The sequence below is a fragment of the Aedes aegypti genome, chromosome 3 (genome assembly GCF_002204515.2).
Source record: "Aedes aegypti strain LVP_AGWG chromosome 3, AaegL5.0 Primary Assembly, whole genome shotgun sequence".
NCBI classification, from domain to species: Eukaryota; Metazoa; Arthropoda; class Insecta; order Diptera; family Culicidae; genus Aedes; species Aedes aegypti.
Genome location: NC_035109.1, coordinates 209029327 through 209101415, shown reverse-complemented (window position 1 = coordinate 209101415; position 72089 = coordinate 209029327). Strand labels below are relative to the sequence as shown.

Here is a 72089-nt window from a genome sequence, read left to right as displayed (position 1 = left end):
ACAATGGTTGTACTATCTTTTGTTTTCTTTTAATTGGCTAATTTGGGAATTTTCATATTAGCCCATCGGCGCAATTTAGTAGGAGCGACGAGAGAAATTCTGGTCAATTCTCTAAGACGCAATAGATTTGAATTTACGACATATTTCTTTAGTTCTTTTTAATGTGCATAGGTGGCGTCTTGTTTGGTTGGTGTTCAGACTAAACTTGAAGTTATGCTGTCAGTTTGCGACATTCACGACGAACTCTAGTATACATAACAAATACAAACAAATTTTATCAATGAGAACGAAAACTACGAATAGGGTTCTAAATGACGTTACATTATCGCCCCCACTAAATAAATAAAAATTTTGAAATTTAAAGAAATTTCAAAATTTTTATAAGAAAAGAAAGTTTATCTTCAAATTAACAAACAAACAATTTAACCAATGATCTGAATATTCTTCTATTGCCTACGTATATCCGAAACTAAGCTAACCGAATACTTCAGAAAAATCTGAAACCAATAAACCAATTTTCCGATTACATCAGACCGAATCTGATACAAATTTCTAATCAAATTATCCGATCACCTCAGTAATAACTGAGAAAGATTTCCGAATGTCGGTCCGATTTGCTTCAACATACTTGAAAATTTATCGAACCGATTTCATACACCGATAAACATCAGAACTAATCTGATAAGCTACTGAAAGTAAATCTAACCGAATACTGCAAACAAAATTGCAAATTATTGATTTTATAACCCTATTGAACTAACTTACAGCATATCCGAAATGACCTGACACTAATACTACTACACATCTGAACACTGGTTACCAATGACGAAACAACGTACAACTGTCAAAACTCACTAAAACAAAACAAACAACGAACGAAATTATTGATCCGAAAGGTACTTTATGCTAAAATTTAATATTTTACAACGTTACAAACTCTATTTTAGGTCTAAAATTAAGCAAATTGAAGTGGGATTTGATATTCCTATCGAAGATAGGCAGAACTGAGTTAATTTACAAGTGTTTTGACGATTTTTCTGCTGATACATGTACGCATTCTCAACTTCGCTTCTCCTGCATTTTTTTTTTTTTTGTTTTTTACAAGGGGGAAATCTGCAAACAGATCCCCTGAGAAGATAACTCAGGGAATGCGGGGATGACGCACCAACGACGACCCGCTAAAACCAGCCTATGCACTGTGCATGAGCAATTCATTTAGAATTGCTCAAGTGGTGAACAGTGCATCGACATGACCCTTGGACTCAGACCCTCATCTCCCCGGAACCACCTTACGGTATTTCTTCGGGAAGGGGCCAGTGCATATAGCACAACACGTGTAGCAGAAGTAGCCTAGGCAAACTGCTTCTCCTAGCCGACTTAAACAATGTTACAAGGGACCAGCCTCGGCAGGGCTAATCCTCTGCAGCCAACTCTTGGTCGGCGCGCCATAGACGCTGCAATTCTAACATAATGTGAGTGACAGCCGTAATTACTGCATTCCAGCACTCGGCATCCGCACACATTCTCTCTATAATATTGTCGGGGGACGTGTCCCCTCCGCATGTAGTGAGCATGCGACCTCTCACAACAATGAAAGGGGGGCAATCGAACACGACATGCTCCGCTGTTTCCTCTACACCAGCACAATTGGGGCACGCAGGAGATTCTGAGTGCCCGAACCTATGCAGGTACTGTCTATAGCAACCATGTCCTGACAGAAACTGCGTCAGGTGGAAGTTCACTTCCCCATGGCTTCTACCATACCAATCTGACACATTTGGTATTAGTCGATGGGTCCATCTACCCTTAGTGGAGTTATCCCATTCCTGCTGCCAGCTTCTGAGCGTTTCCTCTTTACACGTGTCGCGGACTCCTCTGGTACCCCTTTGGTTGAAGCATTGAACATCTTCCTTGATGATGAGCCCGATGGGCGTCATCCCGGCTATGATGCACACGGCCTCTTTAGATACCGTCCGGTATGCACTTGCTACTCTTAAGCACATTATCCTGTACGTGCTTTCCAACCGCTTTAGGTTTCTGTTCGTTCTAAGCGCTTTTGACCAGATTGGTCCTCCATACCTTAGTATGGATAGCGCCACGCTTGCCAGCAGCTTGCGTTTGCTGGCAATTACAGCAGAGCTGTTAGACATCATCCTCGAAAGCGCCGCTATAGCCGTAGATGCCCTTTTACAGGCATATTCAACGTGGCTAGCGAAGCTCAGCTTGTCATCGATCATTACCCCAAGATGCCTAAGGGATCGCTTGGACTCTATGGTGCAATCACCTACCGAGATAAGCGCCCGTTGCTCGGACTTGCGGTTGTTGACCACCACCACCTCAGTCTTGTGACGGGCCAGTTCTAGTTTCCTAGACTTCATCCATTCCTCAACCAGGGAAATAGAGTGCGCTGCTGTCAACTCTACTTCCTCCATCGATTCACCATAGACCACTAGGGTGATATCGTCGGCGAAGCCAACAATCTTAACACCCGTCGGAAGGGGCAGCCTCAGTACGTCATCGTACATCGCATTCCATAACAGCGGGCCCAGGATTGAACCTTGAGGTACTCCCGCGGTAATTCGAACGCTTTTCTGCCCCTCCTCTGTGTCATACAGAAGAATCCTACCATCAAAATAGCTTTCTAGAAGCTTACACAACTGCACCGGTACCTTGAGGCGGTGAAGTGCGTGTGCTATTGCTTCCCAGCTTGCGCTGTTGAACGCATTCTTCACATCCAGAGTGACAACCGCGCAGTAACGGATGCCGCTCCTTTTATGCTCGATTGCCACCTCAGCTGTTTGAACGACCGACTGGATGGCGTCCAGAGTAGATTTACCTTTTCTGAATCCAAACTGGTTGTTGGACAGGCCGTCCGCACTCTCCGTATACGGTACTAGTCTGTTGAGAATCAACCTCTCCAATAACTTGCCCGTCGTATCTAGTAGACAGATAGGTCTATACGCCGACGGGTCACCTGGTGGTTTCCCCGCCTTTGGTAGTAGCACCAATTTCTGTCGCTTCCATACATCCGGGAAGATTCCTTGATCAATGCAGCGTTGCACACTTAAACGGTTTCGCCGAGAACCCAACAGCTGATATCTCGGTAATAATTTGACGATTCTCGGTAAAAATTTTACCGAGATCTCGGTAAACGTTTACCGAATCTCGGTAACGTTCGCCGAGATCTCGGCAAAAAATTCGGATTGCCGAAATCTCGGTAAAATAAGTATCGAGATTCGGCGTTAAAATTTACCGAGCTCTCAGCTGTTGGGTTCTCGGCGAAAAATTTTACTGAGGTCGGTGAAATAATTTAAGTGTGTGCATCGTGGTTCTGAACATGTCCGGATCCGTGTTCACTGCCGCTTTTAAGGCAACATTCGGGATACCATCGGGTCCCGGCTCTTCGTCTGCGCTCTTCGTTCGTCACTCTCGCCACTTCTTCTCCTTCATCTGCCGCATACGGCGCTGGGGGCCATGGGCTTATGGGATGGTGCGGGAAGAGTACATCGATTATCGATCGCAGCAACTCGGGCGATTTCTCTTGGGGCGCTATGGCTCCTTTGGTCTTAGCCATTACCACTCTGTAGGCGTCACCCCATGGACTAGAATTGGCACTCTCGCATAGACTTTCAAAACATGCCCGTTTTCGACTCTTGATTTCCTTTTTGAGAGCCAACTTTGCCTCTCTGAATGCTGCACCGCGTTCCTCTCTTTGTGCTTCTGTGCGTGCGCGTTGCATTCTTCGTCTAGCCCGAAGGCAGATTGCTCGAAGATTTGCAATTGATTCGCACCACCAATACACTGGCGGCCTGTTCTCTCTAGGAGGGGCTTTTCTCGGCATGGAAGCATCACACGCTCGTGATATCATAGCAACTAGCTCTTCACCGTTTAGGTCCAGAGTGTTTCGTTCGCGCCTCAGGTCTTCAGTGAATACTTCGACGTCGAAGCGCGCTGTTTTCCATCCTCGGGCTTGGGTCGAGTTACATCGCGCTGCCTTCTGCCCGCCTGGTATTATACTATAGCGAATCGATTGATGATCGCTATGAGTATAACCGTCATCAACGCGCCAGTTCATGGTACCTAAAAGGTTAGGACTACAAAACGTCACGTCGATGATCGATTCTGCACCATTTCTGCGGAAGGTACTCACTGTACCCACATTTGCCAACTCTACATTTAATGCGGCCAGGGATTCCAACAATAGCTGGCCTCTTTGATTGGTGCAGCGGCTACCCCACTCCACTGCCCATGCATTAAAGTCGCCAGCTATCACTACTGGCTGCCGATTAGCTAGTTCGGCCATCATCCTGTCAACCATGTGGGAAAATTCCTCAATCGACCACCTTGGGGGCGCGTAACAACTGCAATAGAACACGCCGTTGATTTTTGCTATCGCAAAACCGTCATTTGAGCTAGAGACTACTTCTTGGATTGGGTATCGTCCTGTCGTCCCTATAGCTGCCAGCTGTTGAGACCTATCCGCCACCCAGTTCCCGTTGTTGGCTGGTATGCGGTATGGGTCCGATAATAACACCACGTCAGTCTTGGTTTCCGAGACTGACTGCCAAAGCAGCTGCTGGGCTGCATCACAGTGGTTTAAATTTAACTGTGTTACTTCCGTTTTGGCTGCTTTGATACTCCGCTTGTGCCCGGACATTTGGGTCCGCCCGTTAAGTGTCCGTTGTCTGCTCTGTCGACACATATTAGGCACTTAGCGATTTGCTTACAATCGCTTGCCCTATGGCCTTCCGCGCCGCATTTTCTGCACATCTTACTTCTGTCGGGACCATTGCAATTCCACGACTTATGGCCCTTCCCGAAACACTTGAAGCAAACTTCAGGAGGCTGTTGTATGCTCAGCCGGCAAACAGACCAGCCTACCTTGAGTATGCCCAAGTTCTTCGCTTTGTTGGCCTCTGCGACCGGCAGCCTGATCGCCGCCACCTGGGTGCCCTGCGGGCCCTTTCTAAGGTGGATGGCCTTACTGGCTACGTCGATGTCACACTGCTCTTTGAGGGCAGCCGAGACCTCCGCTGCATCGGTGACCTCATCCAGATTTTTACACTGGAGAGTCGCTTCAGCAGTAAGGGATCTTACATCAACCTCGTCACCAAGTACTTCTTGTGCCAGTTGCTTATAGACTGCACCCTTTTCCTTGGCGTCCTTCTTTAAGACTAGGATCATTTCACCAATCCTAGTTCGCCTTATGCTTCGCACGTCTGCGCCCAATGGCGATAGCTTCTCTGTGCTTCGCATCGCCTTCAGAACCTCGGCGTATTTTGCTTCCTCCGTTTTGATAACGAGGGCTTCGCCTAAATTCCTACGTTTCGCTGTTTTCGGTTTAGCGCTCTCCTTGGGCTCCGTTTTCGGTTTCCTCTGTTTTTTCTTATTTCCAACTCGTATCCACGGGTTGCTGTTGCCTTGCGCCCGTGGTTCCTGTGGATGCACTGCCTGGTTCCGGTTAACCCGTGGCTCCTTTTTCTTGGCTTTCTTGGCCTTAGGATTGGTGTTGGCCTCTCCTTTGTTGCCATGTCCTCTTGATCGCGGGGCTTGGCTCGTGCCAGCTTTTCCGCTTTGGAGGACGGCCGCGTAGGTTACTTTTCCCTTAGCAACCATACGTCTTTTCGCCACGTATTCATCCCCGGAAGCTTCCCTCTTCCGCATCGCGTATCGAATAATATCATCAGATATATTCGCGTTGCCTGTGAAGGAAAACACTTCGGTCTGACACGACCTAGTGTCTTTTTGGCCTTCTACCTTGCCCAGTTGTTCCTTGGCTTTCTCGTAGTCCTGCTTTGCAGCTAGGACTGATTGTCGCAATTTCAGTAGACTTGTTTTCAAGTCTTTGCTGATATTTGTTTTGCTTTTAACATATTCGATGATGACATCAAGTTGCTCAGCAGCTACCTGCATTTTTGGGAGGTACTCCCTATTGCGATCCATGGCCTCGATTAGTCCCGGGCCATCGGTCACCACACATGTTGCACTGGAGCGGCCAGTGCCTGCCGTCGTCACAGTATCTAGGCTTTTGCCCACACTGTTTTCAATAAAGTTGGTCGCCTCCTTCCTTGGCGGGAACCTTAGCCGGTTACTGATAGGTCCAGAAGCCTCTCCTTCACATTCCGCTAGTTGTTTGTTTTGGTTGATCATCTCTTATGGGTCCCCCTAAGAGCCGCTATCCATCTCCGCTGGAATAGTCGCCTTTATAATCCCATGGTTATCTATGCAAGCAGGGAGGCCATGCTAGGGTTGACATAGTCCTTTATGGGGTACTATGTTCAGAGCCGGATCGGCGCAGGTCAGGTAATGGCATCTGAGCCTACTCCCGCCCAGTTGGAACAACCAGGCGACGGATTTGGAACGTACTCTAAGGCCTGCCACGGTTTTACGGGACGGGGGCAGCCTGCGCCATTAACCCACTCGCCGTTTCGGGAACAGTGTCACCCGACACTACTAAGGGAGTAGAATGTCGCCGCTGTCAGCCTCAAAGCATATTATCCAGTACATATACCGTTACTTGTCCTTTGTCGTGCGCTGCCAGTATACATAATTGGGGCCGTACTGGCGTTGGTCCCAATGTGCTCGAAGCACTCCTACTCGTAATTTCATGCCTTGTCCGTTTGTATCGCGACCAGTATGCCATAATCAGGATCTCACTGGTATCAATCCTGATGTGCCGGTTGGCACTCCTGTTAGTTTGGGCTAGGGTACTTTAAGCGGCACCGGTCGCTGTGACAGAGTTGCATTCGGATTTTTGTGGTTTTTATGAAGGTTCATCAGAGCCCACTGCGAACTTCACCACATCCTGGGCAACTCCCCAACTCGCAGAGGTCCTGGGGGGGGGGGGGTCCGTTAAGCCCCTGGACTGTCGTCCCTGCTGCCCCAACGCTTCTCCTGCATCATAACGCACGATCGAAGTTGGATGTGGGAATTTCCCAACAGAAATTCTGCCCATTCTATGTTAGCTATCAATGATAATAGCTGCATCAGAGCACTATACTGAGCGAAATCATTTCTCGACAACGTGAGGAAACAGCTGATGTGACATCTCGAACGTTGGAGCTCCGTAGCACCTCCAGGAGTATTTTAGTGGAAAGGATTGTTGCTGGGCCTCCGATTTAAGGACACAGTCATAGCTGGGTTTTATTCGGTAACATTAGCTCAAGATTTTGTCAACGATCGAGGAAACACGAGGACATCTCGGATCGGACTAACGTTGCACCACATAAGTGTATTTTTGTTATTTTTAATGGTGTATGCCCTACGCGACCGTAGTGCAGTCATAGCTTGACCTTATTATGCTCGTTTAAGGAACGAACCGTGGAAAGTGCCGGGTATACGGTGTCCATCCTCCGATTCAAGGATGTAAGTGTTGGTACCGAGCACTCCCTTAATTCGTGCCTTAGTGAATTTCGATCCAAATTTGCCCACAAAATTGGCACTTTTGTCAGAAAGGTGAACATTACGTTTATATACGATGTCGCCTTTCTTGAACGTATGTTTTTGGTTCGATCGAAGATTGTAAGGTCGCGAATACTTCTGGTAGGCCTTATAGAGATTAGAGCGAACTAGTTCGTAGAGTTTCGTAAGCTCTTCTTTTCGTTTTGTGGCATCGTAGTCCTGTCCATCCCCGAGTTCTTGAAGATTTTCGTATTCTTGGCCGTGACTGATCATGTCACGTCCGAAGTTCACGAAATAGGGTGTATGTCCAGTGCTTTCATGCACACTAGTCCGAATGGCACGAGCTATCGTTTGCACCGAATCATCCCAGTTTTTATGATCGGCTTGTTTGTTCAAAGCACAGCGGATTGCAGTGACTATCACTCGATTAACTCTTTCGGCTGGATTAGGAGCCGGGTGATAAACAGCTAGATTCCATTGAGTAACTCTGTACTCCTTCAACAACTTCTTAAAGGGGTCCGAAACGAAAACCTTAGCGTTGTCGGTTATACAAATTGACGGTGCACCGAAGAGATTGAAGACTAGATTCTCCATTACAGTACATACCGCAGGAGCAGTGGCTGTCTTCATACACTGTGCCAAAACGAATTTCGAAAAGAAATCGCAAATGACCAGAATCCACACATTTCCTTTGCGTGACCGAGGGTATGGCCCAAGAAAATCTATGGAGATCATCTCCCAAGGTCTTGAACACACTTTGGGTTTACCACATGGGGGTTGAACGTTTTGGTTGGGAACTTTTGACTCCTTACACACTTCGCAACTGAAGCAGTACCGTTTAATGTCGCTAGCCATTCTTGGCCAATAATAGCGTTCACGAATCTTGGTCAGTGTTTTCAGGAAACCGAGATGGGCTTCACAGTGAACATTTTTAATAATTTCTCTTCGATCAGGTCCTGGAACTACTTGCTTCCATCTATGGGCAGGGTCTTCCATCAAAGTCGAATTCGTAATAAACTTAAAGACGTTCCCGTTGACTACTTTAAAGTCGGGATATTTCTGTGGATTATGCTCAATCTGATACTTGAGTCCATCAATATATGGATCTGACAGATGAATGTCCACCGTATAGATGCTTCTACTGAGGCAGTCAGCTGGGATGTTCTCGCAGCCCTTTTTATATCGCAGCTCAATGTCATACTTTGATAACTTCAAAGCCCACCGAGCGATACGCGGACTCCGAGACTCAATAGACATGGTCTGGAGAAAAGTAAGGCTCATTGCATCTGTTTGCACAATAAAGCGACTCCCTTCGACAAAATGTCGGAAGTGCTCAATACTTAATAGTACGGCCAGGCATTCCCTTTCGGTTGCACTGTACCGACGTTGTGTGCTGGATAACTTTTTGGAAAAGTAAGCAATGCATTTCCTCTCACCTTTCTGCAATTGCACCAAAACTGCACCAACCGCAAGGTCGGAACTATCAGTTTCGATGATGAATTGCTCTGAGAAGTCTGGATTTGCTAACGCAGGAGCAGATACCAACGCTTCTTTCAGCTTGTTGAGAGCTTCATCCGCTTCAGCAGTCCATTCAAACTTTTTACGTCCCTTCTTTAACAAGTTGGTCAATGGAGTCGTGATTTCAGAATATTTGCTGATAAATTTCTGATAGAAACCAGTCAGACCTAGTAGACGACGTACTTCTTTAACCGACCTAGGCGCAGGATAATCGAGGATTGGTTGTACCTTTGCAACATCCGTCGATAATCCGGCTTCAGAGATGACGTACCCCAAATATCGTATGCTGGTTTGACAGAATTTGGATTTTGTAAGGTTAATGGTCAAACCCGCGTTTCGTAACCTTTCGGCAACACATTTTATGAGTCGTACATGTTCTTCAAAAGTCTCAGCTGCTATGATGATGTCATCCAAGTATACATACACGAATGGCTCCAAATCCTGGCCAATAACTTGGGTCATGAGCCTAGACATCGTCGCTGGGGCGTTGATTAAGCCAAAAGGCATAACCTTGAACCTGAAGAGGCCTTTGTTGGTCCTAAAGGCAGTTTTATTTTTGGCATTTTCGTCCAGCTCAACTTGATAATACGACTCGGTCAAATCGATGACTGAGAAGTATCGAGCTTTACTGATACGATGCAAGATCTGAGACATGTTTGGTATGGGAAACTCATCTTTCTTCGTGACAGAATTCAATCGTCGCGAGTCCAGACATATTCTCCACTTTCCGTTGGGTTTCCTAATAGGCAATAACGGATTTAAGAAGTCTGTGGAGGTCAGACATTCTTCAATTACGTCAAGCCTACGTAATCGCTCCATTTCTTCATCGATCACCTTTTCTACAGTCGGTGACCACTTATAAAGTGGTATTTTCTTGGGGGTCGCGCCTACAATCAAATCTATCGAATGTTTTATGAGATTAGTGCGTCCTAAGTGACCTTCACGTGTTGCTGGAAGTTCCTGGATAGCCCTAAATAAAAGTTCTCTGTGCTCAGTGCTCAATTTATGTTCCGTAACAATATCGTTCGAGGTTGTTATAGGATTGGATGGCAGTTCTACGGTTGGCATCTCTAATGAATCATCGTCTTCCTTCGGATCTAGAGATTGATTGGTGTCAAGATCAGGGACTAAATGAAAACAAACTTTGCCTTCATCTTCACTAAAATAACTTTCTGCCAGTAATAAGGTATGATTCTCTGACGGATCTGCAATCATTGGCCTTTGATTCGGGTTAATCGTTAACTGAAAGTTGAATGCTTTCAGGAAATCGATTCCGAGAATCAAGGTTTTGCAAACTTCCGGTACGATAACGGTAGGAATAATCTTGGTGATTTTCTGAAACTCGAACGGAATATTGACATACCCCAGGCAGCTATATGAAGTTCGATCAGCTGTCGAAACCTTAAGACGACTAGGCAGAATCTTAAGTTCGAGACGGTCTATTAATTTCTGCGAGCTCATGATTGTCACACTAGCTCCAGTGTCAATAAGACCTTCAACTTCTATGCCCAAAACATTAACTATAATTGTGGGACAACGATTGAACTGAGTATGGATAGTATACGTGGTATTGAAGTATTCGAACCTACGATTGGAGACCTCTTGATCGTTAAGGTTCAGAGAGGGGTCCCCATATCTCTCTTTACCTAATCGTTTTTTGATTTCACCTCAGATAATATTCGAATATTGTGCTGTTGAGGACACCGGAAAGCCGTAGTGTCCGGATGCCCGCAAACATGGCAAAAAATTGTCTTCTGGCGGTCACACTCCTTCCAAATATGACCAACCTTCCTACAATTCCAGCACAAAGGTTGTCGTTGGCCATTGTTGAAAGAGCTTCGAGCATTATCAGCTGGAGATAGACGAGCTTTGTTTGAATTTACTTTCTCCGCTTGGAGAACAGCTATTTCTTCTTCATCATCAGCTTGAACCACAAACTCGTCCTCTTCCTCAAGAAGAACTTCGTTTACCAGATGAGGTTTTGTTTGGACACGTTGGCCATACAAAGTCCCTTCCAAGGTATCGAATTTGTAGCAAAGCTGAGCCAAGTGTTCAACGGAGTAAATCTTTTCCAAAGCAAGTCTTCTTTTGTAAGAAAGTTTCATATTTTCAATAATGAGCTCAAATTTTTCTCCTTCTGTCAATGGTTTGATCAAGCGCTGTGCCATGGTATCTATATCGGTAAGGAAAGCGCTAAATAGTTCATTAGGGCGTTGTTTCCTATTGCGCATTTCTTCCTTTACGAACCTGTCGCGATTTGGATTGTCGTACCTCATTTGCAAGTAGTACAGCAAGGTATCCCACGAGTTAAACTTGGGTTCATAAGCTGTATACCAAACGTACGCATCATCTCGGAACAGGAGGTGAGCGTGTGTTCGCAATTCTTCCTTGCTCACTTGGTACGAACGACAAAGGAGATCAATCTGTCTCAAAAAGTCGATCACCGGGACCGGATTTGAGTCTCCTGCAAACTTAGGCCACTTTTCAATAATATTGCAGGTCTGGTGTGGCAATCTTCGCTGTCCTAATGTACCGTTATTTCCTGAAGACAACGAGGCCGGAAATTGTATCGGACTCTGGGTATTCCCTGCAAATTGAGGCATCTGAGTCGAGTTAAGCTGAGACTGGAATGGCATTGAATTTCCTTCTGTGCCGATTCCTAGCAAAGGAGTAAACGGAATATTGTTACTCGAGGATTGAGGTCCTGGGGCGTTCTGTAACTGTAATGGTGGCGATAATCTCGGCACACTTTCGTTACGTTCGCCTGTAGATGTTATTCCAAAATTAGCAAACTGTTCCCTCACGTTATTTACAACAGTCTCACCCACCAATGGACGATCTGATCGTTCATTCAGCAAAGTTCTCACGCATGATTGTACGTAATTTTCTATTTCAGAAATATGTACGTACTCCCTAAGATTCGGTTGCTGATTCGCGTTTGTATTTGCAGGTTGAGCAGAAACGGTTTCTCGTGGCTCTGGCACTGAATTTCCAGCATTAGAGGGTTGGCCAACTCTTTCATCTAACCACGGACGATGTTGGCCCTCTTGTGGGTTGGAAGATGGTTCCCCTTGGGATATCGGAGGTCCCATTGACCAAAAATCAGTTCGTGATCCACGAGAAGGTTTCGGAACGGTTCCTGCAACAGAGTTCCTTTCTTCATTAAAGCCAATCACATTAAGGGGCTGAGGAACACTACCTCCAGAGGCTTCTGGGTCAACCGATGACAAATTCTGTCTAGGAGGATTCAAGCATGACAAATCTTCTCCGGGACGGAATCGAACATTACGAAAAGGCAGAGGATTTCCTTCAGCGGACATTCTACCGAGCGAAGCTTGCTGCATTTCACTCTGCAGATTCCCTGGGGCTGGGAAACGGCTGTCCAATGAATGGCGATTTTCGACAATGAACGGATTCAAAACATTCTCTGACATCTGGAGTGGATCTTCAACCGCGTCGTTGCGAGTTTCGCCGCCAACAGCTCCTTCAGCTGAAGGTTGCATCTCTGGATTAACCATCGGGGGTGTAGCAAGCCGCATCTGACCACCCACACTCTGATTCGGAGGCGAGACTACTCCGGTAGGCTCCGAAGAAACTCCGGCATTCGAAACAGCTCCTAGCCGATTCAAATCGAGCTGAAAATAACGTCCTGCTAATCCAAAAACAAATTTCATCAGCGCCAGACGAGTCTGCTCTCCAGACGCTGTAGTCGCGTGGCATCTACGAAGACGCCGATACTGGTGAATCAGCCTAGATCGACACCCAATCGGTCTGCCAGCCAGCAGAGAATCTTCAATCTGCTTCACAGCTGCAGCAACGGTTACGTATTCGTCGTTGATGGTGTTCGACGTTGGAAACTCCTGGGTTTCCTCACGACGAATCAAATAGCGAAGGACACGACGATTATCTGTGCTGCAACCGATGGCCGAATTCCGCAATTTCAGCTCATAGGCCACTTCTTCGTCATTTAAATCATCCGCATTCATATAGTAATTCTCCATTTTGAAGAATTTCCTTTCCACACCAAACAATTACTTCAACTCACTATTATTGAATTCAATTTAGAAGAAAATCTTAGTTTAAATTAACTTTATAATCAAACAAATTCGAAATGAATGACAGTTGTACGAATGTTCTACTTTATAAGCAATTATCGAGAAAAAACAACAAAATTTCACCGAAAAATTACCGAATTTAAACCGATGTTAAACTAACCGACTTCAAACGAACCGAAATTCAATAATTTATTATTCTAAACCGATAGCCGATTGCATTTGCAATCAAAATTCAAAATCTGTTATCCTAATTTCAATTCAGATCGAATATTTAATCAATTTTATAAAGATTCTAGTCAATTTTCCAATTGCCAACTTTCAAATTATTAATCAGCAATGCCAAGCTTAAAAAGCCAGGCCCCACGTTGGGCGCCAAAATGTAACGTTCCGTTCTGTTACGCTAAGCAAACGGCTTACGCGCCACCTTCCAATAAGAAGGACCGTTAGCTCTTTTTAAGTACCCGGCATGAAACTACCCTCTCAGGGCAGGTCACCTAGTAAATGAGAACCGATGTCGCACTAAAACAACCCAAACGTCTCCAAAAACTAACCAGAACCAATTCCAAATCATAAAAAATACCGAAACCGAAAAATAAATCCAAAATTAACCAATGGGGGAAATGCTTATTCACTAAAAGAACCCAAACACCAATCTTAAATCTAGCCAAATACCAATTCGTGACGTAATAAAACTAGTGGAGTAATCTAACTAATCTAGAAGTAAGTTTATTAAAAAAAAATCAACATAAAATCCGAAGTTAGTCTACTAAATTATAATTCAAATTTATCGAGTTCAAATTGCCTTAGATTTAACGTTTATTTAATTTATTCAAATTCAAACAAGCCTAATCCCTACTGTGACGTCACGATTTAATTCAATTTTGAATTTATGTTTGAGCAAATTCTTATTTTCTATTGTCAGATCTGACCTTTTCTTCTCGGCGACAATCCCTCGTCGGTTGTCCCATGCGGTTTACCAATTGCAAAACTTCCAATAGCTGTGGGTCAAACTTACTCCATCGACCGGTAAAGCCAACATGTGATTCGCGCGTCGGCGTCGCATAAGGGGTAAAGGCGTCCCCTTGTAGTGGAGTCAAGAGCTTTGGAACGGTGCTCACGCCGGACGACTTATTGGCAAGCGAAATGTCACACGAGCGTTGGTAGCCGATGTTGCACAGCAATTGGGTCCTAAAATTTGTAATGAAATCTTGTTTTTATTTAATAACACGAAAAAGCATGTTACTATAACTACTTTAGCAATTTTTCCCGCTAAAATAATGGCTATATCATATTTAAACTTTAATTTAAAAATTTGATCCATAAATGAACCTTGACACTTTTGATCATGTTTGACGTTCGCTTAGTCGACAAAAACACCACAGGGGTTTCAGTTCGACCACTGGGGTTGTTCCTATCTGACATTTCGTAAGGGACACGGAAAACAAAACACATCCAAAATTTGAGTTTAAGCCAAAGGATGCGACAAAATCTAAAAAAATGTTTTTTGGGCTTAAACCAACGGAAAACATTAGAAAATTGAGTAAACATGTGTTTTTGGCCTAAACTTAAGCGTTTGGCACTAAAATTGGGACAGGGCTTTAGGACCCTATTTCAGGGACCGGTGCCGTTCTCGGGAACTTACAGCCTCTTGGTGGCGGCCGATTGTAGTCCCAGCCGTATCCGAGGGAGGGCTTCCGATTTGTGCTAGCCCAGATTAGCCGCCCACGTTGATTGGGCAAGGAGGGCCTATTCAACGCGGATTCTCACTTAATTTGCTCACTAAATAATCAAGTTAGGCTTACCTGAATTCTTATTCACCAAATCTCACAATATCTCAGGCACTTTTTCAAAATATTACAATTCGACTCGACAAATTCAAAATTCTAAACGATGAACATAAAAGACACATAAACTGAAATTAATACATTAAGTAAATCTAAAACTCCCGAAACTTACTTCGAGTTTAGTTTAAACCAAAATACAAAGTCACAATTAGATTTAAGTTAAACTCAAACACTTTCAAAATCACTCCGACTAATAACGATCTTATCGCTTTGACGCACTCCACTATAATAAATGAACAATCGCGATCCAGACTTAAAAAAGGGTTGAGCTAATTTAGAAGAACGCAATTTCCACCCGAATGCGTACAATGGTTGTACTATCTTTTGTTTTCTTTTAATTGGCTAATTTGGGAATTTTCATATTAGCCCATCGGCGCAATTTAGTAGGAGCGACGAGAGAAATTCTGGTCAATTCTCTAAGACGCAATAGATTTGAATTTACGAAATATTTCTTTAGTTCTTTTTAATGTGCATAGGTGGCGTCTTGTTTGGTTGGTGTTCAGACTAAACTTGAAGTTATGCTGTCAGTTTGCGACATTCACGACGAACTCTAGTATACATAACAAATACAAACAAATTTTATCAATGAGAACGAAAACTACGAATAGGGTTCTAAATGACGTTACAGAGAAAAAGTAGATTTTGTATGAGATTTGACAGAAAAATGAATGACAAGTTCATCCACTTCTCCTGGCCTATGGTCCCATAAATAACACGGCACCGCTAAAACGTCAAATAGTGAACCCGTGCATAGGTCCATGGACCGATGCATGAGTTCACTATTTGACGTTTGAGCGGTGCCGTGTTATTTACGTGACCATGGCAACGAATGAATTCGGCACCGCTCAAACGTCAAATTCGTGAACTCATGCACAGGTCCATAGGCCAGGGGAAGTGGTTCACCTAGAGTGAATTTCTGTCAGAGAAAAAGTAGATTTTGTATGAGATTTGACAGAAAAATGAATGACAAGTTCATCCACTTCTCCTGGCCTATTATTGGTTGCAGAGGACGATATGGTTGGTGTTTAGACAGACCGGACCTATGATATTTTGACGTTCTAAATATACAACAACGACACTGGCAATTCTGATTGATAGCCAAATACCAATTCGTGACGTAATAAAACTAGTGGAGTAATCTAACTAATCTAGAAGTAAGTTTATTAAAAAAAAATCAACATAAAATCCGAAGTTAGTCTACTAAATTATAATTCAAATTTATCGAGTTCAAATTGCCTTAGATTTAACGTTTATTTAATTTATTCAAATTCAAACAAGCCTAATCCCTACTGTGACGTCACGATTTAATTCAATTTTGAATTTATGTTTGAGCAAGTTCTTATTTTCTATTGTCAGATCTGACCTTTTCTTCTCGGCGACAATCCCTCGTCGGTTGTCCCATGCGGTTTACCAATTGCAAAACTTCCAATAGCTGTGGGTCAAACTTACTCCATCGACCGGTAAAGCCAACATGTGATTCGCGCGTCGGCGTCGCATAAGGGGTAAAGGCGTCCCCTTGTAGTGGAGTCAAGAGCTTTGGAACGGTGCTCACGCCGGACGACTTATTGGCAAGCGAAATGTCACACGAGCGTTGGTAGCCGATGTTGCACAGCAATTTCAGGGACCGGTGCCGTTCTCGGGAACTTACAGCCTCTTGGTGGCGGCCGATTGTAGTCCCAGCCGTATCCGAGGGAGGGCTTCCGATTTGTGCTAGCCCAGATTAGCCGCCCACGTTGATTGGACAAGGAGGGCCTATTCAACGCGGATTCTCACTTAATTTGCTCACTAAATAATCAAGTTAGGCTTACCTGAATTCTTATTCACCAAATCTCACAATATCTCAGGCACTTTTTCAAAATATTACAATTCGACTCGACAAATTCAAAATTCTAAACGATGAACATAAAAGACACATAAACTGAAATTAATACATTAAGTAAATCTAAAACTCCCGAAACTTACTTCGAGTTTAGTTTAAACCAAAATACAAAGTCACAATTAGATTTAAGTTAAACTCAAACACTTTCAAAATCACTCCGACTAATAACGATCTTATCGCTTTGACGCACTCCACTATAATAAATGAACAATCGCGATCCAGACTTAAAAAAGGGTTGAGCTAATTTAGAAGAACGCAATTTCCACCCGAATGCGTACAATGGTTGTACTATCTTTTGTTTTCTTTTAATTGGCTAATTTGGGAATTTTCATATTAGCCCATCGGCGCAATTTAGTAGGAGCGACGAGAGAAATTCTGGTCAATTCTCTAAGACGCAATAGATTTGAATTTACGAAATATTTCTTTAGTTCTTTTTAATGTGCATAGGTGGCGTCTTGTTTGGTTGGTGTTCAGACTAAACTTGAAGTTATGCTGTCAGTTTGCGACATTCACGACGAACTCTAGTATACATAACAAATACAAACAAATTTTATCAATGAGAACGAAAACTACGAATAGGGTTCTAAATGACGTTACAGAGAAAAAGTAGATTTTGTATGAGATTTGACAGAAAAATGAATGACAAGTTCATCCACTTCTCCTGGCCTATGGTCCCATAAATAACACGGCACCGCTAAAACGTCAAATAGTGAACCCGTGCATAGGTCCATGGACCGATGCATGAGTTCACTATTTGACGTTTGAGCGGTGCCGTGTTATTTACGTGACCATGGCAACGAATGAATTCGGCACCGCTCAAACGTCAAATTCGTGAACTCATGCACAGGTCCATAGGCCAGGGGAAGTGGTTCACCTAGAGTGAATTTCTGTCAGAGAAAAAGTAGATTTTGTATGAGATTTGACAGAAAAATGAATGACAAGTTCATCCACTTCTCCTGGCCTATTATTGGTTGCAGAGGACGATATGGTTGGTGTTTAGACAGACCGGACCTATGATATTTTGACGTTCTAAATATACAACAACGACACTGACAATTCTGATTTTTCCGTTTCTATTTTTAAGGCAGATAAGTTCCATTACTACAGCAAATAATGCAAACATTTTGATATTTCGAATATCAGCGGAACATTTTCTTGAAACCATTGAAAATCACTTGGTGCAGTCTGTCTGAACACCGACCGTATTAGCCGAGGGTATTCTATGCAGGGCAGGGAAATATTAGCGTTTTTTGATGATTAAAGTCACTTGATATTCATGAAATACCCACAGTCCATAAGTTTATTCGACTTGATAATCGGTCAAATGTAAACGGTTTTTAGTGCTCCAAAATACCTACCTGTAGCATTCTGAGTGTCCACCTGTAAAAAAGCATTCATAATACATTGCATTTTGAATCATCAAATGCAATACATGCATGTCATCATGATCATCATTGTCATAGGCAGGTGCGCATCGTTGCTGAAAGGCATGAAGAAATAGCGATGTCCCCCCTCAGTGGTAGCTGTCCCAAATCGAATACTCTTTTCAAGACAAGATTGAAGGAGAAGAATCATTTGGGCTCATAAGAGTGTTAGACCACCGTTTCCCAACCATGGTAATTGCGAGAAAATGACTCGCAGACAGTTGCTCTTTTCAGCTAGCTTTTCACGTGGTCTGCGGATCCCCGATTGGGAAACGTGGTGATGGACGATCAGAATACAAACGGAGTGTATGAAGTTGAGCATGGTGGTGGTAATAATTGAGAATGAAAAAGACAAAGTATGCATATTTCTAGTAAACATTTGGACATAATTTTTGAATCTATGAATAATCTCTTCATTTCGCTACTAGTTACAATACTTCTTAATGTTACGTGTTGACTGAAAACGTAATATAAGTTCTACATTGACACATTTTACTCCACGCGATATTGCCAAAATAATTTCGGAGTTTTTCTAAGCATAGTTCAGTTGCTTAAAATTTTATTTAAATATATGTTTTTCAGTCAAGCCTTCTGCTATTAATGAGCGCCGAAGCATGTATGCAAAGCGGCGCATATTTTAAATCTAAATATACTCATTGGGATTGAATTGCCTTACGCTAAAATTTCATGATAGATTTTATTCATTTACATTTACGTTCGAAAAAATGAGTAATTTCTGGGTACGGTAAACTATCAGTATGACGATTGAGTCACTTATCTCACGCAATTTTAACAAAAAAAAAAAACTCTATATTTACAAAGCAGCCTTTTCATGACATTAAAAAAACAACACAAATTTTAAAAAGGGAGTCAGGAATGGAAGCTCGTCGGCAGCTCGCTTCGAATCTCACAGATTGAGGGAGAATTCGAAGCTACACCTAGGGAAGATATACGCATGCCAACGGCGGACTTGTGACACCAATACAACCCGTATTGATTTTTAATACACCGTTTGCCTGTGGTTCTTCTAGCAATGAAAATCCAACAAAACTTGGATTCATTAACTGATTGCTAAAGTACGAATTACTTCTTTTTGTCCATACGACGATGATTGTTGTTTCGACGATTGGGATTATTTCCACCTCCTCCGGAATTATTCCATCGATCATTGTTCCTAAAGTTACCTCCTCCTCCTCGGTTGTTTCTCATATTGTTGCCTCGCATGTTACCTCCAAAATTGTTTCGTTCGAAATTCGGGACAAAGCCACCTCCATCATTATAGTCATCCACCCATTCATCCAACAGGGGAGGCGGATTATTGGGCTTGTTAACTTGTCCCATTGCTAGAAACTGTTCGAAAGGCATGTTGGGAGCTACGCCTAGCAGACCCGGTCGAACTTCCGGTGGGCAGTTGAACCTGGGTAGGTCAAAGAGCGATGGAGGTTTCTGCATTGGAGGAGGGATATTCACTGGGGGAATGTGACCCATGGGAGCCATGCCAAGATTGGGAGGTGGTACAGACATCAGTGGTGGAGGCTGAGCAGGCACTAAAGGAACTTCGGAAAATGCTACCGAGTCGTCCACGTAGACGTTCAAGTTCGTGAGGATGAACTGCAGCATTTGATTGTTGCCCAATTGGTGCATGAAATCGGCCAATTTGTCGGGAGATTTGTCCGAGTTGTGAAATTTCTTCATTTCGGTTGTAAGGATTGCTAGCTGCTGGTTCACCATGATCTTATGTTTGGAGCTGAGATCTAAATACCAGCTTGACCGTTGCAGAATAGTTTGAACATCTAGTTGAGCCGGATTCGAATTGGACATGTTTACGCCTGTTCCGCTACTACCGTCGTGAACTGGACTTTGGATTTTATTCTCTTGCATTCTCTTCGTTCGGGGGTCTACACGAGGTACTACTGGACCTTGTGCAGAAGCAGACGATGTCGATTTGGGAGATCTCAATCCAAGCAGTAAGAGATCGGATTTGGAACTATTCTCGCTATCGTCTTCATTCGACATTCCGAATATCTTTCGCAACCGAGGATCCTTCGTTCGGTCTGGTCGTGGCGTGTTCCTTCGAATGTCTTTGTAGTTGGGATTGGGAACGTCTACTTCATGAACCTGAAATCAAGGGAATACAATTGCATAAAGATATTATGTTTTCTCTAAACTCTAAATTTTAGAACTTATTATACCATTAAGAGAGCTGTTACGGGAAACTTGATTTCGAATTCGCAAAATCCGTGCCATAAAACCAGGATTTTTAAGGCGAAGTAGGCCGTCATTGAAATTTGTACGTGTCGTTGATGATTGTTGCTAATTCATCTCACGATTTCGATTAAAAGAAAAACAGTTCGTTTTGCACTGACACAACTGAAAAAGTATCAGCATACTTAATGCATGTTACCGCGTACAGTGATACTTTTTCAAGTCAATATAAACTATCAAGACTGAGTTTTATCACTTTGAAAAGCAAGCTGAAAAAACATCATTGTTGCCAAAAGGAATGACCGGCTACTTAGCCTTAAAGCAAGTGGTCAATGGCAAACAGTAGCATGTGCTAGTGCCATCCGGCGATCCCATTGAGAATCATTTTATTCGAGATCTCAATATCATTCGCAATCAAGAGAACAGAAGAAGTTAGAATCATTATTAGAAAAATCAAAAGTATGAATACCTCTGACAAGATTGATTTTTTAATATTCTCATCAACATGGAATAACAGGAATGCGCACCGAGTTATATCGAATACGTGCCAAACGCAAAAAAAAAACTGCGCCCGTTGTAACAGCCTTGCATTAAATGTGTGACCTGGTAATACAAAAACGAGTACTCACCTTGTAGACGATGGGAGCATGAGACGTGATGGATGCATCGATCTCCGTTGCCGGAATATAGTTGGTCATGATGGGTTTGAACGGTAAGCGAAGATCTATGTCGGAAGCTCCATCTTCGCCCATCTTGGCGTCCAAACTTAGGAAATTCAATCTCATATCCTTATCCCGATCGGTAAATGTCGAGGTCTTTGACCTGGAATCACTGTCATCACTGTTGTCACTTGCATAGGGATCATCGTAGATCGAAGGTCTGGAAGGTTTGCTGGCCGAAACGTTCGGTTTGTTTGCGGTGCTGGAGGTGGAAGTGTTGGTATTACCGGAAGTAGGAGTCCATCCCATGGTTGGGGTGTTACCAGGCGAACCTAACTGCTTGAGAGACGAAGGTGAACTGTCACCGCTACTCTCGGGTAAAGCTACATTACTGTACATTGACTTTCGACTAAATATGTCTGGTCTCTTCTTGATCGGCGGATCGAAATCACTTCCCAAACCATCCAATATACAAGACTCACTAGGTTTCTCAGGTTCGTCTTCTGCGGATTTGTACATTCCAAAAGACTTCGTATAATCGATCTTTTGAGTTGTTGATGGCCGATTTATGAGTTTGGTGTCGAATACTGCTGGTTGCAAACTTGGAGCCTCGTTTTCATACTCCTGATCACTGTGATTGCTATACCTTCCGTTCTCATCCTGATCATCTTCTTCGATACTGATTTTAAGATTGTTCTCCTCGTCATCGTCGTCATCATCGTTTGCAATCAAGAGATTACCAGCATTTTCGGCATTGTCCATATCGTCATCATCGTTCAGATTGGAGTCCTTCAAATACTGTGAGTAATCAACCGTGGGAGTCTTGATCAAACTAGTCAGAGACGTGGTGACCAGTTCACTGTGAGAACTACTGGAATGGTCTCCTCCAACTACTGCTTCCTGTTGGCTAGCATTCATCATTGGCAGAAGCCGCATGTCCACGTCTTTGCCACCTAACGAGGGCATGCTATCTGATTCTTTTGGCAGCGAAGTGTGGGATGGAGTTACACGCATATCGAGATCTTTACTACTGCCCATTGACACTACTGACGTTGATTCACCGAGCTCCTGCTCATCAGTTTGGGAACTTTGTTTGGCTATATTCTCTCGCAATTTCTGCATGTTCAGTGCGTTTAGTTGAAGCTCATGAATTTGAGTAACGCTCAACCCGAGTTCATTCAACTGCGCCACTGTGAGAGTCATGATCTGATTCAGATCATGAATACCCATGCGTTCCAGATTTTCAATCTGATCTGAGGATATAACTCCTGATAAATACTTTAGGCTTAAGAACTCCTCTCCTACCGCGTTCCCAGACAATTTTCCACTACCACCCGTAAGTGAACCAGACCCTGATTGCTTTTCACACCATCGCGATCGACGGTTTTTGTTACCCTGCCCCATCATATCCAACAACGAAGGAAGCTTACCATCTCCTGCTTCGCCATCGCCCCCAGCCTTGGCCATTCCGTACTTTTCCATCAACTTACGATGCGTTGCGTTCACCATGTTAGCGGCGCTTTCCCGGCCAATACGGGGGAAGTCACCAAGAATCTCTTGAGGAGCCGTCTCAAGGTGCTTCATCAAGATGGCCCTCAGCTCATCTGATAGCGGTTCACCATGGCTGAACAAACACTTTTCCTTCTCTTTACACTTGAGACCCAGGTAGTAGTACTTGCAGGGGAAGTCCGAATGCATGTAGAGACACTTTTCCCGTTTAGCGCAACAATCCATAAGATAGAACTTACATAATTCCATCTTCCTCGGACCACTGTTGCGATGGTGCTTATCATCCTGTAAATGAAATAAATTCATATTTAACACTGAACCCAACTAATTACAAACTGTTCAAATATAACAAACAGTTACCCCAGGGCTAGTAACGAAAAGTGATGCCAAAAACAATTATATTAGTGGTCTAGTTTTAAAAAATAGTGATCAAATGATAACTAAGTATAGAGTGGTCCCAAATATTTTCCATTACTTCAAGTTCACAAGAATTTAAGAGTAGTATAAATTATTAGTCTAAATTTTAGTTGACATGAGTTTGAGGTAGTGGTTGACTTCTAAAAAGTAACCAAGCCACTTAAAAGCGACTCGCTACCAGCCCTGTAACCTATAGATTGAGAAACATCAAACCTCCCAATACTTACGTCGGAATCGTCCCGTTTGCGTTTCCTGTTATCACGATTTGCCCTGTTCCGCTGGCGGTTTTTACGCTTTCGGCGGTTGTACTCTCGATCTCTTTCCCGGTCACGATCCCGCCGTTCCCGGTCTCGATCTCTTTCCCGATCGCGAGAATCATCCGATGAGTAACTGTCCTCGGAATCACTCCGATCAGGGAGGTTTTCGCCTCCACGGCCCATTCCCGGCCTTGGGCTGCCACCTCGTACGTTCATCATCTCATACTCCAGTTCCATTTCATCTTGCTCTTCCGGTTTTTCGGAGGCGGATTTCTTCTGCAAGTGATATCATATATCGTTCAAATTCGGTGCAAGCTTATTACAACTAGGGACAAGTTTTTACATACCTTTTGCCTTTCTCGCCGCTTCCGTTTGGAGGGCCGCTCATCATCGTTATCGTCATGTCGATGGCTAATGGCAGGCATCGGAGGTTGAACGCCGTCTTTCTTGAGTGCATTGGCGATCGCTGCCTCCACGCTTGTCGCCCAATCATCTGCAATATATCAAAAATAATATATCAATAAAATTACTACAAAATTTTCCAGTACGTGGCCACGGAACATACCGACGACGGGAGCAGGTTTGGATCTCTTAGGATTTTTTGGTGGCGCTACTTCATCGATCAGTCTGGCTTTTGCATCATTCATGTGTCTGACGTTCTGCATCTTATTGGTAACTTCCTGAGCATTGCTATCATCGTCCCAGACATCTTCCTGCTCTTTAACGGCGATGGGTTGCATGGGTGGCGCCTCGGTTTCTTTTGCTTCCGGCACAACGACAACGTCCTCATCATCATCCTCGATCTCTCCGTCTTCCAAGTCTTCGTGTTCACTCATTGTCGTTTGAGTTTTGGTTCAAACTTTACTGTAGAAATATCACTTTATGCATAAACTCTACGTACAGTACGATCGGTGAATGTGTGTGATTGGTTTTCTAGAAGTATAAAAGATTTCATTGGTATTATGTAAAAATTCTTTGAAATGTTTTATTATATATATCGTATTAAATTCTCTGCGAAAGGTTCATATCGTCATGGCAGGGTACTTTACACATACATTGCTCTGATCTGTTTAATAACTAGGGGTTTTGAAATAGAAATTTAATTCTTCTTAAAACATATTGTTAAAATTCTTTTACGTAATTAATGCATATTAACACTTTATTAACACTCCTTCCCCTCATGTGGCATATCGTTGTCACCCCTCCCGCTAAAATCAAGTAGTTTTTTGTCTATAAATCGGTGAAAAATGATCATTTTATAATGATACTTAGGTTTTCAGTTTTTTTTTAATTTGAAAAAACTGTAAAATAGAAATCCACGTGGCTCCCCTCCCAACCTTCTTTTCCCCTCGCTTTTTATTAGTCACTTCCCCTTGGAGATCCACGTGGTAATCTATAATAGAGTTTTAGGTCTAAGTAGTATCATATTATATGAGTATTTGGATCTTATTAGAAACATATCATCTAGTTTCAAATGATTATATTTGAGGCCAATGTTTTTAAAACTCTTCAACATTTTCAAAACCTTAAGTTTTTTTTTCGAAATTTTGTGTTTTTGGGTATAGGTTGTTTTTTTTTCACAATAATTGACCTGTTTTCTTTAACCCGGTGCCCATAATCATCCCGGAAGTCTTTCCTAGTTTTATGATCACCCTTTTTTCATGTAAGTCCCAAAACCTATTGGTAATCGAGTGTGTAGCTCGTTGTTTTTATGCAAATCAATGGACTTAAGATAAAAACTATCATCTTTGTGAGATAGAGTATGATCTTCTCTCCATCGTAGCATTGTTAAAAAACGTGTAAATCATTGTTAAAAAACGTCGGACAAAATCCAAGTCGATTAAATGCATTAATTTGTCTGCTTTTATTGTTGCTCAATGTTATCTTAGACAAACTTAGTATACTGGAAGTTTATCCAAAATTTTAGCGAAAATGTGAAACATGAGATATATTGGTCTATGGTCTAGCGAAACATGATTGTAAAATTATCGCCTCTCGAGGCAAAAAGGGGCAACAAAACTATTTTGTAGCTGAGCGTATGAATTATTTGCCTACTTAACCTCTTTACAGTAAACGAATAATCTTTACAATTTTTGAAACTTTCAATAAAAAGTGACAGAAACTTTTAGACTTACAAATGGTTACCGTTACTATAATAAATGGTGAAATCAACCGATGTTTTATGTTTCATTAGACTATTAGGGAATTCTGTCAAAGACTACCTTTTTAACAAAAATCTTATACAAATGTTTTGATATTGTTATGGTTATTAGGCATCATTTAATCACCCGATTCTGTTTTTGCACGGATATTTTTTACACGGCCGTGCAAAAAAAGTTTCCATACCTTTTTTTTCGCCAAAATTTTCTTTTTGCATGAAACATCGAGAAATGATGTTACTGAACTGAAAACTTTTTTTTGCGCGGTACGCATTCCCCGTGCAAAAACAGAATCGGGTGTATAATGATACGGGGATGATCAAATTTTAAAAACTTGGACTAACTCCAAGAAAAAATGTCCGGTTTGTTATTTCTGACCAAAGAGTTGAAAAAAGCGACTTTTTTTTATTAAAATAAGTGGCTTTTTAGTGACTTGCTGCCAGCCCTGTAGTTAGCAGAATATGATTATATACTTATCAGATCAATCCAATAAACAACTATTTGAATAGTAAACAATAGTAAGGTGCCCGTCCGATTTTGGCAACACGGAAAGGCAAATACAAAAAAAAAAATAAATGGATCATGTGTCAGTCACCAATCCTGTTAATCTCAACATTTCTGTGAGGCTTACAATTTTAAAAATAGGTGTAGTAATTACAACGATGATAAACGTTTTAATAAAAACAACCGTTCGATTTAGGCAACATGAAAATGTTTGAAAAAACCTGAAGGTCGTAGACACAAAAGTCAATTTGGACAAATTGAGATGTAAGATTGTGAAAAATAATAGAATCGTTCTGGTGGGCTTCGATCCCACGACTCCCAATACGCTAGACTGGGCGCGTTAACCAACTACGCCACAGAACGGGTAACGATTCTGCAGCGCAATCGGCCAACCTGAAACCAAAGTCCGTCACGACCCCATTTTCTCCTTCACAACCCTACACCTCCTTCGGCTCTCTGAGATGCCCAATTCGACTCTCCTAAGCGTGCCTACGAACAACAGTGAGAGATTTTATTTTTAGCGTCGCACTGTTCTGTGGCGTAGTTGGTTAACGCGCCCAGTCTAGCGTATTGGGAGTCGTGGGATCGAAGCCCACCAGAACGATTCTATTATTTTTCACAATCTTACATCTCAATTTGTCCAAATTGACTTTTGTGTCTACGACCTTCAGGTTTTTTCAAAACACCGTCGGCTGGTTAAGCCGTAATAGACATGACAACCCTAGTTGAGTAAAATTGAGCGGCGATCTCTCTATCGGACTTAATGTAATGGCTTTGCTTTGTAGCCGTGGACTCTAATCCCTCGGCTAAAAGAGGCGATCTGAGATCTAGACTACCATATTTGATATCTTTTTTTTTATGGAAAATCGAACAATTTGAAAATGTTTTGTCCCAAAATTGTATATGCTGAATTTTGGGGGTATGAAGGATCTAGTCTAAATTTATTAAAATACACCCTGGGTATGAATTTTGAAGAGCATATATATTCCCGTACTTTTACAGAACACGAAATACTGTAAACATATTTTAAATCAGCGGATCAAAATCTAGTAAATCATATGCAAATTTCCAAAGTGCGTAAAATGTTTCAAATTTTCTGAAACAGTTATAAAATTAAAAAGAATTGCATTGTATATCTGCTTTGCGGACCAATGTGCAATGCAATTTGAATATAATAACATAGATTGAAAAAATGACTTCATATTTTTGCTAATTGATTAAAGAGCGTCTGCATTTTTTTAGTATTTATAAGAAGTACCCGAATTCTGTGTTGGTTCAGAAAAGCCCAAATTTGTATGAGTCGTACTCAGTTCTGTGCATTTCTTTTAAAGCATGAGTTTTTTTTTACGAAGTGGGTACTAGTTGCATGATGTCACTGGTTTTGGGTTAAGCTTTCATTCATAATTGTACCGAAACTTTCATACTGCGCTGTTCTCATTTCATTCATTTCACCCCTCTTTAGTTCACTCGAAGTCTGACAGAGACCAGGTACATAAGCGTAAATACGAAGCATATAAGAAAGCGGGATGGGTACAAACTGAAGAAGGTAAGAGTGCGTTTAGTAGAGCGACGGAAGCAATAATTCCTCGACCGCCCCCTGAAAATAAATTATAGACCATTATAATACACTGGAGTATTTTATTTTCTTAGATGTCTGAAATTTCGTTTTGAAAATTAATTGGTTTTCAAACAGAAGCATTAGAAAAAAATGTGTCATATTTCACAATAATGACCTATAATTGAAACAAAACACAGGGCAACGACACAAGAAAATATTTTCTGAATACTTGAAAACTGAAATAAATATTCCATTCGAATTCAATAAATAATATAAAATTTTCGATAAACCTACTAATTACGGTAAAAGATGTCACTCATCACATATTGAATTAATGTTTTTAATAAATAATTGAAACATTGATTAAATTTAAGTACTACAGTAAGGACCCGATTTTGTCAGCCCCTCGATGAGTTTTAGGCTGATAAAATAAGGAACCTGACAAAATCGGGTTATTTTATTTTGGTCCTATTTTAAGAGGGCGATGGAAATGGGCGTAGCCAGTTTTTTTTATCAGGGGCTCCCCCTCCCTTATATTGGTTATATCGATTTTTAACACTTAATAAAAGGTATTGCCATTGCCCCCTTTGGCAACGCCCATGCGTGCATGACATCAAACATCATCATCAATTTTAATTTAAACGTGGTAAAACATGACGATAACAATTTTTTGACAAATTTAAAATAGGCTGACAAAATCGGATCAAAAAGCTGACAAAATCAGGGGCTGGCAAAATCGGGTTAGTACTGTATTAGGAAAACAAACTGTTTTATTTGTAACAATCTCGATTGAGTATCTACATCATTGAAGTGGTATTGAACAAAACTATCTAGCGATCCTATAGCTTATTTTTGTTGGAAACCACTGCTCTTTGTTAAGTCTTGTTATTGCGTTAGAAGTATGATCGTTAGTATCACCGATTATGGCAATCCGGTTTATGATCGCTGTAAATTTTGATTTTGAAGGTCCGTAACGTTCTATGTTCGGAGCTGTTTATCTGGTTTGACAAGCACCATATTGCCTTACGGCATTTTGAAGTAGAAATAAAAATCGTCGCATGAGAAGTCATTGCAATCATCAATCATTATCATATCTATTTGAAAAAGCAAATCTTAAATTCCAAATGTGAAACTGCATCACTATATTCACACATATGCAGTGTACAACCTAGTACATTTTCAGCTTCATTGTTCCACTAAAACTCGAGATTTGCTACAGCAAGTTTGTATTATAAATTTTAGAATAAGACAAAAGATAGGAAAAATGGCATAGGTAACACGGGAGCCGTGAGGGATTGATGGATCGTTTGTTAAATAATACCACAGTAACAATGATGGTCAAGCTGCTATTTATATGCATATAAAAAGGTAGCATTACTGTACAATTAAAGTTGATTTAAATTGGGAAAGGGCCCCACTAGGGTGCCCATCACAAAAACAAGAATTTTGGTTTTAGTATGGCTCCGTGGGTAAATATGGAACATCAAATATAGTTCGACACATTAGTTGTAAATATCAGTCAACAGTATCAAAATACTTGACAATTTTAGCACTTTTCGGTCCTATTTTCAGATAATTTAATTAATTGTTGTTCTTCTATCAAAGAAGCGTGCTAATTGCCGTAGCATGTTCAAAGGAGTTTTGATGTGGTGACGAATTACACAAATTATATCAAAATGCCCAAAAATTGCTACACTGTTAATAATAGCATATCAGTATCATGTTTATTTGGATATCCTATTCTCATGAGACAATTATGCGTTTTTAGCCAGTACATCATTAGTTCATGCCTTAAAATACAAGTCGACTAATAAAGCCATATTGTTCCAAGACCATAAGGATCTGAAAATGGGAATAGGAAAATTGGAACACAATCACTACAATACTCTCAATGTAGGTATTAAGAGTACATCACTCTGTTTGCTGCTGAGCAAAAACAAGAAAACTAAGAATGTCTACTTGATTAACTTACCCATGGCAGTTCAATAATCGGTCAAACCCAAAATCTAATCAATTTATGAGTCGTATATCCAGTTCATACTGGCTTCTCGGTCACGCCCTTTTTGATTGTTGTACCAACTTATAATAGAACCACTAAACGAGCCTCTGATTCACGAGACTGTATGATAGTGTGCGTCTCGTATATGTATCGGTAGGTATATAAGCACTTACTGGCACTGAGGCGTGCTGTTAATCGGGCTCTTCGCTCCGAAGGTTACCTCTACAAGCAAAAATTTTCATGAATGGTCCGTGTATTTGCCACTTGTGCCTCGCTCAATGACATTTACTGAAGGCTGGTAAATAGATATTCATTACTAAAGATTGCAACGCAATTAATTGTCGCTCAATCTTGCATGCCCATAAATGAGCAGGTAATAATTGATGGTACGTAATAAGGCAAATGTCCCAATATGGATAAATACATGAATCACCGAATAATTAATTTCACCAAATCACGATTTTCCCGCGAACGACGAATGGTTCAAACTCACACTAATACACAATAATTCTGGCAGCGAATGAATCGCGTATCTCTCGAATGATATCTAACGACCTGTGCATTGTCCATCCGAGTAGCCGCAGTAAAATCGATTTTCAACATGGACTGAAAAACAAAGATGGCTACCTTTGTTCCGAATGAAGAAAATGAGCCCTACTAACCGAAAAATCGCGATTTCCGCTTGCAAAAACATGATTTTGGACCGCCGCGTGTTCGATTTACTTTCACTTGAAACGCGTTTTGCAGAGCCATGGAATATGCAACAAAACCCTGCCATTTTGATTCGAACTTAGATTTTGCTACTCGTGTGACGCTCCAACAAGGGAACAAAATTAGGAGAAAATTTAATTTGTCGAAAATTAAAGCTCATACTAACGATGTTTTGCGACTCGTTTCTTTCCGTTAATTTCCGCTTACTGGTGCCTCATAAACAGGATGCTCTCCGTTTCTAATTATAATCACTTGAATATTACGGCTCTTGATCATCAATTACATTTCTCATAGCATTTTATCAAGATCAAAAAATTGGATTAGCTTTCAACAGCGAATGAAAAATACGACTGCATTCTTCCACGTACAGAACTGAAATGACGTTCGTCAATGGCTGCTACGACGGAAGGTGTACATGCGAAAGCGCTTTTTTGTACATAGGGTACTCTCCCTCACTCATGTGTGTTATATACCTACCCGCGTTACCTTTTCATTCTGCTTTTTCCGTTCGCTACACCGTCGTTGGAAGCTTTCCGTTACAGCAATGTCGGCGAAATAAATACAACCGTAAAGTTATGACCATATGTAAATAACTACCATTGATGAATAGAATAGAATCGTTGAAATTCTCGTACGAAACTATCAACATTTAGCACATTTGAATGATTTAAACCACTTTTCATCACTTTGTATGTTTTATAAACAACAATATGATTGAGTTTCTTTTTGACAACAAGGCTGGTAAATAAACATCACTTTCGATTGATCAACCGTTTGCATGAAAAGTTTTCATTTCCCGCTACACCTCCAAAAGCTCTCGATATTTTTCACGCTCAAATATTTCTACTCAACATGAAAGTGAAAAATCAATCAATCGGAGAGTCTGATTTATTCCAATGCTTGAATAAAGAATGTTGGCTAAAATGATTAAATCTAATTTTGTCTGGCTTTTGTTGTTTTTTTATAGCAATTGTTATTGATAATTAAATAATTCAACAATAATTTCTGGAATAATTACCCAAGTAACCACAAGCATTATAAAATTGCACGTATTCTACTGCATATCAACAAAATTTATGCAACATTGCTTTTATTCGACAAATTTCAAGAGCTGTCAAGCATTCAAGCATTAATCCTACATTACAAATGTATCAATGCACTAATATCACTTTATAAATTGCATTGCTGCGCTAATGTTATTTTATAAACTGCTTGATTGCTTTAGCGTCGTTTTTGCATTAGTTCAGCTGTATAAGTGCCCATTTCCACTTTAACCTATTTTAATCACGGAGAAAAATAATTGTTAAATACAACCAAATTTTAGTTAATTTCAATCAATTTCTTGGGTTGAAATTTGCACAAACAAAATCATGGTTTAAATCAACAATATGCACCGTTTAAAACAAACTAAAAATCTATGTTGCTTTAACCACGGTTTTCTAGATAAATTCAACAAATCTTAGTTTGAAACTACCATGAAATTTGTTGCAGAAGAAGTGGTTTGAAATAACCAAGAATCACATTAAAATAAACAAATTTATTAGTTGATTCAACTGGGGTTTTTGGTTTGATTGTGGTTTCATACTATTTATTTCTTAATTATTATTGATAAAAAAATTCGTTCATGATAAGAAAGTAAAACTATTTGTATTTTAATAAATGATGATTAACAATAATGTCTTTATGACAATAATAGAAATTAATTGGGATAATAAAGTACAAGCAGCTCTAACATGTTTCATTGTTCTAGGATGGTTTCAGCTGCAAATTTGATAAATGAAAGCATGTTAGATGAATGCAATAAAAACAATATATATAATCAATCAAATTACCTCAGAAGCAAATGTACAAACGTTTTAAACACTATTTACTGGTGATAAACGGAATCCGGTGGACATGTTTAGATTGACTGCGAGCTGATCCAAAACAAAAACAGCAGCAACACATGAAGTTGATTTATTTCAAACTAAAATTTTGGTTGTTTTTGATTCAAACAAAATCTTAGTTTGATTCAACATATAAGTCATTTTACGAGACGTTCGAATGACGTTTTCTGGCGGGCCGCTCATTGTTGTTGTTCGAAAAACTAGCATGATATCTGAATAGCGCTAGTCACATTTTTGTTGACGATGACGGCCCCGTCTCTTTCGGCGCATGATTCTACCTGGTTTACATGTATTATGTTACCTGTAGATAAAAAAATATCTTCCCTGCCTGCTGATTTCAATTTTACAAGCGAAAATTTAAAACTTTGCTACATTGCTACCAGCGCCATTGTTGAATAAGCTCCTTCCAAATGTAGCGCTAGAAAAATCGTAAATAAATCGGCCCGCCAGAAACTTTCAAAGCTGGTAAACAAACGGAAACCATATGATTCGAGACGTCTCATAAAATGGCTTATTGTAATCGTTGCATCAACCTATAATTCTATTTTGAAACTAAAAATTAATCAGGGAAACAAACAAACTATTTTTTGGTAGAACCAAACTAGCTGTTTGTAAAAATTGACTAATAATTTAGTTTGCAACAACCATAATATGCCTTATATGAACATAAAGATTTCAAATTGAAACAACCTATGAAACAAGTTAGTTTCAAACAAAATCTTAACATTACAACAACAAATTTTGGCTTGGAAATAACAAATTTGATGGTTTGAAATTCAACAAACATTTTGGTTGTTTCAAACTAGGATGATTTTTCTCCGTGATGGTAGGCTTACGGCAATGCAACTGCATTATATATGCAATGATATAATGCTCCATGGTTACTTGGGTAGAAACTTCAACAAATTTGAGAAGAACAATGCTGTGCAGTATTTTTAGCGTGCAATTTGATGAATAGCTTCTGGGGGAAGCTTTGCTTACACTTTCAAAAATTTCCTTTTACGTTCGGTAACTTACAAGGTGTTAACAATTTTTTTTACTGAAAGACGCGTGTCACAAAAGTGCGTTTAAATTGATTTTCAATAAATTTGTGTAGGTAATCTAAAGTGAACATATATTGAGCAAACAATGCGGGACAAAACTTAATTCAAAAAGTTTTCAACAATTTAACAATATAGGGAGCCGGATCCCATTGTTTTTTTTTTAAAGCTAATTGTTTTACTTATTTATTGGCTGCTATTTCGTCTCCAGATCCAACCAGGAACCAATCGCGTGAAGTTGAACGATCGTTTCCTCCTATAACCAATTATTTCCTGCTAATGCGTAGTATGCACCTGAAACGTAAAGCGCTCAAGAAAAATTTATCCTTTTTACCGAAGTAATTTTGACAGCTTATCCAGTATGAGCGAAAAATAGAAATAATAAACCATAGAAGAATAATGTCGCTGGTGTTCCCTTTGTTCTTGCTCCGAAACATGTTGGGTACATAAGTGTCAAACTGAATACATTTTCGCGTTGACATTTATAGCCCCGCCTATCTCCGCCAGCAAAAGATGTTCCGACAGCGACGCCAGCGACATTCTCCTTCTATGGTTTATTACTTCTATTGAGCGAAATGTCACTTTTACTTGCGGAATAATTGAGCGGCACATTTTTCCGTACGGAAAAGTGACACCTCCGTTTGATTTGTACAGCAGGCGTTACCGATGTTATGAAATCACCTCTACTTCTCAGCAGCGTACAGCTCAAGTAATTTCGGAAGCGGAATCATTCCTTGACCGTTTCTTGTCCTATCCTTTTGCACACCCAAGTAACCACAAGCATTAAGGTATTATCGTATTTTAACTTTAATTCAACGAGAGCAATGCATCATTGCTTTTATTCTGCAATATGCGTGCAATAATGCTTTAATTCGATTTTATGAATGCAATGTAGCATTGCTTTATTGTAGCAATGAAATGTGCATTAATGGGTGATATACGGTCACCGCTCAATGCTTCATTGCATCATCTTACTCAATGCTTCATCGCAAGAAAAACGGGAAGACTTCAATGCAGTATTTATCGTCGATCTTTCTTTCACTCCCACAAGAAATCTGGTTGAAATTCGTAGGTCTGTCTTTTGAGAAACCAGAATTTGAAATCAAAAAAAATGTTGCATCACCCTGGAATTGAACCAAAAACCTAACGATTGATAGGCCCATGCGTACACCACACACCTATCACCAACTCAATGTGACAAGATGCTAAAACGATACATAAAGCGTGAAGATGAGCAACCGTTTTAGCCCAACACAATGAAAACCAAACAAAATCTCAACAGCAAAAGAGCGTTCGCCAACTTATTGCGCACTTCACCCCCAATTGAACTATGACAAACTATGGTGCACGCTTGCAACGGATCATCTAAACGTATTTGGTGCACTTGTTCCTTGAACCGCAAGGAATAAGTGCACTAAAAACATTATCATGATTCGACGTATCCCTACTACACACTTTGAGGGAGCTTACACACTTGTGATGGGTTAACTTGGAGTGAAATCGACAGTATTTGCCACCGGCAACGAAAGGGCGCTGCTTGAAGTTGCACAATTTCCCGGTCAAAACATGCAGCATCCATGGTCCGGAGGATAGGCGCGGCGAGTCATCGAAAACATCTCACTTAATTTGGGTTCGAATCCCACCAGTCACACAAAAAAAAAACAGACAAACAACTTCGTAAGCAACACTGACCTTACATCCAACGAACAAAAAAATATACAATAATATTTTTGTTTTTCTATTTTTGATCTAAAATAATGGTGCATTAAATACACTTTGGCTAAAGCTTTTATACGGTACAGACAGTAACTATACTTTAGCAATTGCCAACATAGAGCTAGGAAATGTAGCTGTATTTACACTTTAATAGCGCCCTTTTCCACTTTAATACTGCATTAATGAGACATGTAATGCAGTATGACTTTATATGCCATATTTTATAGTAGCATATAAAGTGATATTGATGCAACTATATACAGCTGTACGGTTACTTGGGCAGTACTTATGATCAGCGTACCGGCCATAAAATGGAGATCTATTATTCCGGTGGTAAGTTTACATCGATCTGTAAATTTAGTTGTCTGTTTACTCAATCCTTCAATTTTTGTATTACTTTCAGCGGCGAATATTTCGCTTTTACTGACCTTACATACGGTTCGAACGAAAATCTTCTCCAATATACTTATATTCGGAAAACGTAAAATGGTTCCCAATACATTAATGTATTAGCTGGCAACATACCGTAGAATATGCATTTAATTAAAGATAAAATTATGCTCGTGTAATGTTTCATCATCTTAAGTTAATAAAATGAAAAACAAAATGTTGTTTCAATAATCAAACCAAGATTTTCAAATAATCACGTAGCAGTCATTTCAACACAGTCAAAATAATAAGCTTATTTATTTATTTATTTATTTATTTCACTAATAATTCGTAACATAAGACCACCGTCTTTTTGAATTGTTACATAATGTTAGGAATGCGTAGAAAGGTGTGTCGTTTACCATTACTAATTCAAAATAAAAATTCAAACATTTCAATAATTTATACAATCTTAAAAATAACTTCAAGCTAACTATTAAAGTACTCCGTACATTTCCTCTTAAACGCAAATAAAGAACTCTCAAGGGTTATATCATTGGGTAATGAATTCCAATAGGAGATGCCTCTCACGAAAAAGGAATTGCCATAAGAGGATGTGTTGTGTCGCGGAATAGCATATTTTTTTGCACGGGAATTTCTCAAAGGCTTTAGTTTTGCGTATAAATAACCTGGAGTTTTATGTGTCGCAAGTTTAAACAAAAATAAGCAGCATCTTAATGGAGCAAATTTGTCGAATGGGCATCCTAACAAGTAATGCTGAAGATGGGAGACACTAGAATATTTATCAAGGCTGAATACTACCCTAATGCAAGCATTAAGAGCTATTCGTAATCTAGATTCAGCGTACATTGAAGATTTCGAAAGAATAAAATCACAGGCTATGAAATGTGGAAGAATTAAACTTTTGAAGAGTTTGAGCTTTATATCGACATTTAAAAAAGAAGAAACCGCACGGACAACTCGTAGACTAGCATACCCAAGTAACCACAAGCATTAAGGTATTATCGTATTTTAACTTTAATTCAACGAGAGCAATGCATCATTGCTTTTATTCTGCAATATGCGTGCAATAATGCTTTAATTCGATTTTATGAATGCAATGTAGCATTGCTTTATTGTAGCAATGAAATGTGCATTAATGGGTGATATACGGTCACCGCTCAATGCTTCATTGCATCATCTTACTCAATGCTTCATCGCAAGAAAAACGGGAAGACTTCAATGCAGTATTTATCGTCGATCTTTCTTTCACTCCCACAAGAAATCTGGTTGAAATTCGTAGGTCTGTCTTTTGAGAAACCAGAATTTGAAATCAAAAAAAATGTTGCATCACCCTGGAATTGAACCAAAAACCTAACGATTGATAGGCCCATGCGTACACCACACACCTATCACCAACTCAATGTGACAAGATGCTAAAACGATACATAAAGCGTGAAGATGAGCAACCGTTTTAGCCCAACACAATGAAAACCAAACAAAATCTCAACAGCAAAAGAGCGTTCGCCAACTTATTGCGCACTTCACCCCCAATTGAACTATGACAAACTATGGTGCACGCTTGCAACGGATCATCTAAACGTATTTGGTGCACTTGTTCCTTGAACCGCAAGGAATAAGTGCACTAAAAACATTATCATGATTCGACGTATCCCTACTACACACTTTGAGGGAGCTTACACACTTGTGATGGGTTAACTTGGAGTGAAATCGACAGTATTTGCCACCGGCAACGAAAGGGCGCTGCTTGAAGTTGCACAATTTCCCGGTCAAAACATGCAGCATCCATGGTCCGGAGGATAGGCGCGGCGAGTCATCGAAAACATCTCACTTAATTTGGGTTCGAATCCCACCAGTCACACAAAAAAAAAAACAGACAAACAACTTCGTAAGCAACACTGACCTTACATCCAACGAACAAAAAAATATACAATAATATTTTTGTTTTTCTATTTTTGATCTAAAATAATGGTGCATTAAATACACTTTGGCTAAAGCTTTTATACGGTACAGACAGTAACTATACTTTAGCAATTGCCAACATAGAGCTAGGAAATGTAGCTGTATTTACACTTTAATAGCGCCCTTTTCCACTTTAATACTGCATTAATGAGACATGTAATGCAGTATGACTTTATATGCCATATTTTATAGTAGCATATAAAGTGATATTGATGCAACTATATACAGCTGTACGGTTACTTGGGATAAATTTTACCACATTGACCAAATATGAAATTATCAAATTTAAAACAGGAATGAATCGTAATTCCCAAACAGATTGCCTGATCTACAAATTCAATTTCAGTGTTGTTTATTTTCAAAATTGGTTTAAGGATACTGTTAGATCGAGAATTGCTTAGAAATATAGCACAAGTCTTATTCGCATTCAATAATAATTTATTCCTTATCGACCACCCAGCAATGCTTGTAAGATCTTCGTTGATTTTTCTTGATATAATTGACGAAGAATCATCGCAACATCCAAAATACAATTGAACGTCGTCTGCAAATATATGGATTTGGCAATATTTTAAAACATTTGGAAGATCATTAATGTATATAGAAAAGAGAATAGGTCCCAGAATTGAACCTTGGGGTACACCGGAAGAAATAGGGAGATAACTAGAGAAAACCCCGTCATTCAAAACAGTTTGGGTTCGTCCAACTAAATACGATTTTATAAGATTCATTGCGTGGCTGGAAAAACCAAAATTTTCTGTTAACTTGCGACAAAGAATTCGGTGTGAGATGGTGTCAAAGGCTTTCGAAAAGTCAAGAAGCAATAAAACGACTGGTCGTCCATTATCTATGACAAGACCTATGTCATCGAAGACTTTCAGCATTGCAGTTTTTGTGCTATGTTTGGCACGATAGCCAGATTGGTGTGAAATCAACAAATTCTCCCGATTGATAAAAAGACAGACTTGCTCCTTGATGATTCGTTCAAAAACTTTGGATAACGCTGACAATATGCTTATTGGACGAAGATTTTGTATAGAATTTAGATTAGCCTTTTTCTTGAATGGTATTATTTTGGATTTTTTCCATTCATCCGGAAATATACTCGTGGCGATAATACAATTAAACAAATGCGCAATAGGTCTAATTATCAATGGATTGATTGATTTCAGAAATTTAATTGGAAGTTCATCTAGTCCTATAGCATTAGATTTTGTGTGATATAAAGCATTGACAACATCAATTTCATTGATTTGGTCAAAGTAAAAACGATTGCTCCTGAAAGATTCGTTGAAGATACTGTTGACCTCAGATTCATCACTACTATCTGTGAAGTTATTAGCAAAGTTGGCATTGATTTCGTCTGAGTTGAACAGAGTTGTGGGTGATTGTGCTGTTTTAGTTACACCAATATTTTTTAATCTTTTCCATAGTTCTTTGGAAGGCAAACTAGTATCCAGTTTTCTTTCATAATGTGACTTTTTAGATTGCCGAACTTTCATGGTTACCTGATTGCGGAGTATTTTGAATAGATTTAGGTCATCGGGGCTTTTCGAGTTTTTCCATCTTTTGTAAGCAAGATCCCGATCCACAATTGCTTTACTGATTGTACTGTTGAACCATTCGTTTTTGTTGTTCCTTGAAAAAAATGAACGGATAGGAACGTACTTCTCATGTAATGCTAAAATACTTGAGTTGAAAAAACTAAGAAGAAAATTTGCATCATTTGAACGATAGTAATTAAACCAATCTAGAGAATCAAAATCATCAATGAGACTATCGATATCAATGGACTTGTAATCGCGATATTCAATTTTTTTAGGTGTATGAGTTGTGTCGAAATCGAGCGAAACGAATATCATGTCATGATTTGAAAATGATGGGACATCGACTTGGTTGAATCTTAGAACTCGAGATCTACAATTAATAAGCATAAGATCGAGCTGCGATGAGCCGTTGTTATAAAAAAAGGTTGGTTCGGATCCGATACTAAACATGTCATGAATGGACATTGATGTTAGAAGTTCTGTTGTTCTCGTTGAATTATGGTTCAGCAAATTTGTGTTCAAATCACCGACAAATAGTATATCGTTGAATTGAGTGCCATAACTAGATAATATTTCATCAAATATTAGAGCACAGTTTACGACAGGTGGGTTGTAAATTACAGCAAGGCATAATTTTTCAGAACCAGTAACTATCTCGACTACCGCATATTCAGAATAAGACGATTCAGGTTTATCTAATGACTTTTCGAGTACTTTGAAGTGGATTGCTTCTTTTATAAAAATTGCGATACCACCTCCTAATCTTCCTTTTCTGTCATGCCTTATAATTTTATAGCCTTCGATTGTCAGCAATGAATCGTCGATCTTCTCATTAAGCCATGTCTCTGTTACACAAATAATGTCAACAGAGCTCGTTTGAGCTATTTGACGCAGTTCGTCTAATTTACAAAACTTGCGAGCGCATATACTCTGGCTGTTAATACAACACACTGAGAGTTTATTTTTAACGAGTGCACTTTTCATCACAATCCCTGGCAAACACCAATTCGACGAGGCATCTCTACCAGATCTACTAGCCATTAGGATAAATTTTGATCTTAGCGATTAAGAGGAAATAAGTAAGGAGTACAAGAAGCTGACTACAAACTAAAGAATTCATATCCGAAAATTCAATCATTATGTATTAATTCATGTACGACGCAAAAACTTGAGTTGAATTACAAACCACGATTAGAGATGGTCAATTATCGGTAGCAGACATCGGCATCCCCTAGCAAATCCAGCATTTCCAGCAGCAATCGGCACCTGAGCAGCATCAGCAACAACAGCAACAGCAACGGTGTTTGACTTTTAGGAAGGAAACACGGGAAAAAGGATAGGAGGCAAGGATTAAACAATAGCTATTGAGGAAGGGTTAAAGCAGCCCCTGAAGATCAATCTCGGATGATACGGGTTTTTCTTGATCGTTGGCGGTCATCTTGATGTACACAACACCCATCCTTGTGTAGACTCCAAATATTTCACCTTTCTTTTTCATCTGCAAAGCCTTCGTGCGGAGCTCTCTTGCAACTGGTCCCAAATTTTCGTTTACGAAAATGCGTCGCTCACTTGAGAACCCAATGTCCGTGAGAGACAGCTTCCTTGATCGCAAATAACGTGCATAGAATTCGTCGCGCTGCACGGTGATTGCGAATTGAATCAGGATCATGTAAACTTTTCCATTCATTGGTGTACCTTTTGCGAGCCGTTTTATTTCGACCAATGGAACGGCTTCTACAGCATATCCCAGAGAACGACACCAGGTGACGAAGTAATTAGCCAAACTTTCTCCAGTGATGAATGGAACACCGCTCACGACAAGATCATTTGCTCGCATGCTTCTATCGACAGCCGTCAAACATTCTGATTTATTTACCTCCACGGTATTGAGTAGATCAGTTGTAGCTTTTTGATTCTCTTTGCGTATTTTCTCGAGGTCCAGTGAGATATCCGATCGCAGCTGTGTCATTTGAGTCTGAAGAGAGTATTCCATCCGACGTATCTCTTCAACAGTGCTCTGCTTGTAGGAAGCAAACTGTGACTTCATAATTTTGGCCAACTCGGAGACGCTCATATCGTCGGCAGAATTCGGAATCTTTGAAACTGAGTGGCTACGTAATAGACGGCTATCATCAGTCATGACTGCCCGAAAATACAGCTGCTCGAAAACGGTGCTTTTGTTGGCAATTGTTGTTGTATCCACAGCTTGGAAATAACGTGAACAGTTTCACTTAATTTTGGCGAAAACTGGATTCCAATTTGTAGTTTTTCCACAATTAAACGATGAAACCTTGGATAGAATTAGCGACACGCAGCGAATAGTGATTTGTACTTGGGAAATAACCAGGAATTTAGCGATTTACGTCGTCACGATAACGTTTACGTCCACACCATTCTACAGCGTCACTCACTCACATAATAAACATTTTACTTCATACTCGTACATTTACTTCATATCTCGTATATTTGACTACACAATAGTTTATTCGTTAGTGTAGACAACAACCTTGACTAAATTCTGTCATAATGGTAAAAACTACAATAGATCTTGTTATGATAATCATGAGATCACTTTTGTTGAAAAACGTTGGTGCGAGTCTATTAATTCTAACCCCTTTTGTAGTGATTTTCACTACATAGCTGTTTTCAGTGTTGGATTGTACTGTGCACTACATTTCGTACTATGCACATAGTAACATATACTAGAAAATGTGGTTTGAAAATACAATGCAAATGTAAATAAAAGCGACATGGTAAAATAAACCCTTGTCAATGTAGATTTAAGAACATATTATTTTCCGTTGAAATCAAGTGGTAAAAGTGTTTTAATTTCACTCTTGATGTGGTTACTGTTACCATATGATTTTTATCAATGTACGCTTGCCTACTGTACACTGAAATTAATTTTATAGTAGAAACTACTGAATCCATGGTAAAATTAAAAACTGCACCAACGATTTTCAACCGACTTCACTAATCTGTTAACTCTACCAGAACATAGTCAACATCACAACAAAAGAAAATATTTTCGGTTTAATTAACCACAGTTGCAGCATTTATGACTAGAAACATTCTTGATTTGACAAGTTTGGCATTGTACTTTTGACCACACTGTGTTGTAAGGTGAGTGTCACGGATTGAAATACAATGCTGTGTAGTCGAGACTACTATGGACATGGTCACTTTTACTGCACTGGTCAGTGATTTTCACCTGATTATAGTAAACTTAACAGATTTTTGTAGTCGGTTGAAAATCGTTGGTGGAGTTCCTAATTCTACCATGGATTCAGTAGATTATACTACAAAATTTGTTTGCGTGTAGTGTGAATCTCAGAACCCTTCCCAATTCTGGTCATAGTCAAAACAAAGACGAAATAATGACATAGTAGTGGGGCTCAGAATAGATACCACGTCTAGTACTACATTTGGCCCCTTGGTACTGCAAAAGGTACCCAAGTTTGACAGATTGAAATACACTTTTCACGGCATTCTAGATTTTGCTCTACAGCGGAGATTCACTGGTTAGAACACGACTGCCTTCCATCTTGCGAATCCGACTCGTTAGTTGGAACCTGAGAGAGACTCGCGAAGAGGAAAAATATCAACGTCATATGCAGCCCAGATTCCCCTCTCACGAAACGTCAAATGCAGCCCACCGTTTTTATGGCTGAAAAAGTAAAAAGTATTGTGTTCAAAATCAACTGTTATTAAAAACCTCAGTCAGCGGAGCAGTTTTTTCCAAAGTTGCTGATAAATCTAAGCAGAAGATTATAAGATTATAATAATAATAATTATAATTATTTCTACACGGGAAAAAAATCTGTGGTAAAGTTTACTATTTTAGCTGACTACGCCCATTCTTGAAACTACCATGCAATTTCAGACCAATTTACGGTACATCCCACCACATTACTGGTACATTTGACAGAAATAATTTACAACAATCTTATTTCGACTACAGACATAGTAAAATCAAGCGCATTTCTAGTCTGCTGAAAATTGCCGGTGCGAGCGCTTAAGTTAACCCCCTAAAATGGTAGTTTGTACCGCACATTTTTTTTGCGTGTAATGTCTGCTACGTTTGCTGGCATGAAATTTCACTCAAACGGCTATTTATGATTCGATGTGATGCAAACTCAATCATGTTTTGCTGAGAGGTTCATGTGAGGGATTGAACGTGTAGAGTATAACTTCTCAGTGTAAAATGTGTTCAGCTACAGGGTTGGGTAAATACTGTATAGAGTTAAGTAATATGAGTCACAGGGGTGAATGTCATAATAAAGATGAGTTTAGTTTGAGTCATACACGAGAGAAGACGTGTTTTATTTTGTGATCCGGACACAACAATTGGCGTACGAGGTGGGATTCCGCCCTGAGTTTCGGCTGGTGTTATTTTGGTTCGTCTGGTGGATTGATACAGGTTAGTTTTTTTTCCTTTCGCACGAAGCTACTACCAGCACCAGATTGAGGAGGCTACGCCCTCTGAGCGATTGCTTTTTAGTACCAGAACATGTGGATTTATGGGATGGACAATTATTCCGGGGATTATGTCAATTGGAGGTTATGTTAATTTAATAAGTACTGCAGCAATTGTCATGAAGTGAACAGGAGTAAACGTGTATGACTTGATTTTCTCAATCGGGAGTGAAATATTGATGTTACGGTGGCTGCGAGTTAAAAACCTTAAAATTGATTATGTGCTGGTTGTATTGTTACTATGGAAAGCAGGTAAGTTAAACGAATTGTTTTACTTGTGGTTATACCGTTATCTTTAATGATGAACAAGAGATAGTAGACTATTGCAAATGGTACTTGCTGGAATGTGGAATTGATTGGTTGCTGGAATCAGGGCCAAATTCAGAAATTTTTTTTATGAATGAGAGCTGATCTTCTGTCGGGTGTGAGATCACTGCGTCCATTTTTTAGACCTATTGTGATATGAGAGCTGATACTTTGGGCGATAAATGTTGGAAGCGGTGGAAACGGGGGAACTACTTTCGCCAGTTGTCTAGAACTGTTGGTTCTAAATGGAAAAGACTGTTGGTCTTAGTATTGTATATTCTAAATCTGCTGGATTCAGAGGAAAAGATAAAAGAACAACAAATTTATACTTTTTTTTATTCTAATGCGGATGGTTAGAAAAGAGATTCTAACTGGAAAAGACTGTTGGTCTTATTACTATGTACTCTGAAACTGCTGGTATCAGACTGGAAAAGACTGTTGGTCTTATTATTATGTATTCTGAAACTGCTGGTTTCAGAGATGAGTGATTACTAAAACTGCAGGTTTTAGTAGATTAATTAATTGTTTCGTTGATGTGATCCTAAAACTGTTGGTTTCAGGGATTGGAATAGGACAGTCAGTCCTGGATATGGGAGGGTTACTGAACTGCTAGTCTAGTTATAATAAAGCCCGAGCAACATAAGTAGTCTAATATCAGGTTATTTAGTTGAGAATCGTTTTTAAGAGTTGGTAAAACGGTTTGTTGGGAAGGATGGTAATAACAATGAATATTTAAATCTTATAAATTGAAAACAAATCGGCAGCGTGGGTGAGAGATGAAGAAGAATAATTCGCAGATATGATAGAATTTGGGGTTTATATAATCTTTTATATAGCGAATTGTAATATGAACATATTTATACTACGCAAACTTAATTCCCACATGCTCTCTGGTGCTGGTAGATGAAGTAAAATCGTCAAGAGATTAAAATAATAAAAATAAATAAGCTTATTTTTCTCCTTTCTCAAAATTCGTTAGAGCAATGGAGTCCAGTAGACCTGTTCGGCCGTTTGACATGAACGTCGAAGATAATCGACAAGCAACGGAGTGGTCTAAATAGAAAAGGCAACTTGAATGCTATTTCAATGCCTGTAATGTCACGGATCGGTCAGACAAACTTACAAAATTACTTTTTCTCGGCGGCCCCGACTTGCAGGAGCTGTATGATAACCTTCCCGATGCTAAACGAGTACCTCTAGTGCTCAGTGATCCTCCATATTATGATGTGGCTATTGCTGCCCTTGATGCTCATTTTGAGCCTAAACGAATGATTGCATATGAAAGATATGTGTTTAGGCAAATGTCACAGAAACCATCTGAAAGATTGTCGGATTTTGCATTGAGGCTAAGAGTGCAGGCGAAGAGATGTGGATTTTTACCGGAAGTTTTCGAAGACATGATCATTGATTAGATAACTGAAAAGGGAAATTCAGATGTGTTGCGGATGGAGATTTTGAAACGAGATGCTAGATCTCTTAATGAGATTATTGCTCTGGGTACCGCAATCACAGAGTCGAAAGTGAGATCGATGCAAATGATGCATGCGGTCGTCCTGGTCATCTGAAGTCTAGTAAGTGGTGCCCGGCAAGAGGAGTAAAGTGCAATAAGTGTCAGGCGCCTGGTCATTATGCGAAGTGTTGCTTCAAATATAGCCGCTCCCTAAACCCAGAGACTCTGCAAAATCGCAGAAGACCGTTTCAAGATCCGACTGAGCGATTAGATTGGCACAACCGCCCGGTTAAACGTATAAGAGCGGCGACTGAAGAAGGTGAGAGAAACTCAGATGACGCAAACATTTTCTTCGCGATGGGCTGGAACGAGTTTCATTTCCGAATCGGAGGAGTCACAGTACCAATGACTATAGATTCAGGCGCGGACGTGAATATTATACCCTTGAATATCTGGCAGCAGATGAAAGCAGTTGAAGTTGAAGCGTACGATCTGTCTAGACAGCCTGATCGTGTACTCAGAGCTTATGCTAGTAAGGAGCCTTTGAAAGTCAAAGGTATGTTCTGTGCAGAAATTGCAGCGGGTCCAAACACAATGAAAGCGAAGTTTTACGTTGTAGACGGAGGCAAGCAGTGCTTGCTAGGAGAGAAAACAGCTCGGGAATTACAGGTGTTAAAAATTGGTTTTAACATCGCCGCTGTTGAACAGCCTGAGAAGGAGTTCTCCAAGATGAAGGGAATCGTTTTGGAAATTCCTATTGATCCGACAGTACAGCCCGTACAACAGCCTTATCGGCGTGCTCCAATCACCCTAGAAGATTTGATTGAGGAGAAACTGAATTCGCTCCTAGAACAAGGCATCATAGAACGTGTGACTCAACCGTCAGCTTGGGTATCGCCTTTGGTCCCAGTCTTGAAGGACACTGGGGAAGTTCGCCTTTGTGTCGATATGCGCCGAGCGAATCGAGCTGTACTGAGGGAGAAGCATCCACTACCGGTCATCGAAGAGCTGCTAGGCAGTATCAATGGAGCTACTCGTTTCTCGAAGGTGGATCTAAGGGACACTTACCACCAAGTTGAGATTTTTGAACGTTCGCGCGAGATCACAACTTTTATCACGAAATACGGGTTGTTCAGGTAACTGCTTCTGTTGAGTTATCTTTTGTTACTTATGAATTGGAATAAATGTCTCATTTCTCTCTTACAATGTTGTATTCTTTCTTTAATAGATATAAAAGGCTAATGTTTGGTGTGTGTTCAGCTCCAGAACTTTTTCAAAAAATTATGGAGTCGATAGTAGCGGGTTTGGAAGGAGTTATAGTATATCTTAACGATCTAGTTGTTTTCGGGAGAACTGAAGGAGAACATGCGACGAGACTACAAGCGCTCCTGGACAGACTGCAAGAGTATGGAATTTTGTTAAATTCGGCAAAATGCAAATTCAACGTCTGTAAACTCGAAGTCTTAGGGCATGAATTATCGGCGAATGGTATCAGACCTACAGAGAGCAGAGTGAAATCAATCGAACAATTTCGATGTCCATCAAACGTCGCAGAATTACGAAGTTTTCTAGGTCAAGTGACATATATTGGACGATTTATCCCAAACCTGGCTAGTAAAACTGACCCTCTTCGAGCGCTTCTTCGTGTGGGAACACCATTCACATGGGAGAACATTCATCAAATTGCTTTTGAATTTATAAAAGCTGCGATTTCCTCAGTAGGTTTCCTTGGATTTTTCAACCCTAAGGATACAAGCTTCCTTATTGTGGACGCAAGCCCTACTGGACTTGGAGCAGTATTGCTCCAAGAAAATGATAGGAGAGAAAAACGTATTATTGCTTTTGCCAGCAAAGCATTAACTGATCTTGAGAGGAAATACTTCCAGACTGAGAGAGAGGCCTTGGCCCTTGTCTGGGCCATTGAAAAATTTCGGCTGTACTTGTTGGGAACAACTTTCAAGCTAATTACGGACTGTAAACCTCTCGATTTTCTGTTCAGTCAACGATCTAAGCCATGCCCTCGAATAGAAAGGTGGGTGTTGCGAGTCCAATCGTATCGATTTGATGTCATTTTCGAACCAGGGGCCACCAATCTCGCTGACGCGTTATCACAATTGTCAGTTTCTCAACCAGAGCCATTTGATGATGAGAATGAAGCTTTCATCAAGACATTGGTGTCTTCATCCATTCCGAAGGCAATCACGGTTGAGGAAATTGAAACACAAACCGTGTCAGACAAGACTCTTAAGGAACTCGAATCAGCTTTAGCAACAGCTCAATGGACAGAATCAACAAAAATGTTTAAGCCATTTGAAGCAGAATTGTATCAGTCGGGAAACCTTTTGATGAGAGGGAGTCGTCTGATTGTACCAGAAGTTTTACGTACAAAGGTATTAGAGCTAGCCCATGAAACCCATCCCGGAATCGTATCAATGAAAATACGTCTACGTCAAAAAGTGTGGTGGCCTGGCATTGACAAGGAAGCGGAAAGGATAGTGAAAAATTGCAAGTCTTGCATAATTGTATCAGCGCTTGATCCTCCAGAACCTCTACGGTCGACAAGGATGCCTGAAAGACCATGGGTGGATTTGGCTGCAGATTTTGTCGGGCCATTACCGTCTGGTGATAATCTTCTGGTCATCGTTGATTATTTTAGTCAATTTATAGAGGTAATCGTGATGAAGCAAATTACGGCGAGTATGACGCTTAAAGCACTTCACGAAACATTTTGCCGTTTTGGAATGCCGGAGACTCTCAAGACTGACAATGGTCCTCAATTTAAAAGCGAGGAATTCAAAGGCTTTTGTGATCAATTCGGCATTATAATCCGTAAGACAACGCCATATTGGCCGCAAGCAAATGGAGAGGTAGAACGGGTGAATGGAATGATAAAAAAGCACTTGAAGATAAGCCAAGTTGAAGATACGGACTGGAAGTGGGATCTCCGAATGTGTGTACTAATGCACAATTCAACGCCGCATTCCACCACAGGCGTGGCTCCATCTGTTTTGATGTTTGGCCGGATTATGAAGGATAAACTACCGTCAGTCTCAGGTAACTTCAACAGGACCTAGAAGAAGTGGAGGACAGAGATAAAACGCAAAAGTATAAAAGTATGGAATACACGAATCTACGGCGGCATGCAAGAAGCAGCAACGTGAAGGTCGGTGATATGGTAGTCGTCAAGCGGCCTTTGAAAGAACAAAAGCTCGTTTCGAACTTTGCTCCGGAAGAGTGGAAGGTTGTGGATAAGAACGGTTCAGATGTAACGCTTTCTTCGAAGGATTCAGATCATGTTATTCAAAGGAATTCTGCTCACCTGAAACGACTAATTCCAGAAGATGAGAACGTCAATCCTGATCCCCTCAATCAGGAATTGCAGGGAACCATGGACAAGGAACCTGTCCGGAGTGAGACAACCGAAACCGTTGATACAACAACCCAGAATGGAGATCAAATGCGCTCCCGCAGGCCAAGGAAGCAGCCGGCATATATAAATGATTTCAAAGTTAACAGCGTTGATCTATTTTGAGAAGGGGAGGGATTGTAGAGTATAACTTCTCAGTGTAAAATGTGTTCAGCTACAGGGTTGGGTAAACACTGTATAGAATTAAGTAATATGAGTCACAGGGGTGAATGTCATAATAAAGATGAGTTTAGTTTGAGTCATACACGAGAGAAGACGTGTTTTATTTTGTGATCCGGACACAACAGAACGGCTTGCACATAATTGGTATAAACACTAAGTTGAATAAGACAAAAACTCAGTTATCACAGAAAAAGAAGACCGCCCAAGTAACCAGTAGGCCGTATAAACCGGTCCCAAGTCGGTTCTATAGTCGATTTAAAAGCATGGCTAACAGGGCTAATTGGAACTATATCGTAATTGAGGGCTGCTATAAAGCCACTTTTGGTTAATTATTCGGCTAATAAACTGCCTACTCGTTCCGAGTCACTGAAATAAAATATGTCAAAATTTTATAGCATGCGGACTAAGGAAAAAAGAAAAAAAAAATGTTTATTTTCTGAACCGTTCTTTTCTTTCTATGCTCCTCTCCAAAGTTTTTTTTTGCTGCTGGTTCCAGATTCGAACTTATGTAATTGAAGCTCCTTTCGGACGATTTTCATTGCATTTCCCAACTGCTCCACCAACTCATCAATAATTTACATCGCCCAGCATCATATATAAAGTATGGAAATTTGCTGTAGCCTTTGTGAGTATCCAGCAAAAGAAAGTTTAAGATACTGGTAATGCCAGCAAGGAAGTTAGTTAAACATGGATTCATTTCTTACTACATGAGAATGCCCAGATAGCTGATAGAATATGTTTTCTCGTGGTAAATCTCCTTTCCCCGCAATTGCTTTCACGTTATTTTTTGTACTTTTCCCCTTCCCGTTCTCTCTCATTAGTTAAGAAACTTCCAAACCCACTTCATTGTCAAAATCTATATTGAGCAAAGACATTTCACCAGCATTTCCTCTACTCACGCATTAATTTCTCGGGTAGCATTTATGAATCGGAAAAAAAATGTTCCCAATTTGCATCATCGCTCAACACTTTTTTTATATATTTTTTTATTAGGCACTCCGTGCTCGTGGCCACTACTGTGCCGGACTCAGTTGATCTGTAGCTGCTTTATCGATACAGATCTATTTTCAACTTATCTATATTTACATCTAGTTTCACTCTCTCCTACTCTTTTGACACATTCCACGCAATTTTAAATCAATGAAAATCATTTAAAAATTGAGTAAACATGTGTTTTTGCCCTAAACTTAAGCGTTTGGTACTAAAATTGAGACAGGGCTTTAGGACCCTATTGCGCCATTTGGCAGCAGCTCTAAATGCAGAGGAATGAGGAATGTCGTATTTCCGACGATTTTTTACAATTTATCTGTAATTTGGATACAAAAATGATGTACTACAATAATGTTCAGAAATAATAAAGGAATGATACTACGGTTGAACTTTTATGATTAGGCATGAGGTTAAGAATCTTGTAGAACAAAAACTGTAGAGAAATGTATGTTTTACAGGTACTTTAATGAACAGAAATCAATTTTATGACGTCAAAACCATCTCTAATCGGCATACAGTGTTCTCAGAAGTTGTAAAGTACTAATAATACGTTCAACTAGTGGTATTTATTTTGATTTTCGTTTTTCCAAATTCACGTTAGAATTTTTTGAATGTACAAAATAGCAAAAAAACACAAATTCGACTTGAGGCACCTCCTAATCTTCTCCAAATTGGATGAAAATTTGACTGGTGGTTTGTCTTAGTATTGCAGCTAGGACTAGGGGGTGACTGGTTGAATCCCAGAAATTTTGATTTTTGTGAAACTGTCTAACGCACATCTACGCCAAGGTGAGTGATTCCAAGTAACAGCACCAAAATTTGGTAAATTTTTTAATTCATTTTTTTCTATTGAGCTGAAACTTTGCACAGTTTTCCAGTTCCATCTAAATCGTCATTTTCCGATATCAAATCTTCAAGTTGAGTCACGACTAACTTTTCAAAAGGGTGTATGTGAAAATGGTTCAAAAATATTCAAAAAGCTGCACAGCAAAAACGGTTCGTTTGATTGCGGGGACGGACCTGGTGTAGTGGTTAGAACACTCGCCTCTCACGCCGAAGACCTGGGATCGAATCCCATCCCCGACATAGTCACTTGTGACGTAAAAAGTTATAGTGACGACTTCCTTCGGAAGGGAAGTAAAGCCGTTGGTCCCGAGATGAACTAGCCCAGGGCTAAAAATCTCGTTAATAAAGTCAAACCAACCAACCATCGTTTGATTGTTAGACAACTAAAGAAACAAAGTTAGACAACTAAATAAAGATTCAAAAAAAAAATACACACAGTAAAAAAAAATTTTTTTTGCATTAAAAACATAATTTTTGACACAAAAACTCAAATATCTCAAAACCCTATCGGAATACCAACGTAATTTTTTGAGGGAAAACGGACCATTATATTAGCTATCTACCATATTTGGTGATGGTAAACCAATAAACAAAAAAGTTATGACATTTCAAACATGTCACAATTTTCACATTTAGTAGAAAAAAATTTTTTTTTTCGGTGTAAATTATTACGGGAACCGCAGTTTGTTGCTGATTTTATTGTTAAGGGCCTTGCGTGAATTAAACAAGTCGCTTTCATGTATTCATTAGTATTATGTATATTATATGTATGAATATTATGTATATGTATAAATATTATATGTATATGTATATACACTGAAAACAGCATTGCGGTAAAAATTACCATGTTGATGGTTTAAATTAAATGCACAGCACCACTTTATTTGTGCAGACTACGCAGTGCATTCATTTCGAACTCTTCATGTCGTTATTTTTACCATGGTGGCAATGCAAGACTGAATCAGTCAAAACTACCATGTTTCATGGTTTTATTGATGACAAATAAAAGTTATTTTTTCAACCATCTCTTGCATTCAAAGTTACGACTATCGTGTAGTAAATTTTACTGATTAGGACATGGTAGCTACGAATACAACTTTCAGTGGAATTTTCAACCAGTAATTGCATTTAAAATAACAAAAGCCATGAAGTGGATTTTACAGAATACATGTATTTATCTAAAATTATTAAATCCTTTATAACGATTCACGCATAATGCATTCAGGTATGCAAATTTGTACAATATACCTATAGAACTGATCTTTATGATCGTCCGATATTTGGAAAATTTGTAATCTGATACATAATGCGTATATCTATACTAAATAATATATATTTTTTTAGTAAATAAATTTTGTATAATTATATTTTTAAGTTTTTGATAATTTGTACACAGTACAAAAAAGTACGGAATGAAATAAAATCTAATCGAATTAACTTAATGATTCTCAGACTTTATAGAACGGAGATGTAGTGACGCGTTGATCAAAGAACTGTTCCAGAACTTGAAGATTTTCCGAAGCCACTAACAGTTGGCGCGATTGGTGCTTAGCTGACTACGCCCGGCTCGTTGGATGTGATGACCGTCCAACTAAAAGCTGCAAAACTTTATCGGGTGGAATGGGTGGTACGCGCTCAAGAGGAATTTACGTTTTTTTGTGGAAGATTCGCTAAGGCTACCGACGTACGAATACTGATCCGATGAGCCTTTCCAGTGGAATAATTCCGGCTCATGGAATCGGATTGAATAGTGGCACAACAGCGCGTGCAAGCATACAACAAAAATATGTATAGCGCCAGCCCACGGTACAGTAAATAAAGTCACCAATGTCTAGAAAATAAAACCATATTATTGATGAAGTTTTAAAACATGTCTAACATGCTAACTTACCTTATACACCAAATTGATCTTCATGATGTGTCAACAATTGAGCTAGAACACCATGGGGAAGCCACTTCCCAATAGTAATTTTCCATGAATTTTATCACGGGCTAAAATAACAAGGAATTATTATGATTTTCCCTATCATATCATAATCATACTTACCATCAATCTCTTGATCCTCATGTATCTCTGATCTGTCGCTACTTTGATGCTTCATTAATTTTTTTTTGCTTTCAATAACAAAGTAAATTATCCACCTAACCATGCGAAAGAACTGATAGGCAAAAATGGCGTCCTTCACTGGGGATGAGCTTGAGATCTTTTTCTAGGTTGCAATTTATACCATGGCCATGGTAAAATCGAGAACATTATTCTTTTCTTATCACTACACATGTAGTCTATTTGACTTCAAAAAGTATAACTTTTGACTATAATAACAAAGTTGAAAGTACACAGTATTATAGTCTTATGACATGGTAATTTCAACAACATTGTTTCCAATATTAATACTATTTCATTTAATTTAAAAATATCTTGGAATAGTTGCGTTAATAACATTGTCATGATTAAGGTTACTACACCATTAGTTTCAGTGTATGTATAAATTAAAATGAATTAACAGATTACACGAAAATAAAATTTTTTTTTACCAGGATATTTTTTTTAGAGTATGATCGATGAGTTTCTAAATGTTATATACAAACTTTAAAAGTTTTGGATTTGGGTATGCGTTATGAGATCATGAAAACATTTTATTAATACTTATTTATTTATTTATTGTTATTCAATTTTTTTACAATATCGAACACTTTTGCATCATTATCAGTACAGTTCGAGTATAGTTTTGCTTTAATTTTATTTTCTGACAATGGAATGAAACAGTGAAATTTTTGGGTTCCTTGGATCGTTTTCGCGTTATTATATTGCTCGCTGAGCTCTGATGCCGTTAATTCGTACTCTTCAGTAGTAGTAAAACAAAATGATAATTTTTTTTAAATCTTCTTCTTTTCTGCGATTCGCCCAATCAAATAGTTCTTTTGCAGTTTTAATTGGATGCTCACGTTCTTTGGCTAAACTTGCTCTTGTGGCCATGCGCCTTATGGTTCCTCCAATAGCATCACAAGGACCTTTGCCATGTGACGTAGCAAAGAAATGCCATTCTGCATCAATTCCGTACTTTGATTTAAATTGACATAGGCTCGAAAAATTCTTACGGTTTTTGTACTGCGATGCTGCTCCATCAGACATGAAATATATCTTTCTGATTTCTTTATCCTTATCAACGCGTAAAAAGTTAATCATTTTGGCAATGAACAAATTTACAGATACTGAGTCGTGTCTTAAATCTTCGGAAATTACAATAAAACTAAAATGTTCAATTTGCGTACTTCCATTGAAATAAATAACGAATGGATGAATTGTAGCTTGTTGTACGTTCCAGTGATGGGACTCCCAGACAACCAAAATGTACGTATAACGAAATCACCTGAAGGCTTTGTATGTGCAACATTTCACTTATAAGATGCCGCGAAAAGGCCTTCTACGTACAAAAGTGGAGGCGATATGCGTGCATATATTATGTGATGAATAACAACATACAATGCGAGTGTATAAATATTCTACCGAACTAACCTGTGATCTTATGCGACTTAACTTATGATAACAAATGTTTATTTGACAGCTGCTACGACTTGATTCGATTTACTTTGTACGAGTGTACGGGACGAAACAAAATGTACAAATGAACTCAGAAAAGAAGTGTTTTATACGAGGAAGCTTATCAATCTGACGAGTTTATCCACGGTGTTTTGCGGGTTTGATGTAATTAGTATGAATAAACGAGTTGAAACGTAAACTTTCATGCGATTTCTGGTTGTCTGGGCTGCACTTCATCTTGCAATACAAAGCTATAGTTTTCAGAAAAATCACAAATGACTAAAAATTCACCATCTTGTAATGTATTTTTCGTATTTTTTTAAAAAGCGAGAGCAATCCCGTTTTAATAAAGTCGTGAGGAATTAAACTTTCTAATTTCAAGCAAAAAAATGACACAAACTCATCTACAGGTTTTACAATAGTTTCTAGGTCACACCTATCCGTGGTCACCCATTGCTCAAATGATAACTGATCAATATAATTTTCTTCAAACTCAGCGAATAAAGTATTTTCCAATGATGAAGAATCTGGACAATCCGAACAAGATCGTAGATAGCAATTTGATGTTGTATTTTGACACAAAAGACTACCAGTTAACATTTTAATATCCTTTGATAAATTTATTCTTTTCAAACTATGTAAGATTAGGTTAATATTTTCGTGTGTTGTGCACACACAAACATTATGTGTTCCTGAATTGGATAGAAGCTTGCATTGCCTTGGACGAAGGCTTGCAAATGAGGAAAAACCTACCTTAATATTTTCGTTAATTTCCTTGAAGCGTGTATACGCTTCTTTCAAAGTAGTCATCATTAATCGTTTTTGGATTGCTTGACGTTTTCCATCTTTTTTACAGCTACATAATCTTTTTGGCCAGGCATAGCTCTACTTACTTCATCGTCTTCAAAATATTGAATTATTTTTTCTTTTGTCTCATCTGTTAATGAAATACTCGACCTAGCATTTTTGGTTGCAAGACAGTTATTTTTGAATTGTTTTGCCTCTTTTGCTGTATTTCTATGGGGTTTTGAACTCATCAATTGCGTCTTGAATAGACCACGAGCTTGGTAGCATCGACAAAATCAATAATTTTTCTTTCCTTGTCGTGGCTAGATTCGAGAACCTTTCCTTCATATTCATAATTACCTCATCGTAGTCTGTATTTTCCACATCCTCAGGTCCTAATTTGAAGAGGTTTCTTCGTACAGCTTCGTTGATTTCACGGTATTTTTTCTCGGGATAATTGACGTAACCCATCTTCGTCCATTTAATCGGAGTCACTTTTATTCCAGCTATCCCTTCGTTGAAGCGTTCGATGTTGACCTTCTGGATGCACTCATCTTCTGATTGATTTGTTGAAACAGATGTCGCTGATGGTACAGTGGCAAGACTATCTGCACTTGGTACTTCTGGTAACTCCTCAGTTGTTGTCGGTGCATCTAGTAATTCCTCAGTTGTTGTTGTTTTCGAACTTCCTGCAACCTGATCCACCATGTACAGATTGCCCGTTTGTCAACGTTTAAACGGCAGGACGTACAAATGCGTAAATTTGTATTCAATGTAGACATTGGAGCATAACCAGCCGCTTTCAGTTTATCTATGGTGCTTTCGGTGAGATTTCGTAGCTCTTTCGAACACTTTTTTTTCTGCAAACGGCCTGCAACAGTTGAGAAAGCGACTACTCATGTTGCTCGTTAGATTTTAATAAACAAAATCACTTTTAAGTTTTTACTGACTAGTTTGGTGTCGTTTGCTTGACTGAAGAAAAATTTTACAATTAAATCTTTTATAACCATAGTGGTAGTATATTTTTAGCTTTTTCGTGAGTATGTTCATGGTATGTACCTATCATGTTTTTGATGTTGTTGAAGTTACTCGCTTTCTCCCAAATATGATTGACAAAGTCTATTCTCTACCAAGGCGGGTCTATACCCAGGTGTAATCAGATTTTAACTTTGTGGAGAAAACCAGCGCCGAGAAAACCGACCTGCTTTACGTATACTAGATCACCTGGGTATAGACCCGCCTTGTTCTCTATGAGGTAAACTAGTTGTATACCTGTATAGAAAACTTTTTTTGTAGCTTTTGTCTTCAATATTAGATTTCTTATAGGTTTCTTTTATCAAAAGGTTTCAACACTATTGAGAGAATTTTTCTTCAGTTACGTACAATAAAAAATATGACACTATCAAGACTTTAGATCACAACACTGGATCGCGTCTAACTTTCTAATATATGCTATAATAGTTAAACAACTTGTTAACCTCATGTGGTACCCTTAACAAAAAATTCAGCAACAAACTGCGGTCCTAAAAAAAATTAACAATGAAAAAAAAAAAAATTTCACTAAGTGTCAAATTTGTGAAATATTTGAAATGTCATAACTTTTTTGTTTATTGGCTTACCATCACCAAATTTTTATGGTAGATAGCTAATATAATGGACCGTTTTCCAATACGTTGGTATTCCGATAGGGTTTTGAGATATTTGAGTTTTTGTGACAAAAATGATGTTTTTAATGCAAAAAAAAATTTTTTTTTACTTTGTGTATTTTTTTGGAATCTTTATTTAGTTGTCTAACTTTGTTTCTTTAGTTGTCTAACAATCGAACGAACCGTTTTTGCTATGCAGCTTTTTGAATATTTTTGAACCATTTTCACATACACCCTTTTGAAAAGTTAGTCGTGACTCAACTTGAAGATTTGATATCGGAAAATGACGATTTAGATGGAACTGAAAAACTGTGCAAAGTTTCATATATTTTTGAAATGGTCGATCAGAATCGACTTGCATGCCTCCGTGGAATCACTCTACGTTAAAAAGTAAATTAAAGCTAAATTGGGTGCCTTAAAGAAAAAGGGATCCATGGAAGAATTTTGCAACCAAGTTGAGAAACTAACTCAACAGCTCGCAGCGACCTACATTGACGAAACTATACCTACTGACAAAGCAATGCAAATGGCTACTAAAAGCGGTATCGAATCTCTGATTAACGGAATAGACCATACGGATTCGAAACTGATTTTAAGAGCCGGTACATTCACTAAGATCAATGAAGCCATCCAAAAACTTCAGGAAAACTATTCTGAAGAAAGACAGAAATCCTCGATAGCACAAATTTTCTATACAAACAATAATCACAACCAACGTGGTCGTGGCCGTGGTGGATTCAACGGTGACAGAAGAAATTTTTCTTCTGGTCACAGATCATTTTCTCGTAATCATGATCAACCAAGATTTCAAAATTTCCAAGGCAATTATAACCAAGGACGCAATTATAACCAAGGACACAGTTATGGCCAAGGACAAAATTTTAGAGGTCAAAACTTCAGAGGACAAAATTTTAGAGGCCAATGGAATAGAGGAAGAGGACGATACGAAACACGTTCTACCTATTTCATGCAGCCTATACCGCAGGCAATACAACCCGGTTTTCAACAATTGTCGCCGGTAGCCTACCAACAACCACAACCAATTAACCAGCAACCAGTGTATCAACAACAACAACAACAACAACCAGCACAAAACAACACTTTTTTAGGCACACAGTTTGGTCGACATTTACAGTGAATGCATCGACCTCCAATTACGTTATTTTAAAAGTAGATCTATCGGAAACCCAGTGTACTTTTATTGTTGACACGGGTTCTGATATCTCTATCATTAAAAGTCATAAAGTAAAATCGTCTCAAATTTACTATCCTGAAGAAAAATGCGTCATATCAGGTATAGGAGAGGAAGGAATTCACTCTTTAGGAAGTACTTTCGCTAATATATTAGTTGAAGGTATACCTGTTCGGCAGAAATTCCAAATAGTTTCAACTGATTTTCCTATTCCAACGGACGGAATCATTGGAAAAGATTTCTTGGCGAGATATAAGTGTAAAATTGACTACGAACCGTGGATGTTGTCATTTACTGTAGACAATCAGCTTATTTCGATACATATTGATGATAATTTCCAAAACAATTTCTTTTTACCTCCACGATGCGAAGTTACCCGTTACATACCAAATCAAAATTTACAAGAGGATATGGTGGTACACTCACAGGAAATTCAACCTGGAATTTTTTGTGGGAATACGATCATATCAGCTAAAGAACCAATATTAAAATTCATCAATACTACCGATAAAGCAGCTTATGTCGCTTATTCCGATTTTAATCTTTATATGGAACCACTTAGAGATTATCGAATAGTACCGCACAAAAAGTACCAAGTAAACAAATCTATTAGACGAAATAAAATTTTGACTAATTTGGATACTCAGCACCTTACTCCACATGCTAAGCAAGAACTGGAAAAATTGATCATCCAGTATGAAGATATTTTTAACTTGGAAGATGAGAAACTAACAACCAATAATTTTTATACGCAGGACATTAACCTTACAGATAATGTGCCTGTGTACATACCCAATTATAAAACTATCCATGCCCAAGGTGAAGAAATCGAAAGGCAAGTTCAAAAAATGTTAAATGATGAAATTATAGAACCCTCCGTTTCATCATACAATTCCCCAATTTTACTCGTCCCAAAAAAATCGGACAATTCACATAAAAAATGGCGTTTAGTTGTTGATTTTAGACAATTAAACAAGAAAATTATGCCAGACAAATTTCCTCTACCAAGGATTGAAAGTATATTAGACCAACTTGGTAGAGCAAAATATTTTAGCACGCTGGATCTGATGTCAGGTTTTCATCAAATCCCCGTGAACGATGAGTCCAGGAAATATACCGCATTTTCTACCAACTCTGGACACTATCATTTTAAACGATTACCATTTGGATTAAATATTAGTCCAAATAGTTTTCAAAGGATGATGGCTATTGCTATGGCAGGTTTAACGCCTGAACGTGCATTTATCTATATAGACGATATTGTTATTATTGGATGCTCACTAAAGCATCATTTATCAAATTTAGAATCAGTATTCGAACGTATGAGAAAATATAATTTAAAATTAAACTTATCCAAATGTAAATTTCTGAGAACCGAAGTGACTTGGTCATAAAGTAACCGATAAGGGAGTATTGCCCGATGACTCAAAATTCAAAGCCATTAGGGATTACCCAATTCCCAAAAACGTAGACGATGTGCGTAGATTCGTGGCTTTTTGCAACTATTACCGCAGATTTGTCGAAAATTTTGCTGACATAGCTTACCCATTAAACCAACTACTGAAGAAAAACGTTACTTTTAAATGGACCGATAAGTGTCAAAATGCATTTGATCTTTTGAGACAACATAGCAAATTACTCCAAATCAAACAAACCTTTTCAACACCATATCACCCACAATCAATTGGTTCTTTGGAGAGAAATCACAGATGCCTCAATGAGTATCTGCGATCATTCACCAATGAGCATCAATCAGATTGGGATGATTGGATCAAATTTTATGAATTTTCGTACAATTCAACCCCTCACACGGATCATAGTTTCACCCCATTTGAGTTGATATTTGGCAGAAAGGCTAACCTTCCTCAAGACGTATTAGAAAACAGTAACGAACCAGTTTATAATTTCGAATCTTATAAAAACGAATTGAAATTTAAGTTGAGTCGATCTCACGAAATAGTAAAGCAAAAACTATTAGACCATAAATATCAAAGAAAACAGCAATTCGATAACAACCTCAATCCCATTTCCGTTGTAATTAATGACATAGTTTACTTAAAAAATGAAAACAGAAGCAAGTTAGATTCTTTTTATCTTGGACCTTATAAAATATTAAAAATTGTAGAACCAAATTGTGAAATCCAACATATACTTACAGGTAAAACCACAAATGTACACAAAAATAGAATAATCAAAGCATAAATTAGTTTCTTTTTCCATAACTTTAACTAGAGCCCCACCGAGCCTAACCTCACATAAAAAAAAGAGAAATTAAAAAAAAATAAGTAACATGATGAGGTAGGTGAAAGTTCCCAGCTTTATGCTGAGGAGTGCAAAATTCGGTTAGTCTAGTAATAAAGTTATTTATAAAAAAAATATAGCTAAGAAATATTAACAAAATCAAATTCATGTAAAATTCAAAATATTGTAAAGGCATCTGGGACCGGCAATCAAATAAATGATTCCATTACACTTTCTTTCCATTACATCATTTTCAAAAGGGGGGAGGTGTGCTATACACATATCGACCCAAACACATATTTCCCTTGTCAATCAGCGCAAGCAATAAAATGCATATTATGTTTTGTTACAACAGAATAGGTCAGGTCCGCGTAAGTGCGAACGATGGCCTCGGTGCAACATGCGTAAGCAGTTTGCATTGAGGCACTCGAGTGCGCCACATGTTTTGCTGATTGTACTTTAGCCACGCTGGTGGTCGTCCGTTTGGACGATGCGCTAAGGCTCAGGTTTCAACCCAAAAATGCTATCGCCGAAATATTGTCACCGCCGTCCCAGGCGTCTCCATCTATCTCTTTCTGACATTGTAACCAAATTGTAACCGATCAATTGTAAAGGCAAATAAAAGGAACCCATGTGAAAGGAACAAGGCAGTCTTGTTCTGACTCCAATACTATGCGTTTCAATGTACCGTCGTTGGGGGTGACAATGGGTCAAAAAGGGATATGTGCGATTTATTTTTTGAATAACTATCGCAATTTTACTCCAATAAACTTCAAATTTGGTGTGTATGTACTTTGATGGTACATTAACAACTGTTCAAAAAATTAAAGACAAATATTTATTCACAGCGGCACCACAAGTGAATGAAAAATGACCCAATCTCACCCCATAGAGGGGGTGACATTGGGTCACTGTAATCGAAATAACTTGTTTTTGAGAATATGATTTCAAAACCATTCACAACTAAAAAATATTGACAAAAAACGATGCAAACAAAACATAAAGATATCTAAGATGTTTCACAAGTATGATAAACCCACTTAAAAGAAAGATTATACTGAAAATTGAAGAGCTATGAGAAAAAATATGTAAACCCAACATTTATCGTCAAGCTTACATAAATTTTATTGGTTTTTCCCTCAGATTGTCTTCAAAGTCTCATCCCAATTGCTATAAAGCCCATTCAGTTTCCCCAAAGGTGTACTGAAACAGTGATTATTTTAAACCTTCGCAAATAGTTAAATTTCGGTGCGACATTCCACGATCAATAAATTTCAGGCAGAAGTTGACGTCATAACTCCAGTATTTCAGCGATCCAACTCATGTGTACTTCCGTGAGATGTTTCTATAACAGGCTTGCCCAACCTTTTTGAACCGCGGGCCAAACCGCAGAAAAAAAATTGTGTGGCGGGCCACATTTTTGGACGTTCAACTATATGCATGAAGTCTGACAAAACCAAACCTCGGATTTTCAAAAGCACAAACTAGAAAACTAGACAATCGTTCGCTGTAATTTTGATCGACTGGTCACCACCAGCTGATGACAATTCGACCAAATTTTCAGCTTGAATGGTTGTTTGGTTCCCTACACACTTAAATTATTTTACGGATTCCTGTAAAATCTCAACAGCTGAACAGTTCGGTGAAATTAATTAACGGAGTACGGTAAATTTTTACAGTATTCCGTGAAAAATCACCGGAATCCGTAAAATTTCGACGTATTTGTGGTGTTTTATTTCACCGAACTGTTCAGCTGTTGAGATTACGGTGAAATTCACCGTAAGAGCTTAGTGTATATATTTGTGCTGTTGAAAATTCGAGGCTTAGCATCGATGTATTTTCGCCTTAAGTTCCAAAATTGTTTATCACTCGTTACGTTCTCATAAAATAAACACAGTGAATATGACAAAAGTCAGTAAACGAAGTTCAACGAAACAAATTTCATTTGGAAAAACCGAAAAACAAACATCCTGCTAGATATTGTAGAAGCCCCTTTCAAAATTATGAAATAAATTCCAGTATATTTTGAAAGATCTGAGTACACCAGAAATTAAAAACCCTATGAGAAAAGTGCCCAGGATTTTATAAAATCATACTCCGAATTCTTCCAGAACCCGACCTAGTATTATCAGAATGGCCCAGAATGTTTAAAAACCCTGAACAAGCTTTTACGAAAATCTTGGTTGGAATTTTCAGGTTTTTACAAAAATCGTGTCTATGATTCCTTCAGAATCTCACCCAATAATCATTCCGGAATCCTTTCTTGAAAACGTTGTGAATGCTTACCAGTACCGTCGATGGGGGTGACAATGGGTCTAGGGGGTGAGATTGGGTCAAAACGGAAAAATATGTTTTGTGAAATATTTCAGCTAATAACGCTGATATTACTAAAATTAATAATTCAAATGTTAGAGAACATATTTTTGCACATAATTCAAAACAATATACATTTTTAGAAATAGTAGTTTTTGTTTACTACATCAATAAACTTGCATGTTGAAACTAGATAAAATTTACAACATTAAATTTCTCCTGTACAAAGTATCACGCATGTACTCTAGTCTCTATTGTTGTATTAGTAGAATGTTGAAAGTCTTTTCATTACACATCACAGGTATTTTCCGGAATCTGTTTGATTTTCCCACAAAAAAAATCATTTCTTTCGGTATGATGTCTGAAACATTGAAAATGGGGGTGAGATTGGGTCAAGCAAGAACGATAGTAAATGAAATTCCAAATACAGCATCTCTGAAACATCAAACAAGTCTACTTGAGTATTCCGTGCATTGAATAACAATATAACGCATTTTGACAACTTCTCAAACCTGCAACTGTGTTTCGTGCGCAGCAAAATCGTAAATTTTTATCAAAAGGCTGTTTTTTTTTTCTAAATTTGATTATTTATCAGCGTTTTCATATTATAGAAACATCTCACGGAAGTACACATGAGTTGGATCGCTGAAATACTGGAGTTATGACGTCAACTTCTGCCTGAAATTTATTGATCGTGGAATGTCGCACCGAAATTTAACTATTTGCGAAGGTTTAAAATAATCACTGTTTCAGTACACCTTTGGGGAAACTGAATGGGCTTTATAGCAATTGGGATGAGACTTTGAAGACAATCTGAGGGAAAAACCAATAAAATTTATGTAAGCTTGACGATAAATGTTGGGTTTACATATTTTTTCTCATAGCTCTTCAATTTTCAGTATAATCTTTCTTTTAAGTGGGTTTATCATACTTGTGAAACATCTTAGATATCTTTATGTTTTGTTTGCATCGTTTTTTGTCAATATTTTTTAGTTGTGAATGGTTTTGAAATCATATTCTCAAAAACAAGTTATTTCGATTACAGTGACCCAATGTCACCCCCTCTATGGGGTGAGATTGGGTCATTTTTCATTCACTTGTGGTGCCGCTGTGAATAAATATTTGTCTTTAATTTTTTGAACAGTTGTTAATGTACCATCAAAGTACATACACACCAAATTTGAAGTTTATTGGAGTAAAATTGCGATAGTTATTCAAAAAATAAATCGCACATATCCCTTTTTGACCCATTGTCACCCCCAACGACGGTATATAAAAACAAACCTGCTCAATACTCTATCATTTTTTCGCTTAAGATTCTGTCAAAATCCTACATGGTGTTATATGGTAACCTTTCCCAGGATTTTAGAAAATTACGTTTTAAATCACGCCCACCTGTTGGTAAAATTTACTTTCAAATTTCTGTGAAAATTTGAGCCTTGACTTAGTAAAATTTTGTTTGAAAATTTATCCTTTTGACAATGACATTTTTGTTGTTATCACAATAATAGTAATCTGATATTTGTGTTTTCTCCGTTTTCTCTCATAATGAACCTCAAATCATTATCTCAAGTCAAATTTATAAGTAGAATAAATTTAACCTTTATAAAAACTGCAATCGGCAGTGCTTGAATCTAGCTGCAAAATGCCCAGATTCTAAAATTATGAACTCAAATCATTCACAAAATAAACAGTTTCCGAGCTTAAATGTTAGCTTGAAACTAAATTGCAAATTGAAACGGTTAGTCTTGGTATGCTTTATTTAACTTCGGGTTGGTAGAATAGCCTACGGGCCAAATATGAGAAGTATCTTTGAACCCTTCGCGGGCCGCATAAAATGAGGTCGCGGGCCGGATGCGGCCCGCGGGCCGTACGTTGGGCAGGCCTGTTCTATAATATGAAAACGCTGATAAATAATCAAATTTAGAAAAAAAACAGCCTTTTGATAAAAATTTACGATTTTGCTACGCACGAAACACAGTTGCAGGTTTGAGAAGTTGTCAAAATGCGTTATATTGTTATTCAATGCACGGAATACTCAAGTAGACTTGTTTGATGTTTCAGAGATGCTGTATTTGGAATTTCATTTACTATCGTTCTTGCTTGACCCAATCTCACCCCCATTTTCAATGTTTCAGACATCATACCGAAAGAAATGATTTTTTTTGTGGGAAAATCAAACAGATTCCGGAAAATACCTGTGATGTGTAATGAAAAGACTTTCAACATTCTACTAATACAACAATAGAGACTAGAGTACATGCGTGATACTTTGTACAGGAGAAATTTAATGTTGTAAATTTTATCTAGTTTCAACATGCAAGTTTATTGATGTAGTAAACAAAAACTACTATTTCTAAAAATGTATATTGTTTTGAATTATGTGCAAAAATATGTTCTCTAACATTTGAATTATTAATTTTAGTAATATCAGCGTTATTAGCTGAAATATTTCACAAAACATATTTTTCCGTTTTGACCCAATCTCACCCCCTAGACCCATTGCCACCCCCATCGACGGTACTCTGTACATACCGAAACATCCTTTAGCACCCTGGTCTCCGGGTACTGCTACTCCCAAGGGTAGTAATTAGAAGTCAAGAACTAATGTCAAAGAACTTAGTCTCCGGACAGACTATGTTACTACGAAATCTCACCGAAAGCACCATAGATAAACTGAAAGCGGCTGGTTATGGTCCAATGTCTACATTGAATACAAATTTACGCATTTGTACGTCCTGCCGTTTAAACGTTGACAAACGGGCAATCTTACATCATCGGTGGATCAGGTTGCAGGAAGTTCGAAAACAACAACAACTGAGGAATTACTAAATGCACCGACAACAACTGAGGAGTTACCAGAAGTACCAAGTGCAGATAGTCTTGCCACGGTACCATCAGCGACATCTGTTTCAACAAATCAATCAGAAGATGAGTGCATCCAGAAGGTCAACATCGAACGCTTCAACGAAGGGATAGCTGGAATAAAAGTGACTCCGATTAAATGGACGAAGATGGGTTACGTCAATTATCCCGAGAAAAAATACCGTGAAATCAACGAAGCTGTACGAAGAAACCTCTTCAAATTAGGACCTGAGGATGTGGAAAATACAGACTACGATGAGGTAATTATGAATATGAAGGAAAGGTTCTCGAATCTAGCCACGACAAGGAAAGAAAAATTATTGATTTTGTCGATGCTGCCAAGCTCGTGGTCTATTCAAGATGCCATTGATGAGTTCAAGGCAATGCAAGCTTCTATCCTATTCAGGAACACATAATGTTTGTGTGTGCACAACACACGAAAATATTAACCTAATCTTACATAGTTTGAAAAGAATAAATTTATCAAAGGATATTAAAATGTTAACTGGTAGTCTTTTGTGTGAAAATACAACATCAAATTGCTATCTACGATCTTGTTCGGATTGTCCAGATTCTTCATCATTGGAAAATACTTTATTCGCTGAGTTTGAAGAAAATTATATTGATCAGTTATCATTTGAGCAATGGGTGACCACGGATAGGTGTGACCTAGAAACTATTGTAAAACCTGTAGATGAGTTTGTGTCATTTTTTTGCTTGAAATTAGAAAGTTTAATTCCTCACGACTTTATTAAAACAGAGCAATCCCGCTTTTTAAAAAATACGAAAAATACATTACAAGATGGTAAATTTTTAGTCATTTGTGATTTTTCTGAAAACTATAGCTTTGTATTGCAAGATGAAGTGCAGTCCCATCACTGGAACGTACAACAAGCTACAATTCATCCATTCGTTATTTATTTCAATGGAAGTACGCAAATTGAACATTTTAGTTTTATTGTAATTTCCGAAGATTTAAGGCACGACTCAGTATCTGTAAATTTGATTGGGCGAATCGCAGAAAAGAAGAAGATTTAACAAAATTATCATTTTGTTTTACTACTACTGAAGAGTACGAATTAAGGGCATCAGAGCTCAGCGAGCAATATAATAACGCGAAAACGATCCAAGGAACCCAAAAATTTCACTGTTTCATTCCATTGTCAGAAAATAAAATTAAAGCAAAACTATACTCGAACTGTACTGATAATGATGCAAAAGTGTTCGATATTGTAAAAAAAATGAATAACAATAAATAAATAAATAAGTATTAATACAATGTTTTCATGATCTCATAACGCATACCCAAATCCAAAACTTTTAAAGTTTATATATAACATTTAGAAACTCATCGATCATACTCTAAAAAAAATGTCCTGGTAAAAAAAAAATTATTTTCGTGTAATCTGTTAATTCATTTTAATTTATACATATATACATATACATATAATATTTATACATATACATAATATTTATACATATAATATACATAATACTAATGAATACATGAAAACGACTTGTTTAATTCACGCAAGGCCCTTAACAATAAAATCAGCAACAAACTGCGGTTCCCGTAATAATTTACACCGAAAAAAATTTTTTTTTCTACTAAATGTGAAAATTGTGCATGTTTGAAATGTCATAACTTTTTTGTTTATTGGTTTTGGTATTCCGATAGGGTTTTGAGATATATGAGTTTTTGTGTCAAAAATTATGTTTTTTATTGCAAAAAAAAATTTTTTTTACTGTGTGTATTTTTTTGGAATCTTTATTTAGTTGTCTAACCTTGTTTCTTTAGTTGTCTAACAATCGAACGAACCGTTTTTGCTGTGCAGCTTTTTGAATATTTTTGAACCATTTTCACATACACCCTTTTGAAAAGTTAGTCGTGACTCAACTTGAAGATTTGATATCGGAAAATGACGATTTAGATGGAACTGGAAAACTGTGCAAAGTTTCAGCTCAATAGAAAAAAATGAATTAAAAAATTTACCAAATTTTGGTGCTGTTGCTTGGAATCTCTCTTTTGTGGTTAGCAGACTGCCTATGTATCAGGCGTGCGCGTGGAAGTAGGAAGCGTTAGGGAAACGGTTTCTTGTCCGTCTCTGGTTCTAGCGTTTGCTATGAACGAATAGTTTGAGTGTGATATATTTAGAATGAAAAATAGAAGCAAGTGAGAGATATACAACTACAAAGTACGAGGAAAGGGACGGGCCTGGGATTGAACCCATGACCTTCTGCATATGAAGCAGAAGCGGTAGCCATCAGACCACCAACCCCCTCTACCTCTTTGTTTTTGCCGTACTGTAGAAATATATTACTGTATGAAGTTAACTATCTCCACAGCTATTGGCGTGCATCCCAATCAGGTACTACATTTCGGATAAAATTTAGTACCTGTTTTGGATGGTAGATTCGAATTTCATTAGGCTCTAGCAGGCCTTTATCTAAATGTTTGCCACGCTTGTGGTATAGTGCAATACACTTGCACAACAAATGTTCAGTGCTCTCGCTTTCTAATTTACAGAAACGACACATATCTTCTTGCAATTTACCTATAATTTTGAGGTAACGTTTGCTGGGGCAGTGGCCTGTTAATAAGCCAGTATAAGTACTTAGATCGTGTTTATTGAGGTTTAATAACCTCTGTGTTTGATAGGCATCTGGTTCAATGAATCGTTTGGACTGGCGAGAGTCCATTGCGTTCTTCCAGTTGAGTTTAATTTTTGCTTTCATCCAGCTCTTTAATTGCATTTTCAGAGAACAAGAGGCCATTCCGAAGAATGGATGAGGCCCGATAAATTGCATGGAAGAACCTTGTTTTGCTAACTGATCAGCTTTTTCGTTTCCTTCTACAGACCCATATTCACTATTGCAGGACAGAATAGGTGCGTACAGTAGCGGGTTCTGCCGCCACCTCTACAAATGCTGGACGATCCGTTACAAAACAAGTATTGTCAGATCGGTCTGAAAATGCAGTTTGCCTAAAATTGATTTGTCTGTTACCCTGTTTCGGAAGTATGGCGTATTAGAGCGCAACTGGATGCGGATCGAATACACCCCTTCCAAAGTTAGGTATCTCGCATAGATACTGAGAAAAATCTAACATCGGCGAGAAACTTATTCTAACTTTTTATCGCGCCGACAATATCACCCGTTTTGTATCTGGATCGCACATCATATATAGAATCAGATGCTATGGCAGAATAGACTGGGATATTTGGCTGACGTCTCCCAAACAGTACTGAAAAGTAGCACTTTTAAGCATTGTTTTTTGGTAGGAAAAGCAGGCTATTATGTAGTGTATCTTATCCATGAAAAGTTGATTGGTTTGCAATGGAATCGCAAAAAATATATATTGTTCAGTTCAAACCATATCAGGGTATTAACCCCTCTATCGGCAGCTTCAATTTCTTATCGCTAGAAAAATATTCAAATCGCGATAATGTTTATTGATTTTTTGCACCATTTTTCACAAGATCTCGGAAAACTCTTCTAGTTTAAGAATCCGTGTCGATATTAATCAAGGTGATCTAGTTTTGAAGATATTCCGATGTTCCTTGGGGGACCGACATTATCCTTATAAAATGTCTTTGGCGGCCATTTTGGTTTTGGTCAATTTATCAAAAATAAAATAAAATGTGTACTATACAATGCCAAGTGGTTAGAAGCTGCTCTGAAAAAGTCATACAAATCGGTTCAGTATGCTTGGAGAAATCTGAAAATTACGATCTGCGGTTTTTCAGAGTTTTCAAGATCTTTATTTGTCCAGCATGGTACCAGAAACATAAATGCTCATTACTCAAATACGGATGCATCAAATTGCTTCATTTTTTCACAACATACTCGCATTGATGAATCATTCCGACGAATGAATATCCGAATACGATTAAAATTTTGTAGCCTGAGATATTTAAGTGAATTATGGCTACGAGTTGGTCCCCAAGGAATTTTGGAATATCTCCGGATCCAGATTACCAATTATCAATATCGACCCATATTTCAAAACTAGAAGAGTTTTTTGAAAGCTCGTGATAAAAATGTGCAAAAATATCAAGAAACAAAAAAGTTATCGCGATGTGAATATTTTTTTAGTGGTAAAAAATTAATCTGCCGGTAGAGGGGCAAACGTATGCAAAGTCAATTAACCCAATTGAACAACGGCCCCAATGATGAATTAGAATTTTATTCGTTTGTACCTATGTTAAGGCTTCAAATATTTTTCTTTGGCTTGGGTCTCCCATGTGGTCTCGGACATAAAAGGAAATTACTATTTGCATAAGCCTTAATAGTAACATGGAAAACAAAATTGTTGACTCACTCATTTTAAAATTTTTTTTCTTTGCTTTCTTCAGAGCTTGGACCTAGTTGCTCATATTTTTCAAAACTTAAGGTTTTGAAAATATCTCATATCTCTCTCTTCTTTTACTCATGTGTATACTACTGAGTATGTCTCTCTATCATATCTGAAATGAATAACAATGAGAATGGTTCAGATCGTCAGATAATGCGCACAACTTCAAACCTCACCAACGCTTCAGATTTTTGGAGGCCTTAAGTTACAAACTTAGGTAGATTTGATTGGAAATTATAATTCATGAAGTAAATATTTACAAATTTAAAACCATAATTTAACTCAACATTTTCAAAATAAGTATCTGAATCTACTCAAGTATCTATATGATGTAGAACTAAACGCGGCCCTCATCGAAGGCTCAGTTCTCTCATGCGTGCTGTCGATTGAACAACAACATGGAAAATAACTTACAAAACACACATTTAAGTGGGCCCCTTAAATATGGGGGCCCCAAAGCCATGGTAAACCCGGGCCCACTCTAAACCTTGCCCTAAAGCATTATAAATAAGGGCCCCTTCTTGTACATCGCTGACCCAAAAGTTAAGCTTCCCGAGGAGAAAAAAATAACTCGCAATAACATACTAATACCATATAGTCAGTTTCCACCAAGCTATGTCGAACTTTTAATGCTATGAGAAATCCGCACTTCGATTTTGGGGCCCCTAGGATTTCGGGGTCCGGTGCGGACCGCACCCACCGCACCCCCCTAGCTACGCTACTGCTACCACATGATATAAACGTGTAAAAATCAGTGAACGATCACATCTCAATGAGAACAGACGCGTGTGTTCGCTCGTGCGTTTATTCTAGTTGCCTCTCTATAGTTCACGGTCTTTGTACCAATCGGTAGAAATGTGCAGTGAAGCAACAGTGAAATGTACGTTGGCTTTTATCTTCCCCGGAGATGCCGCTCAACCATCTCTGTCAGATATGGCTCGTTTTATCAAATCGATAAATGGAGATCATTCGATGATGGAGACCGTGTACAAAATATCCGACGAAAAATCGGTTTTTATTCGATTCAAGAACGAAGAAGCAATGCTGTTCTCCTTGGAGCATAATCCTGATACGCTCCCTTTCCATTACACCGATGGGAAGACAGTATCGGTACGTATATCCGTGGCGGGAGGAAATGCTCGCTATGTGAGAGTGTTTGATTTACCACCAGAGATACCAGATTCGGATGTTTCGTCAGTATTGTCAAAGTACGGTAAAATCAAGCGTACCGTGCGTGAACGGTTTCCAGCCGAGTTCCAGTTGGATTTGTTTACTGGAGTCCGAGGAATTTATATGGACGTTGAAAAGGAAATTCCTGATGTGCTTTACTTCTGTCAACGGAAAGGTAAAATTTTCTATAACGGAAAGAAAACGAGGTGCTTCGGATGTCATTCAGATACCCATCTGAAAAAGTCGTGTCCGGTACTCCTAGTACGACGGAAGGCGATCCATCAAGGGCAACCGGTAAATGTCAAGGGCAAACATCAAGAGAAAAAAGAAGCTGACGCTATTGCTGGGATTGGTGTGGAAGATATTGGCCAAATCAAACAACGTAACGAAAAATTAAAAAAGAAAGCGAAACAAAGTGAGACAAAGAGGCAGCGGTCAATCGATTCGGATGCTGGAAATCAACAAATGAAAAAGCAGAACAAAGTGGACTCATCATCAAGCGATAGTGAGAGCTGTCTGAGCTCGATTCCTGAACTATCTCTCGAAAAAAGAAGATTTAGAGTTCCGTCGTATGAGTGGATCGAAGGAGAAAATGAACGGCATCAACTGATAGAGGAAGATAAAAGAAGAATTGCTGAAGAACACAATTTAGCTGTAAACTTAGTTGAAGTTTATCATGAATAGTTTTATTGTATTCTAGCATAATACAAATATGTGTATGAGTTTATGATAATTTTGATTTCGGCTCCGCAAAGTGCTACACACAAATGATTGTAAACGAAATTTGAAAAAAAACGTGTAAAAATGGCAAAGAAATCTCTCAGATATTAACCGTGAAAGAGCTCGAAGTACACTAAGTTGAGAAGCAGGCGTTGTCCCAATTGGGACGTATTGCCAGAGAAAGGAAGTAAATTTGCTACCCTTAAAATGCCTATTCTAAAAATAATCAAACACTTCTTATGAATATTGAAATGAATCTCATGCAGTTTCATGGCATGGTGAAGTTTATCTTCCGAACTCATGCATACCCTCCCGCCAACCGTGTTGCACCGCAGCACGACTGCAAGTGCAAGGATATGAAGTCAGCAAGGAATTTTAAATCACACGCATCGTCATACGCTCTCATCTCACACCTGCCGAGAACTTTATTGTTGCGCATAAAACTAATTCTCCGTTGTGCGCATTTTCGAAACAAACTTCCGCACCAATGTTTTCCCTCGGCGGAGATACGGAACGCAATTTGAGGATGCGATTACCACCTCCTTACAACAATACCAGCGATCGTTCTCACGCCAGAAGTCTTATGTCATTTTTCTTTTTGTGAGCTTTGTCGGTGATGAAAATGTAAATAAACCAACGTCAGGATAATTTTTGTTCGGAAGGGCTGCCAAAGGAATTTTGAAAAAGGATTGAAAATCCAAACTCTTATATCTTCCTTACCATTCTTACCATAAAATTAGTGTTTCAGCTTTCTAGGCGGTGATTTAAAAGTGGCCCATTGACGATGTAGGTTTACATGAAAATTACAATGGAGAAATTTTGAAAAATTTCACGTTAGTACTAGAGCGTGAGTATCGTGAGTATTATTATTATTTGTTTTATTATTCATTTTTTCAGCAAGGGGAAAAGCCAAGATGGAAACATTTTCATATTCATTATTATGTTTCAATCCCAGGCGTAAAAA

General features: G+C 38.7%; 1 protein-coding gene and 1 long non-coding RNA gene across 4 annotated transcripts; both read right to left on the bottom strand.

Annotated features, from left to right (window-relative positions):
• Positions 1 to 18480: 18480 nt before the first annotated feature.
• Positions 18481 to 30865, bottom strand: LOC5572849 (protein suppressor of sable). Of its 3 annotated transcripts, none has more exons than XM_021855651.1 (6): positions 30577 to 30865; positions 23734 to 24101; positions 23516 to 23661; positions 23139 to 23444; positions 20956 to 22779; positions 18481 to 20239 (listed from the first exon to the last, which is right to left on the bottom strand). In XM_021855651.1, exons 2-6 carry the CDS (start codon positions 24002 to 24004, stop codon positions 19205 to 19207), a joined length of 3582 nt encoding a protein of 1193 aa, XP_021711343.1. In that variant the 5' UTR covers positions 24005 to 24101; positions 30577 to 30865; the 3' UTR covers positions 18481 to 19204. The 3 variants fall into 3 exon arrangements, with proteins under 3 accessions (XP_021711343.1, XP_021711344.1, XP_001660611.1); XM_021855652.1 differs by having other exon boundaries at positions 30586 to 30865; XM_001660561.2 differs by lacking the exon at positions 30577 to 30865 and adding an exon at positions 30266 to 30476.
• Positions 30866 to 51119: 20254 nt separating this feature from the next.
• Positions 51120 to 52752, bottom strand: LOC110678540. The gene is made up of 3 exons (XR_002501694.1): positions 52345 to 52752; positions 52189 to 52289; positions 51120 to 52128 (listed from the first exon to the last, which is right to left on the bottom strand). It is a non-coding gene; the product is annotated as an uncharacterized LOC110678540 (long non-coding RNA).
• Between the last annotated feature and the right edge of the window lie 19337 nt (positions 52753 to 72089).

What these genes read in the sequence shown, in the direction of transcription:
- LOC5572849 (XM_021855651.1), bottom strand. Translation starts at nt 24,004, where the DNA reads ATGAGTGAACACGAAGACTTGGAAGACGGAGAGATCGAGGATGATGAT. An exon ending in CAAACCTGCTCCCGTCGTCG is followed by an intron (nt 23,662 to 23,733) that starts GTATGTTCCGTG and finishes GATATATTGCAG; the next exon opens with ATGATTGGGCGACAAGCGTG. An exon ending in GCAAACGGGACGATTCCGAC is followed by an intron (nt 22,780 to 23,138) that starts GTAAGTATTGGG and finishes TTTCATTTACAG; the next exon opens with GATGATAAGCACCATCGCAA.